This window comes from Benincasa hispida, chromosome 8 (assembly GCF_027475165.1).
Source record: "Benincasa hispida cultivar pf3 chromosome 8, pf3_genome.v1.1, whole genome shotgun sequence".
NCBI lineage: Eukaryota > Viridiplantae > Streptophyta > Magnoliopsida > Cucurbitales > Cucurbitaceae > Benincasa > Benincasa hispida.
In genome coordinates this window covers 4,242,387-4,314,475 of record NC_143485.1, presented here as the reverse complement: position 1 = coordinate 4,314,475, position 72,089 = coordinate 4,242,387, and the positions used below count along the sequence as shown (strand labels likewise).

The following is a 72,089-nucleotide window of genomic DNA, read 5'->3' as shown; positions in this document are numbered from 1 at the left end:
CATCTCTTTCTTCTCCATCTCTATCTCCATTGGTGTAGTTTCTCGTGGCACCATCATTGGTTATGGTCAGAGCCATTTGAGTGGTGGACAGTGAGCTCTGAACACTCAGAAAATGAAGATAAGGAGAGATACCTGCAGAGTTGCAACAATCTCAGTAGCTATTTGCGTGAGATGTGCACATTTTTCATTTTTCCGTCAAAATTCGTATCGTTGTAACATTACATTTCAGCGTTGCAACGCTGCCCTGTATATTCTAGTATTCTTGACGTTTTTAGAACCTCAAGTAACCATTAATTAAACTTGACATTTTTAAAACGTCAAGTATTATATTTGCCAGAAAAAATGCACAACCTCCGCTTTTTTAAAACAATTCTTGATGTTGTTTTCTTTAAAATCACTTATTTCTTGACATTTTTTCATAAAAACGTCAAGTATTTAAAATTGCAAACGTCAAGAAATGTGGTTTTTCTTGTAGTGCAACTCTTTGTTACGCCAGCTACTATGGTAGTAAAACGTTGACCATTGGGTGCGATGTCAACAAAAGTTATCATTGAGCACCACATTAGCATGGTATCACGTGTTAATGTCACGTTTGATTTTATTTTCAATCTTTCGTTATCCATATCTCTCTCATTTGAACTCCAATTGAAACGATTCAAGATGCATTAGAATCTTCATTCCGAGCTTTACAAGATAGACGCTTATTTAAAATGGTTATCTATAAATCAAACAATTGGACATAGAATATTGTCAATGAAAAAAGACATTACAAACTTTGGAGGCACGCATCACCTAATTTTAAAATTCTTCTCTTTTATTTTATGGATGAAGTTTTGAAAATTGAAACTACTACTAAATGAAGGGACTCAGATCCCTAACCTCATATTTCAATTACAATACTAAAAAAGGGAAAAAAGAAGTCACAAAAATTATTAAATGGAAAAATATTAAAAAAATGTTGAGAGTGGGATTTGAACCCACGCCCTTTCGGACCAGAACCTTAATCTGGCGCCTTAGACCAACTCGGCCATCTCAACTTTGTTGTCCCCAAAATAACAAAAACCTATACAACTTTACTGCATTATAGAAGTTAAAAAAAAAATTTTTTTTTTAATACAACAACTGGGGAGAAGGGGGATTGAACCTCCATCCTCTAGAAATGAAGCACATGTCAATATCACCGAGCCAAACTCACTTTGGTAGAAGTAAAAAGGTTATTAAGTTTGTTTCATGAACTTTCAAAGTTGTGTACTAATGAGTTCTTAAATTCTTATCTTGTTCTCCTAATAGATCTTCAAACTTTAAAAGCATTGAGTGGATCTTTGAACTTTTGAATTTTGTATAAGAGGTTTTGATTTATTTAATGGTTTTTTTTTTTAGAAAAATAAAAGTTTACAGATCTATTAGACACAAAATTAAAACTTAAGATCTTATTAATCAAAACATTCCATTAAACAATTTATGTGAATAGATTGTGATTGCTTTTTCTTCCGGTTATATTATAGGTTTGGTTTGCGAACTTTTAGATTTGTTTCTAATTTGTCTTTGAACTTTAAAAAAATTGTAATAGGTTATTTGAACTTTCAATTTTATATCAAATAAGTTATTAATGTCTAAAAGATCCTTAAAGTTTTACCTATTTGACACTTTTTAAATTTTTCAAATCTTTTATACAAAATTAAAAGTTCAAGGTCTTATTAGACACAAACTTAATTTTATGTCTAATAAATTCATTAGTTAGTAGATGTTTCAAATATGTCAGCGACCTATTAGGCACAAAATTAAATGTTCAAGAATCTTTTAGATACTAAGTTGAATGTTTATATACTTATAAGATACAAATCTAAAAGTTTGAAGGATTAAGATTATAAGCTTTATTGTTTATCTTTTAAATAATCAATATGTTTACTTAGTGAAACAATCTAAGTTTTAAATTTCATCGATGGAACTATACTTAAGTAGGCTTCATCAATTTAAATGGTAAACTTAATAAGTGTTACATTTTAAACCTTACACGCTAATAAGATGGTGCAATGAACAACGTAATTTAATGTATTTTTTCCTTTTTTTCTGCTAAGATATTGAAATATTGCAAGAAGAAGAAAGAAACTTCATAACCTGAGGTCAAGACACAAAAAAATATTAACCACAAAAGTACAAGAAAATGACAAAGGAAAACAACTGGAGTCACCTAAAGACCTCAAGACATACAACACAAGGAAAAATATTCCAAGGAGAAGAACTTACATATCAAGCTTAATTTTCAAAGGTGATTAGATAACATCACACTATGCCACTCTCCATACCCTGCACTATAAGTGAAAGGATCAAATTCTCACTGGAAGCGATTGAACACCTATTAATTTAATTTTGTCCATAACTCACAGCATAGAAAAGTATATAAAACATTCATAGTGTTGTAACTTCACATGTTAAGCGTGGAAATTCAAGGGATGAAGAAACATACCTTTGAAGAACACTTCATCAAATCTTCTCCAGGTCTTCACAATTTCACATTACAACAACTTCTTTGTAACTGATCTCCAACGTATAATATTGTGACGCTTCCATGGAGTGTTTCATGCTATTCTAAAAGGAACTGGTTTGTGAAACATCCTTTTGAAAGAGACAATGAATTGTTGTTATGGAGGAGAGTTTTTACAAAAAAACCAATTTCTTTGTAAAAAACTTGAGAGAGAGATAAAATCCAGGAAGAATGAGTTTTTCTCTGTAAAAACTGACTATACAAAGAAAACTTCCCATCTTCTTTCAACGTGAAGTGGGATTGACTTTTCAAAACAAAACCACCTAGTTCACCAATTTATTAAATTAAACTAATTTAATTTAATTGACTTAATTATTAATTACAATAATTAATAACTAACTTTAATTAATTTATTTATTTATAAAATTAAATATATAATATTTAATTAAATAGTTGAATAATCTTATTCAAATATATATCTCTCTCTAGTCAATAGTTTTAAATATGAATCTAATTCATATTAATTATTATTTGAATCTTATTCAAATACAACAAATCTCCTTTTATTATATAATTTAATTTGAATCGTATTAAAAAATAACTTTATATTATAATGTATCTATATACATTCTATTACTTGTATCGTATACAATTAATAACAGTCCCTTAATTAATTTGAACAATTCAAATTCTTTCAAAATTATCGATCCTTGTTCACCCCTTGTGAGATAAAGCTCAATGATCTGAGGTTAATTAATTAAACTCTTTGATTAAATTAACCAGCATTCATTAACTATGAGTCACTTTACTAAAGACTCATATCTGCACTTTAACACTGTAAAACATGTTCCACCATGGTTAACGATTACAAGTAAGTCGATCCTTTACGAGTTGTTCGTAATTATATCTGGGTCAAATTACTGTTTTACCCCTATAATTAAGTATCATTGATCATTCTAATGAATAATTTGTTTATGGTTCTACGATAACCAAATCCCTCTCGGGCCAATGAGAGGATGAGTATTCTTTGTTCAAGACCTAGAATTAGCACTTGAGGAAACTACTCATCTACTTACCCTAAAGGTGGGAATGAGTTAATTCCATCTTATATAGTTATGTTTCCAGCTTCTCACTCGGTCTCGTCCCCAAAATGGAAGACTTATTGAGTCAGCTACTCGAGCACTTGTACCCATACAAATCAAAGGACAAGCCCTCATAGGTAGGAGTTTATAATACACTTAGGATTAAGTCTATGCCTTAAAGAACAGTGTCCTAAGAAACCTCAAGAACTATGCCTCAGTTGTGGGTAGCTTAATATATGCTATGCTCTACACTAGGCCAGACGTTTGTTATGCAATGGGAATAGTCAGTAGATACCAGTCCAATCTAGGGTCAGATCACTGGACTGCAGTTAAGAACATCCTTAAGTATCTTAGGAGAATGAAGAACTACAAGTTGGTGTAGTGGAGCTAAGGATTTGGTCTTTATGGGATACACCGACTCTGATTTCCAAATTGATAAGGATTCTAGGAAATCCATGTCAGGATCAATGTTTACCCTGAATGGGGAAGTTGTAGTATGGAGGTGCATCAAGTAAGATGCATCGCAGATTCCACTATAGAGGCTGAATATGTAGTTTTTGTGAAGTAGCAAAGGTAGCAGTTTGGCTTAGGAAGTTCCTAAACGATTTGGAAGTGGTTCCAAATATGAACTTACCTATTACCTTATATTGTGACAACAGTAGGCAATGGCCAACTCTAAAGAACCTCGCAGTCACAAACGAGGAAAGCATATTGAGAGGAAGTATCACCTAATACGAGAGATTGTGCAACGAGGAGATGTGATCGTCACAAATATCGCCTCGGAGCACAACATTGTTGATCCATTTACGAAGGCTCTCTCAGCTAAAGTGTTTGTGGGTCATTTAGAGAGTCTAGGTCTACGAGACATATACATTGCATAATCTAGGGCAAGTGGGAGATGTGTAATGGATATATGGATGCCCTAGTTTATTGTATTTATTTTTACCATATTCTCACTGTTTTAGATTCTGATATTATGTACAACCCACTAACTAGAGTTTTAGTTCAAGTGTGATTTTGTTAGGTTTTGTGCCCTAAAACTCGTAGATAGTAAATGTAATCAATTGATCGTCATCAATAAAGAGTTATCGATGTAAATTCAATAAATGTTTTTTATTGTGTTGTATTCTATTTTGTCTTAATAACCCTAAATCCAATAAACTAACATCTAGGGCTGCCTTATGAGTCTTGAAATGTATGTGGAGACATATAGGGATCAATGTTGAAGAAACAGTCTAAAGGGTCTATAGTACAGGGATAAGGCTAGGTATCCTATCCTTGTGACACTATGGATATGACCCATTTTGTATTTGATACAAACGCAATGATCTAATATGTTCGTGTAGGTGACATGTGAGTGGGGGTATCCTATGCAATGAGTTTTCATAAGACTGGACCACGAAATAGTAACCACTAGATGTAACATTGTTGACTCGTTTGGTTCCTATATCAATTGGATGACCTAGGCAACATAGTCTTAATCCTAAGTGTACTATGAACTCCTATTCACGAGGGATTGCTCTTTGATTTGTATGGGTAAGAGTGGCCAGTTCGCCGACTCAATAAACCTACCATTTTGGGGACAACATCGAGTGAAGAGATAGGAATATAATAATACAAGACATAATTCACTCCTTCACGACTTTAAGGTAAGTAGATGAGTGTTCCCTTAAGTGGTGTATTTAATGTTGGGGATGATGCCCTAAACTCTCATTGGGTCCTATAGTTTGTAAATACTATATTGAACAAATGGTTGTGATGTAATATGATATTTTCTTCACTATTGTCCATGGAACATTAGATGTTTTAATTGCTTTACCATAAACCAATAAATTAAGATCCCTGGTTGTTGTTGTAACTTAAGCATGTATGTGGAGACATACAGGTGGATCATGTTTTAAGTGATAATCAAAATGGTCTGTAGTATATGGATATAGGGGAAAACCTTATCTTGGTAGCGCTACAGATGTGGTCTGCTTTGTAGAATAGTTACAAGTGTTGTGACTTGCTACAGATGGTCTGGTCCTGATCATTCATGTGGAGACATGCGAGCGGGGGCATTCTATACAAAGGAGTTTGTATAAGACCAGACCACGAAGTGTTATAGTCTCATTATATAATGTCATTCATGACAGAGACTTCATTTCACTAGGATGACCATAGATAATTGAAGGAAATCGAACTCGAGATTTCCATGAGCAGTGGAAATAAGAACATTCCAAATTATCATCATGAATGAACATCACATATTAGAGTCATCTAGAAACAAGTAGTTATACAATTAATATAGAAATTACAGCATGAAAATTCAAATGAACAAAGAGAAAACTCTACGAACATTTGAAGATGCGTCTCCATGCTCCGTTGTGCACGATCGCTTGAACAATAGCAACCTCAAACACTCGATCTACACGACCGCAACACAGCTCGAACACTTCACGCTCGGCCTCAACGATCACCTCGGCCACGAACTCCTCAGCAATAGCACGAACGGCCTCCACAGCACCTCGACGGTGTCGAGTTGAGTATGACACCACCAACAAAGCTACCTTTGTATTTTCGGTGTGAGAATCCAGAAGGTGGGCTCTGTTCGGACTTGGGTTGAGGCAGACGAAGGAGGAAACACCAATCGTGTACACAACTAAGCAAGGGAGATGACGGAGACCTATCGCATAGGTCGATGCCCAAAGTTTAGCTAAAGCTAAGCAATCGTCTAGCAAAAGCTATGCGATCGTTTAGCTCGGTCTGTCGGCTACAGACACTACACAATCGTTTACTTTGGGTAAGCGATCGTCTAGCAAAAGCTATGCGATCATTTGGTAAATGCTGTACGATCGTTTAGCTCACCATTGCACGATCGTTTATCAAGCCCAAGTTGTCGTTTAGTAAATCTGTATTTACTTGACAACTCCATGAGATCCTTTTTCGCGAGAGAGAAATCTCAAAAAAATAAAATATGAAAAACTTTTCAACAGTTACTAAAATTAAGAAAAACCATTTTCCTTTTATCTCACGGTTACCATGAAGATCCAATAACCACCCACTCAATTGGTTATTAAATAAAAATAAATAATTATCCAAAAATAATATTATTATAAATATAAATGATAACCAACTTATCATATTATATTTATAACTTATAGTTTTAATATATATTTCATCTCATGAAACATATAAACCATAGTTCTTTTTCTATTCCATGATACTTAGTAAATCTAATTTACATCAATCCTTCACTAGATGTATCTCAAACATCAAACCGATTATATCATATATAATCAAAATACCTCTTGTCAATTTGAACATTTCAAATCAACACCAAGAACTGATCCTCAATTGAATCCATTGAGCTACCAAAGGGACCTTATAGACCTATAGCTCGAAGCTCCAACGATACGTGAATAACTGACTAAACTCTTTAGTCATGGGATCCACCATCCGTTAACTGCCAGACACTTCATTAAAGACCGACAGTTGAACTCTTCTTACCACATATATATTATGTGTCCATTTTAACCAATCAGCAGTACGATAACCCTTCACAGATCGCTTGTAAGTACAGCTGGGCCAATAACCGTTATGCTCCTGAAGTTACATCTGTCTCCTTAAGTACCACTGATCCCTCTAATGAACATAAGTCATAGTCTTACTATGACCGAGTCTTCTCTTCCAAAGAGAAGTTGTGGCCACTATGTTCAAGCCCCAGAATCAGCCCTTAAGGGAGAAATCTCTCTACTTATCCCTACTTCGGGAAAGAAGTGAATTCCTTCTTGTGGATTGAGTTCCCAATTCCCAGATCAGACAAGTCCCCAAAAAGATAGGCATATTGAGTTAGCAATCTAGCCACTCTCACCCATACTAATCAAAGGACCGCCGTATGAGTTCCCAAAATACTCAGGATTGAGGTCATGTCACCTATAGTCGTTTAGGTGAGATGTAAGTCTCTAGTATCAACTGCATTATATACAGAGTCTAGTCATCTCGTGGTCCAGGTCTTCTACAAACTCTTTGTATAGGATACCTCTGCTCGCACGTCTCCATATGAATGGTCAGGATCTGCCATCTGTAGTAGTTTACAACACTTGCAAACCTCTACAAAGTGGGTCGTATCAGTAATGTCACCAGGATCAGGTATCCCACCTTAATCTTTATACTACAGATCTATTTAGGTTATCACTTATGTCATGATCCACTTGTATATCACATATACATGTTTAAGTTCATATAAGATAACCAAGAAGCTTTGTTTATTGGATATGAGTAAATGTCAGAATTAAATAATACTTATTTTATTCATTAAATAATGTGTATCTTTACAAAACAATGAGACTCCGGGAGAATTAGGACACCAATCCCAACAGTAACATGACCTCAATCCTAAGTGAGTTGGGAACTCCTGCTTTTGAGGGCGGTTCTTTGATTTGCATGGGTGTGAGTGGCCAGATTGCCGACTCAAACCTACTACTTTGGGGATTCATTTAATTTGGGAGCTAAAAACTCAGTTACACAAGATGGAATTTAGTTATTCCCCGAAGTAGGGGTAAGTAGATAGATTGCTCCCTTAAGAACTGATTCCGGAGCTTGAACGATGTGGCGCCACACACCTTCTCATGATCCAAGAGGTGTCCACACATAGTAAGACTATATTGTATTGTTCATTAGAGGGATCAGTGGTACTTAAGGAGTTAGATGTAACTAGGGGTAAAACAGTAAATTGGTCCAACTGTACTTACGAGGATCTGTGAAGGGTTATCGTACTGTTGATTGGTTATATCCGATGGACACAGAAATATATCTGTGGTGAGAATGGTGCAGCTGTCGATCTTTAGTGGAATGCCTGGCAGTTAACGAATGGTAGATCTCGTGGCTAAAGAGTTTAGTCAACTATTCACGTACCGTTGGAGCTTTGAGCCATAGGTCCATAAGGTCCCCTTGGTAGCTCAATGGATTCAAGTTGAGAATCAGTTTTTGGGTCAGTTTAAAGTGTTCAAATTGACAAGAGGAAGTTCGATTATATATGATATGATTGAAGTGGTCAATTATATATGATATGGTTGACATGATGTATGAGATAAATTAATTGGAGGAAAAGGATATAAATATGATTTATATCTAGTAGAGGAGAAAAGGACTATGGTTTATATGTTGCATATGATGTGATATTAAACTATAGGTTATAAATATAATATAACTATATTTATTTCTAATTAAACAATTATAAGATAATTGTTGGCGGTTTTTCTTCATAACCGAATGAGATAGTGGGAGGTTGCATTCAGTTTTCGTAACTGAAGCATAAAATGAAAATGGTTTTCATTTTGCAAAGAGATCGGTTAATCGCTACACGTATTAGTACACTGCCCATCGCCTAGCAAATAAGAGCATACACGATAGCTCAAAGTTTACTAAACGATCATGTACACGCGTGCATTACTAAACAATTGCAGCATTTGCTAAATGATCGCACATCCAAGCAATTTTACTAAACGATCGTCTAAAAGATCAGACCCTTTTTACTACATGATCGTGTACCTTTATCTAAACGATCAAGCATCTGCATATGCAATAGACTTCAGATATCTCCCACTTGCTTGGTCGTGGTAAACGATCGTGCCTTCCTCCTTCCCTCTACCAAATCCAACAGAGCCCAAACCTCCTGGATTCTCACTCTGAGAATATCGAGGTTTTTTAGTGGTTGTGTCCTCCTTTGCTACTTGGTCATGTGAAGTCCGTTTGGTGGTAAACAACTACATGATTTAGTGGATGATAGACTTGGCGAGCATAGCGACTGCGTGAGTTTCCGATTCCTGACGAGAGCAAGATTTGAAGAAGAGTTCTTCAACTAGTACGTCTCTCGTTCCTTTGTTGTTTAAGTTTAGAAAAGCATGCTGTAATTTGTTGTTAAATGCATAACTAGTTTGTTTGATTGTAAATGCGGTATTTTTGTCACAATGAATTTGGAACGATCTTGCTTCCACTCATAGGTACTCTTGATAAGAGTTCCTTCATCCAAGATACCCTCTCATTGGCCTGAGAGAAGTTTATGTTTATTGGTTGGACCATAAACATGTGTTCATTAGAGGAGCACTAGTACTTAAGGATACAGAGGTAACCCAAGGGTAAAACGGTAATTTGACTCAGTTGGTGTTATGGACACTCGTGAAGGACTAACTTTTTGTTATTGGTTTATATCCATAGACACAGAAATATATCTATAGTGAGAAGAGTGTAGCTGTGGGTCTTTAGTAGAGTATACTCATAGTTAATGAATATTGGTTAATTTGTTTAATGAGTTTAGTCAATTAATCTCATATCGTTGGAGCTTCTAACCTGCAGGTCACCAAGTCCCCTTGTTAGCTCACTAAAGGATATTAAAGAGGAAAATTTGAATTGTTCAAATTAATTTGAGAAAATTGTACATTAATATGATTAATATGGTAATTAAATAGATACGCTAAATTAGATTTAATGTATAAAGAGTTATCTAATTAATGTACTAATTTATTAAATAACTATTATTTAATTAATTGTGCACAAGGGTAAATTGGGAAATACTATAAAGTCTTCCTTATGGCCCTTTTAAGGTAAGATTTCATTTTGCCATTTTTACCCTAGCCACCAAAGAAATCCTCTCTACTATCTCCAAAGAATTCTCTCTTCTTCACCCTCTTCCGATAGTTGGATACCACCTATCCTTCTATTGGAATCTTAGAGAATAATAGGTTATTCTCGTAGTCATGTTCAATATTATTCGAAGAGATGTTCATGTCCGAGGCCGTGTTTGTCGGAAAAGCGAGAGAATCGTTCTAAGAGCTCGGAAATCTTCAAAGGTAAGAATGGTTCTTCCTTTTTATTTCCCTTCTTCTCAAGCATGCTTTTAACATGTTTATCTTTTTTATATTCTATTAAGAACACTATTTTTGTTTCTTTAAATATAGAATATTGAGATGCAAGACGTTCGCATGCTTCCGCTTGGGATTCGATCCCAACATTTTCTTTCCTCGCACGACAGGGCACTCTTGTATAATGTTCATGTCCTTATACCTCTCAACAAAATGGTTGAGCTAAGCGAAAAAATCGTCTTATCCTTGATTCTGTTCGAGCTCAGCTTCTCTCTATGTCTTGCCCTGAAAAGTTTTGGGGTGAAGTTGCCCTTACGTCTATTTATGTCATCAATCGTTTTCCTTCCGTTGTTGCCCACAACTTATCTTCTTTTGAAGAGTTGTCTGGTACTTCTCCTTCTTAATCTCATTTTAGAGTCTTTAGATGTGCATGTTTGATTATGGAACTGAACATAAAGGGTTCCAATATTAGGATCCTATTTTTAAATGGTCATCTTCGGTCATGTCATATTTTGGGAATAACATATGTTTTTTTAGTTTTTCTTCATTTCATGCTTCTCTAATTAGCCCCCAACATAATTTTTCTAAAATAATTTTCTTACTTATTCCAATAACATATTGAAACTTTCAATTGACCTCAAAGCTTTATGACAATGCTAATACAAAAAAGAGATTGGAACCTTTAGTTTATAGGTATTAATCACAATATATTAGAGAATCTATTATTTTGTTAACATATTTATTCTGCATTATTTTACTATTTTGTTAATTTGAGATAGAAAGTTCTCCAATTTAGAAAAAAAAAATTAATCTTTTAGTTACAAATATGATTTAACTCAATATACTGAAAGAAGTCATTATAAGTGATTTAATTTATTTAGTTCAAAATATTGTTAAATTTAATAAATAAATATGTATTGAATTATTTTATTATTTAATTTCTTTAACTCCAAATATTGTTTAATTTAATAAATAAATATACATTTAAATGATTTTAATATTTTTAATCACAATTTAGTATATAAAAATCTTAAATCTAAAACCTAATTAAAAATGTTATTCCCACACAAATTAAAATACTGTAAAAATCTTAAAGAAACTCATTTATTTTAATTTTAATAAAATAATTTTTTTTTTTTACAAAATTCACAAATTTATCTATTCAATTTAGAGGCTTATTCGCACCTCCAAACTATAACTCATTAAAAACTTTTTAATAATTTGTTTTAAACAATTATTTTATTAACCGCAATCTATGTCTATCTTGGAGATGACGTCGGAGTGATTTTGAAACCTAAAATATCAAATCTCACACAATTTTTAGAATTCCATAATTAAAACACACCCACCAAAGTAAGAAAAAAATCATAAAAGGAAGAAGAACAACAAAAAGAAAATTGGAAATAATGGTGAACCAAATTAAAAATATATATATATACAATGGTATAAAACAATCTAAAAGGATTAGGGAGAACAAGTTAACAAAACTAAAACCTAAACCAACACAACAACGCAAGGAAGAAGAAGAAAATAAAAAAAGATATCTGAGGCAAATTGGAGGTTTAATTTAGGTATTGTTAACATAATTTTAAAAAGTCATGACCTAAAAAGGTACATTATAAAAACATAGAGACCTGAACCTATTCTATAAAATTCGAGATTAAAAATATATTTTTTAAAAATTCATGGGCTAAACAAAGATTTCAAACTCAATGATTAAAAATGTAATTTTCCTAAAAACATATGGAAAAGTATCTTCAATGTTTTGTAAACCTAAAGTGAGAGAAAAAAAGGAATAAAATAATTTTACATATGATAAAATAGTATACAATTAAAAAAGAATTTTCACGTCACTTAAAATTGGACACCTCATGGACGCTACAATATTTTCAATTAATTGATTAGTGGGCAATTTTAACTCAAATACCTTTTAAACCACATTTGAACATTGAAAACTAAAGTGTCCATTTTGAAATTTCAAGAACCAAATAGACAGTATGTTCAAATTTGAAGGACCAAAAGTATGACTTACTCTATTTTTTATATTTGAGTACTTAATTAACATAAAATTCAAAGTTTAAGAGTTGATTATGTTCAAAAACTTATTAAATACAAAATTGATTGTCTAAGGATAGGTACTTTTGAAAGCTTAAATCAAATAGGCACAAACTTCAAAAATTTAAGAATTAAATAGATATAAAATCAAAGTTCAGGAACTAGATTTATAGTTTCACCTATTTTTTATATAAAAAAAATGTTTAATTTGAGTGTTTATGCACCCTAATTTTAGTGTATGTGATCATGGAATAAATTGGAAATATCTTATCCATAACACGTGCTAATGATTAGTATGCACATAAATTTGATAAATTATATAATGAGCTAAAGACTCATCATATTAAAAATTAAAAGTTCAAAAGACATATTAAGTGGGAATGTTAGTAGTTTAAATTAATACCTTTTACTAATTAGAAGTTAAGAAAATGATTAGCATTTGTTAATATAACAAAGTTGAGATGGCCGAGTTGGTCTAAGGCGCCAGATTAAGGTTCTTGTCCGAAAGGGCGTGGGTTCAAATCCCACTCTCAACATTTTTTTTAATTCATTTCTTTTTTACTTGCTGAATCAGTTTCGAGCCTTTCATAAACTTCATGGGCTTTGAACGGCCCACTTTCTTTCATAAACTTCATGGGCTTCGAGCCTTTGTTTTATTTTAGTTCAGGATTTCTCATATATTTAATTTTAGGGCAAAAAATATATTTTTTGTTTGTTGGGTTTGTGGTCTAGTTTTCATTTGGTCTTTCAAAATTTTACTTATATAGTCTTCAAATTTTGAGTTTGATTTCTATTTATTACCTAAGTTTATAATGTTACAATTTTAGTCTTGAAAATTGAGTTTTGTTTCAATTTGGTCTCTTGATTTTTCAAGATCATATGTGCTTGTATTAAGCATGCCAACAAAATTTGACATCAATTCAAGTTCAACCTTTAAAGCCCTCAACTCTTTCTTCAGTTCAGAAATGATGCTTAACAGACGATGATTATCTTCAATTAATTTTTCTATATGTTCCGTCTACAACTCCAAGAGTTGTGAGTCTTCCTTCCACTTTTAATAGACTTCTAGTGATAAATTATCAATCTGAATTGAATCATGATCAAATACCTTTGAGTCTTTATTCAAAATTTTATTAGATATCTCAGACTCTTTAGTATTATTAAATGCAACACAAACAGTCAAGACACAAATTTACTCATCAGATTCATAACTTGAATTAAACTCATCATCTGACAAAGCCACTGGATATCTTTCATTTTATCTTCTCAGATAATTTGGGCATTCAACTTGGAAGTGACCAACCCTTCGCATTCTCTATACTTGAAGTTTCAATCTTTACTGCCCTGAGAATTACTTAAATCACATTCACTTTCTTTCTTTCTTTTTTTTTCTATATGGTTTAAATTTTTTGTGCATAATAGAGTTCTTGTTACTAATGTTGTCTTTGACATGTGAATTATGAAAGTTACCTGATCCCCTATCCAAGCATTTTATAACTTTGTTGAAATATTTAGTTAACAGGGATATAGTATTGGCAAGATTTTCTTCCGTATCCTTACCTTTATTTCGAGTTCGATCTTTATTAGAAATAGACTGTAAAGCTATATATTTACCTTTCTTATCACTTTTTTCTTTAATTAAAGGTCAACTCAAAGGTTCGCAAAGATCCAAACAACTCATCCACCTTCATGGTAGTAATATCATGGGCATCTTCGATAGTTGTAATTTCTTATATAAAATCTTTTTGGTAGTGAACGTAGAATCTTTCAAACAAGTTTTTCTTCAGACATTTTTTCATCAAGACCAAAAGATTCATTTGCAATATCCAAGATGCGAGCATTGGAATCGACAATACTTTCATCTTCCAACATCTTAAGAGATTCAAATTTTGAAGTTAAAATCGTAGACGAGACAACTTCACTTTAGAGGTGCTTTCATGCACCACGGTAAGGATCTTCCATGCCTCCTTAGCAGAAACACAAGTATTGATAAGTCGAAAAATCTTCTTGTCAATTCCGTTGAAAATAGCATTTAGAGCACGAGAATTTCCAAAGGAAACCTCATTCTCAACTTCAGTCTAGTCCTTCTCGGGCTTGAGAGAGACCTTGCCATCTTTGTCAATAACTTGGGGATTTGTCCATCCAGAGACAACTTCCTTATAAGTTTTACTATTAATGGGCTTGAGGAAAGCCGCCATTTTGACTTTCCAATAGGAGTAGTTAGTTCCATCAAGCATAGGGGGGCAAGAAGTTGATCAACCTTCCTAGATCAACTCCATTGAATACACAATGAACAACAATCAACCTACTCTGATATCAATTGAAAAAATAGGGTGGATCTAACACAGGATACAATGTCAAGCACGATATCACAGATAATATGTATGAAAAGTGGGCAACACAAAAGTAAACAAAAATATAAAGAAACGGAGATTGATAACCAAGTTCGGTGTAAACTCACCTATATCTAGTGGGTTGTGTGTCCAATTGGACGAAACTTCACTATATAAAGAGTTTAGTAATTACAACGAAAGTACTTATTAAAGAAACTCGTTTTTAAAGAGATCCATGAGCAGAAGCAGATCGTCCAAATTCCAATTTGATTGAAAAACACAAATTTACAGTAAACATACAGTTTATGCATTCTAATTAAAATTATAACATGCTTTTTAAACAAGAAATAGAATTCAAAAGATTATACCCTTAAAGAACGTTTCTTCGCATAAACCCCTCTCAAACTATCACAAACTCGAAATTAGCAGCAAACTTGAAGACTTTCTTCAAGAACTTCATGAACCAAAATGAGACACAACCACCAGGAACCTTCGGTATGCTCGAGGTGAGAACCCAATAGTTGTGGGCTCTAACTATTTTGGTAAGGAGGGAGTTTGAGTTTTTAAGGAGGAAGAAGAATGAAGAAGAACACTATTATATAGCAAAAAAACTTCGATCGTGTAGTGTATAAGCCTATCGTATAAAATCTCTCTTTTTTCGTGTAGACTTGTTATGGAAAAAATAAAATCTTATTTTATTTATCCCATTTTCCATAAAAACTACTCAACCACTTTAGAAAAAATGGATTATTATTCAAAATAATAAATAATATAAATAAATATGATAACCAACTTATCATATTATATTTATAATCTATAATTTTAATATTGCATGATATATAATATAAACTATAGTTCTTTTTCTCTATTTTATGGCATTTAATACAAATCATATTTATATTAAATTTAATAACTATGAATGTCATTCATAGAAAATATATTTGAATCACGTTCAAATATTTATTCTTCCAATTAAACTATAATGTATCAAATACATTATGTCAATTATATCATATATAATTAAATTGATATAATTAAATTCTCTCATATTAATTTCAACAATTCAAATTAACCCAAAACTAATTCTCAACTAAATCCTTTTGAGTTGGACTTGTAGTTTGAAGCTCCAACGGTACATGAATAATTAATTAAACTCTTTAATTACATTATCCACCATCTGTTAACTGTCTGGCACTCCACTAAAGACCGACAACTGCAGTCTTTGCATTATAGATATATTTCTGTGTCCATTGGATATAACCAATCAACAGTACGATGACTCTTCATAAATTGCTCGTAAGTGCAACTAGGTCAAATTACCGTTTTGCCCCTATAGTTATATATGACTCCTTAAGTACTACTGATTCCTCTAATGAACAATAAATCATAGTCCTACTATGAAAACCCCTCTCGAGCCAAGAGAGGGTGTGGCGCCACATTGTTCAAGACTCAGAATCAGTTCTTAAGGGAGCAATTTATCTACTTACCTCTGCTTCGGGGAATGAGTGAATTCTATCTTGTGTAGCTGAGTTTTCAGCTCCCCAATCAGATGAATCTCCAAAATGGTAGGCTTGTTGAGTCGGCGATCTGGCCACTCTCACCCATACAAATCAAAGGAGTTCACAACTCACTCAAGATTAAGGTCATGTTACCTATGGTCTGTTGGGATTGGTGTACTAATTCTTCCGAAGTGTCGTAGTTTGTAAACTGTACACACTGTTATGAATAAAATAAGGGTTATTTCATTTGGCATTTACTCCTATCCAATAAATTGAAGGAAATCAGACATGAGGATTTCCAAGAACAACAAAAGGATCATTCCAAATTTCAATCGTATACGAACATACACAATTACATTCATAAACGAAAATAATAGGCTATGTGCAAAATAGAAATTACAACATGCTTTACTACATGATCAAGAAAAGAATTCTCATACCTTTGAAGACACATTTTCAAGATCCCTCAATTACGAATGCTTGTTCACAATAAGACGACAACCATGAATGCTCGAACACTACGAACTCTACACTGCACGATCACAGCGAACTTGCACCACGAACGACCTCCACATAACCTCGACTGTGTCAAGTTGAGTATGACACCACCGAAAAGGTTACCTTGGTATTCTCGGTGTGAGAATCCAGAGTGTGGGCTCTGTGTGGACTTGGTTAGAGGTAGAGACCGGAGGAGAAAAATCGTGTAAACGATTAAGCAAGTGGGAGATGTCAAAGCCTATCATATAGGACGATGCCCAATCGTTTAACAAAAGCTATGTGATTGTCTAGCTAAAGCTATGCGATCGTTTAGCTCATTGACCAACTGAGTGTCTATCGAGTAGAAACACTCCACGAGCGTCTAGTCTTTCCAAGTTGTCGTTTAGTAAATCTTATTTACTTGACAACCTTTTTCGTGAGTAATTTCCAAGAATGGAAATCTCAAAATCAACATTACTAAAATTAGGAAAACATTTTTTCTTTTATCTCACGATTACCATGAAACTACCAATAACCTCCCACTCAAATGGTTATTAGAGAAAAAGAGATAATTATTCAATAATTAATATTATTATAAATATAAATGATAACCAACTTATCATACTATATTTATAACCTATAGTTTTAATATTTCATCTCATGAAACATATAAACCATAGCTCTTTTTCTATTTCATGGTCCTTAATGTAAATCTCATTTACATTAATCCTCCACTAGATGTATCTCATACATCATACCGATCATATCATATATAATCAAAATACCTCTTGTTAATTTGAATATTTCAAATCAACACCAAGAACTTATTCTCAACTTGAATCCATTGAGCTACCAAGGGGACCTTATGAACCAGAAGCTTGAAGCTCCAATGGTACGTGAATAACTGACTAAACTCTTTAGTCATGGGATTCTGATAGGCCTCCAATTATGTGGCAATATCAAGAAAGAAAGAATAGAGGGGAGGCAGTTGAATCAGTTAAGGACGACTTCCAATTCTGTTGAGAGAAGTGGAGGTTTAAAAAAAGAAAGAAACGGAAAAAAAGGGGAGTGAAGATTGAATATCAGAAGTGAGAAAAGAGAGCTCTCGAGAGTGGGAGTTCGAAAATCTCTGTCGTGGAGAAGTCATCATAGTGTGCTGCTCATCGTCTACTTCTACTAAGCGATCATGTAGCAGAGTTAAGCGATCGTGTAGCAAAGATCAGCAATCGTGTAGCACTTGATAGGCGATCGTATAGAATTTGGTAAGTGATCGTGTAGTAGTTGGTAAGAGATCGTGTAGTACTTTGTAAGCGATCGCGGGTGTTTGTGGGCGATCGTCTAGTGTTACTCAGCGATCGTGTAGAGACTGTAAGTGATCGTATAGAGTTTTGTAAACGATCGTTGTGATTTTGATAAGCAATCGTCTAGTTTCTATTTGACTCATATCGTTTAATAAAGAATTCATTCAACGTTTAGTTACTATTTCGAAAGATTGTACCAACACGTTACAATAATAAAATCCTACAAGAATCAGTTTCCTAACAGATTCACCATCCGTTAATTGTCAGACACTCCACTAAAGACCGATAGCTGAACTCTTCTTACTACAAATATATTATGTGTCCATCTTAACCAATCAACAGTGCAACAACCCTTCACAGATCGCTCGTAAGTACAGCTCAGCCAATAATAGTTATGCCCCTGTAGTTACATCTAACTTCTTAAGGAACATTTAATCCCTCTAATGAACATAAGTCATAGTTCTACTATGACTAAGTCCTCTCTTCCAAAGAGAAGCTGTGGCCACTATGTTCAAGCCCCAGAATCAGCCCTTAAAAGAGCAATCTATCTACTTACAAGACAAACAAGGGAAGGAGTGAATTCCATCTTGTGTAACTGAGTTCCAAGCTCCCAAATCAGACAAGTCTCCAAAAGGGTAGGCATGTTGAGTTGGCAATCAGGCCACTCTCACCCATACTAATTAAAGGACCGCCCTCAAAGGCATGAGTTCATAAAACACTCAGGATTGAAGTCATGTCACCTATGGTCGTTTAGGTGAGATATAAGTCTCCAGTATTAATGATGTTATATACAGAGATGAATCATCTCGTGGTCCGGTCTTATACAAACTCTTTGTATAGGACATCCTCGCTTGTATGTTTCCAAATGAATGGTCAAGATCTACCATCTGTAGTGGTTTACAACACTTGCAAACCTTTACAAAGCAGGCTGTATCCGTAGTGTCACCAGGATTAGGTATCCCACCTTAATCCTTATACTACAGACTGTAACGCAAATTTTAGTTATATAACAATGCACTGATACAAATATGGAGATGAATGAATGAACAAGTCCATGTCCCCGTTACCAGTTCCCCGACAACGACGCCATAAACTTCTAACGCAAATTTTATATATAAAGTACAAGCAAGGTTCAAGTCCATGCGATACTACTTCTAGATATGCGTTAATAATGAATGTTCTTGTAGTATGTTATGCATTGTCACAAGTTTCCTTGCATTAGAACCAAGTATAATTCCATCGCAAGTTTCTCGGTGTGATTCGAGGTCGAACACAGGGACTGTTTGAGGTTATTGCATTATGTTTGTGATACATACGACCAAGGGTTTTTCAATTTATAAAAGAGTTGTGTACAAGTATTTAAACATGCGATAAAATAAGTAAAGCGGTAAAAATGCGATAATAAAATAAATTACGATAAAGTAAACCTAAGCTAAGATGATACAAGATACCGAGGTTGAGGCTGACTGTGAAGAATCTACAAAGATCGTATTATGCAGTGGCAAGTCTTATGTGCGAGCAGAAACAGAAAGATAATTAATACAAACAGTGCAAGTTCCTTAATTGCGTTAAAGATACAAGTACAGTTCCACTTTTTCCTTGGCGTACACCTCTCAGTGATCGGTCGCGCTCCCACATCTCTGTGGTGAAACATGGACGAATGTAATGAACACAAGGTTGCTTCCATCTCTGGAAGTACTACTCGCTTTAGTTAACGCATTCTTCTAACCTTCTCTCGATAGATCAGAATGACATTTTCACTTTTGCTCTCACAGGTGAAGATGCCGTCTAGCATGCCTTAGCTAAACGCATTTATCTCTTTATCACAGATTAAGTTACTCGTTTAATTCATATTAATTACCAAGGGATTAAGAAAACTTCATGGAGAAAACGATTAATGGAGGAACGAAAATAGACAGAGAAGTGGAAATGAAAACGATCGAGACATTCAATAAAACTATTTAGCGTCTGATACATGATTTGTGAATGAAGAGATTAAGAGAATGAAATACAATTGATGAAATAGAGTTAGAAACAAATACAGATAAGTGCCAACGTCTTGGCGCCGATCTAGATGGAGATTTACTTGCCGGCGTGGATGGATCGTGCGGAAGGATGAGCTTCCCTCTCAAGCTTGCTCAACCGGTAACATGGATCTAAGCACAGAGCTTCACGGTGGGGATTTGGCAGAATTGCACTAAGACTCACCTCTCGGCTTTGTCTCTTCTCTTACCGAATTTTTTTTCGATCAGTACTCAGCTCAACCTCTCTCTCAATAATCTAGTATCAATTAGCCCTCGTATCAAGTATATATCCTCTGAATTCTATGGGGGTATTTATAGGTGAAAAGCTTTTGACTCTTGGCTTGTGGACCCCACTTATTGTTATAAAAATTCCAAAGATGGAGGAATAAATATTCCTTCTGTTATGCAATCAGATCGTCAAATCTGTACAACGGTTAGTTGTATACGTGTCACAATCCTCCGCGTTTGTGTTGCTCAGCTACATCTTTCGATCGTGTGCTCGCATGTGGTGTTGTTTTTATTACCGCATGCGATTGAAATTCAGCTTGGGATCGACTATCGCATTGCGCCGTCATTGCGTTAATCGTCTCTTCATTGTTGATTGACGGACGCAATGTGACAGAGATGCGTTGTTCCATTTCTCGTTGAGCCTTGATCGCAAGCGGTGACTTGGTTTCCTGCAAAACAGAGTAGAAATATCCTCTTCTACCATCTTAATGATGTTAGTGGGTGTATTTGCGATAATTCAGAATTATTATATTTCTGAGCTAATTTTCATACAATTAACATATATTTACTCTCTTTTGGCCGCAATATCTAGATAAGGCAGCATAAATAACTTGTATTTCTACAAGTTATCACAGACCTCTTAAGGTTATCACTTAAGGCATGATCCACTTGTATATCTCATATACATGCTTAAGTTTACTTACAATAACCATGTAGCTTTATTTATTGAATATGATAAATGTCAGAATGAAATAACACTTATTTTATTCATAAACAATGTGTATATATTACAAACAATGAGACTCCGGGAGAATTAGGACACCCATCCCAACAATCTCCCAATTGTCCTAATGCCTCGGGAGACTAATGTACAATACAATAAAAAACATGTACAATATATAATAAGCTAGGGCATACCCCAGTATCATCTCCAACTTGCCCTAGACAAGATGCCACATGTTTCGTAGACCCAGACTCTCCAGGTGACCATCAAACACTTTAGCCGTGAGAGCCTTTGTAAAGGGATCAGCAACGTTGTGCTCTGACGCGATCTTCGTGACTATCACATCACTGCAATGCACAATCTCCCTGATCAAGTGGTATTTTCGTTTGATATGTTTGCCCCGACGATGACTCCAAGGCTCCTTCAAATTTGCCATAGCCCCACTATTATCACAATAAAGAGTGATAAGCACATCCATATTTGGAACGACTTCCAAATCTGAAAGGAACTTCCTCAGCCAAACAGCTTCCTTAGTTGCTTCACAAACGACTACGTATTCGGCTTTCATAGTGGAGTCTACGATTCATCCTTGCTTGATGCTTCACCACACTACAACCCTTCCATTCAGAGTGAACACTGACCCCGATATCGATTTACGAGAATCACTATCGGTCTAAAAATCAGAGTTTGTGTATCTTGTAAGGATCAGATCTTATCTCCATACACGAGCATGTAGTCTCTCGTTCTTCGAAGATAATTGAGGATTGTCTTGACCGTGGTCAAGTGATCAAATCTTAGATTAGACTGATATCAACTGATAATCCCTACTGCATAGCAAATGTTGGGTCTGGTACACAACATTGCATACATTAAGCTTCCTACAGCTGAAGCATAGGGAATCTGTTTCATCTTAACTTCTTGAGGTGTCTTAGGACATTGATCCTTAGACAAAACGATTCCATGCCTGAAGGGTAACAAACCTCTCTTGGAATCCTGCATCCTGTATCAGATCAACATTTGATCGATGTACGATGCCTGAGACAAGGCTAACCTTTTGATCTTACGATCCCAAATAATCTGGATCCCTAGAACATACTATGTCTCACCCAAATCTTTAATTTGGAACTGGGCAGCTTGTAACATCCTGAGTTTTTCATTATTCAAAATCTGTATTTTCGTAAAATTCAAGAACAATTTTGTTAATTTCAAGGTTCGGTTTTGTTTAAAGGGGAGATTTGGATTATGTCACATTAATTTAATTTTAAGTTAATGTCAAGAATTTCAATTTATATTGGGAAAATTAATTTGATTTTGATTTTGGAATTTGAAGAGAAAAGGGGAAGAGTTTTAAGTATATATATATATAGAGATATATTTGTGTAACGAGGGAAAGGTAAAAATAAAAGTAAAATAGAATATAATGGAATAAAATAAAATAAAATATTATTATATTTTATTTCTTTTATTAAAATAACTTTTTTTTTTCTTTTTCTTTTTTTTTTTAAAAAAAGGAAACAAAATGTTCTCTCCTTTCCTCTTCTTCTTCCTCCCTCCCAACTTGAAGACCCCCTCTGTGTGCCTAGCAGCCGTCGACCATCTCCTCTCCAGCTGTCACTGTGCGTCCGACCGAGCCGCCACCAGTTCGTCGGTCGTTCGTGGGCCGTCGTTCGCGCAGTCGAACCCTCACCAGCAAGCTGCGTTCGCTCGTGACCCAGGTCTCCGTCCCTCCTTGCGTCTCAGCCGCGCCACCCAGCGTTCTACTCGCCGAACAGCCCAGCTGCACGACCGTTGTTCCGCCCCATTCGCTGACACCGGAAGTCGCCGCCCCAGCCCAGCCAGCCGTTCGCTCGCCCAGCCAATCTCCCAGATGCAAAGCTGCGCCATGCTGCCGCTTGTCCAGATCCTCCGTCTCAGATCTCCTCTGCCACACGCCCTTCTGCACACCGACCTCACCAAAACTGTCGCCGTCATCCACGTTCGTCCGGCATAGCCCCGCCCCTGTCGTCAGATCTGTTTGGGTAAGTTTGGGCTATTTTTTTTAATTGGATTTCTTGGCCGATGGTGTTTTGCTTCAATCTATTTATATGCATTTATTTGGGCTTTAAAATCGACTTTTGGAGAAGCGTTGGAGTTAAATTATGCTGTTAAGAGGATTTGGAAGTGGTTTCAACAAGCTTTTGTGTAAGTTTTGGAGTATTCGTTGATCATTTTTGGATACCCACTAAGTAATGACTTATTTATTGTTTCAGTTGTGATATAAAAGGTTGGAATTGAAGGTTCAAAGCAGCTGGAATCGCCTTTGTTCTAGGAGGAAGATTATTTTGCTTGTCGCTTAGACATAATTTTGAGTAAGTAATCTTACTACTGGAATCGCCTTTGTGCCGGGTGATAAATTTATGATTTATTTTGAAGATTTTAAGACTAGTTACAAGGATAATTTTGACTGTTCTAAGATTAATGGACTATTTAGAAAAGATATATGAGCATGTGAGAATATGTCTGAAACATTTTAATGTATGAGCATAGTTTAGAATATGTCTGAAGCATTTTAATGTATGAACATGGTTTAGAATTTTATGAGTTATATTAAAAGGATGATTAAGCATGACCCTTCAATATAAATTAAGTGGCACTCCTACTGGAATGTCTTAAAGTTAGATGAGGATTCGACATTTGCTGATTCATACAGTTATGTGATTTATTATGAGAATGTGTAGACCGTACTATATATTATGAAATCTCGAATACTTGATTGTTTACATAGTTTATTGCATAAAAGTGATGTACTAGAGTAGATCCATTAACACTAGATTAATTACGTATGTTGAGGTTAATTAACATGGCCTTGATGAGAAGATTTTAGAGGACTCATGATTATGTGAATGTTATATGTAATATGAAGTTAGGTGCAATCTCTTTTCCTTTCCAGACTATGTGACTACATGAAAGTGATACACGTCCAAGGGCGCTAGTACATGAAAGAGATGTACTAGAGCTGGTGTGTATGAAAGTGATACATACCTAGAGGATACTGGGGTGTACGTAAGAGGTGCACGCTCAGTGGGTTATGTGTATACGAAAGAGGTGTATACATAACCATGTGTACGGAAGAAGTATGCATCCTTACATTTATAGAGAGGATCTGGGGTGTACGAAAGAGGTACACACTCAGTGGGTTATGTGTATACGAAAGAGGTATATACATAACCAGGTGTACGAATGAGGTACATACTCAGTGGGTTAGGTGTATACGAAAGAGGTGTATACTTAACCAGGTGTACGAAAGAGGTACACATTCAATGGGTTATGTGTATACGAAAGAGGTGTATACATAACTAGGTGTACGAAAGACGTACATACTCAGTGGATTAGGTGTATACGAAAGAGGTGTATACTTAACTGGTGTACGAAAGAGGTACACATTTAGTGGTTTATGTGTATATGAAAGAGGTGTATACGTAACCATGTGTACGAAAGAGGTACACATTAAGTGGGTTATGTGTATACGAAAGAGGTGTATGCATAACCATGCGTACGTAAGAGATTGTGTTTCCTTTGGGATTCACCAGAGATTGTGTTTTCTTTGGGATCCACCAGAGATTGTGTTTCCTTCGGGATTCACCAGAGGTTGTGGGTCCTACGGGATTTACTAGAGATAGTGGGCATACTTAACTACAGTAGGATAGAAATCAGCTTTTTATGTATGTATCTGTCCCATGAAGACTAGAGTAGTTTATATGTTTTACCAGAGGTAGGCATCTAGAGGACATAGATGCCTAGCCTGACCCCGGTAGTGGGGTTACTTACTGAGTATTTTATACTCACACTTTCTCATGTTTATGTTTCAGGTATGGGCAAGGACGCACTGGCGAATGACAAGAGGAATCCTTGAACGAGCCACTGGGGAGAGTAACATACTTCTGCTCATGAGATTTAGATTTCTTTTCATGTTTTTCTTAACTTCCAGTTTTGATATTTAAAACTTACTATTAAGAATTGTTTTCAGACTTATTCATTATCATTTATGATTTATGGGTACCCCATTATTTGTTTTTAATTTTTGAATTTAATGAAGAACTTTTGAACTTATCTTATTTATTTAGCATTTATTTCACTATAAAATGGTGTCGTTTTAAGTTCCATGCATGCATGTATTTAGTAAAGGCCTAACTTAAGTCCTAGGAGGTCGGGTCGTTACATAGCTAGCTATTTCTTAATGTCAGTCAGATACCCTACATCATTCCCAATGAATAGGATATCATCCACATATATTACCAGGAAAGCTATTGAATGCTTGATGATCTTCGTGTAAACACAAGGCTCATCAACATTCTGGTCAAAGCCAAACGACTTGACCGCAGTATCAAATCTAATGTTTCATAATCTAGATGCTTGTTTCAGCCCATAAATGGACCTATTAAGCTTGCAAACTCTTTGCTCTTGATCTGGAACTATTCTGGTTGAGTCAATAGATGGTCTCCTCAAGATTATCATTAAGAAAGGTAATCTTGATGTCTATTTGCCATATCTCATAATCATAAAACGTGGCTATGGACATTGAGCATGACAACAGGTGAGAAAGTTTTCTCAAAGTCAACTTCCTCAACCTGGGTATAACCCATTGCCACGAGTCTAGCCTTAAAGGTTTGCATCTTTCCATCTACACCTCTCTTTCGCTTATAGATCCACTTACACCCAATAGGTCTTACCCCATCAGGCAGATCAATAAGCTTCTAGATGCTATTAAAGTACATAGACTCCATTTTCTGGTTCATGGCTTTAATCCATTCATCCTTGTCAACATCCTCCATTGCTTTCTTAAAAGACAACGGATCTTCGACTCCATCATTAAAAATGATGTTCCGGGCTTCAGTCAAACCCACGTAGCGATCCGGTAGGTTCATAACCCTCCCACTACATCGAGGCAGTCTCAACTCTTGAGCTGGTTAACTAGATGTACCGACCTCAACAACTCTTGTTGATCATTGGTCTGTTCATGAACTCTTGTTGAACTCTCAGTACTCTCAGTCTCACTAGAAATCTCACGCAAAATGAGCTTACTTCGTGGCTTATGATCTCTCATGTGGTCTTCTTCTAAGAAAATAGCATTTGTAGAAACAAACACTTTGTACTCACTCGGATCATAGAAGCATCCACCCCTCGTTTCCTTGGGGTAGCCTACAAAAAGACAAACCTTTGAACGTGGTTCCAACTTTTTCGGGTTAGTCACTAGCACATGCGTCGGACATCCCCAAATCCTGAAGTGGCGTAAACTACCTTTACGGCCTCTCCACAACTCAAAAGGTGTTTCAGAAACACTTTTCGAGGGAACGTTGTTCAAAATGTAGCATGTAGTCTCCACTGCAAAACCCTAAAACGAGTCTGGAAGATGAGCATAACTCATCATAGACCGAACCATGTCCAACAAGGTTCTGTTTCTTCTTTTTGATACACCATTCTGCTAAGGTGTACCTGAGGTCGAGAGTTGGGACGCAATCCCATGTTCTATCATATAGTTCTGGAATTGGAGGTCCATATACTCTCCACCATGATTAGATCGTAGTATTTTTATCTTCTTACCTAACAAGTTTTCAACTTCAGCTTTATACTCCCTGAACTTGTCAATGGCTTCAGACTTACGTTGCATTAGCTAGAGATACTCGTACCTTGAATAATCATCTATGAAAGAGATGAAATATTCATACCCGCCTCGAGCTCTAACACTCATCGGACCATAGAGGTCTGAATGTACAAGCTCCAAGGCTTTCTTGGCTTTGTAACCTTTTCCAGTAAAAGGTCGTTTGGTCATCTTGCCTTCGAGGCATGATTCACACACCGACAATGAGTTTTCTTCTAAACTCTTTAGAAGTCTACTTTTCACCAACTGCTCAATCCTATTGAGGTTAATGTGACCTAACCTTAGATGCCAAAGATAGACATTTTCTTTAGGAGAAACCTTTGGTCTTTTAACTGTTGTTGCTGTACTGAAAATTTCAGTGTTAAACAAGACTTTTATGACTAACGACCTTAGTACATACAAGTTACTTTCCATTGAACCAAAATCAATCTCCATTTTATTCTTGACAATAAACACTTTATTCTTAGAAAAGAAGATGGTATACCCTTGTTTAATGAGATAAGAAACCGAGATTAAGTTCCTCTTAATATGAGAAACTACGAAAATATTATCCAATAACAGATAACGTTTCTTATCCAAAAATAATTTCAGTCTGCCTACAGCAACAACTAAAACAACCTCACTAGTACCGACTCGAAGAGTTATCTCTTCCTGTAGCAACGTTTGCCTGGAACTGAATCCTTGGTAAGAGGAACTGACATGGTTGGTAGCACCTGAATCTAGGATCCAGGCAGAATCATCATTCTCTACCAAACACGTCTTCAAGACCAATAAATCAGATTTACTATCTTTTTTCTTCTTTTGGAGAGTAGTGGGATCTGTATCAGAACCTAAATAAGCTCCAAGTTGCATATCAGACAACGTTTCTCTTCTATGAACCTCAATAGAGTCAACAACAATTGCTTCCTCTTCCTTGAGTTTAACTTGGGAACTAACACTACTGGTTTTGTCATCTAGCCCTTTGTGCTCAGAAAGTAAGAGCTGACATTCAAACAAATCTTGCAACGAGTCCATGATCTCACATGCAATGACCATGTTCTCAACCCTTTTGGCCAAAACATCAGGTATGCTAGTCAAAAGGTGAAGTCTGGCCAATGAATTAGCCTTCATCCACACCTCATATGCATTGTGAACGCTTCGCAGTGCATCAAGGGTCGAGACTTGAGGACACTCCTCAACCACGACAAATTTGAGGTCGTTTACCACAAAATACGTTTTACAAGACTCTTTCCACTATATGTAATCGGTCAAATTAAAGGGACTAAACTGAAATACTAACAAGATGCTGACAATAAAAACACATTGACCTACGTTAGATTTTAAGGAAAATATCCGTTGAAAAAACATACAACATCCAATAAGGTTTAACAAAACTAACATGAACCCCCTGTGACATCTAGTTTCGCAATGACGCTTCAAAGGTTTAGGACAAAAGCCACCGAAGTGAGGTTAATTATCCCTCCTCTGAATTGAGAAATTCTCATTAACTAACTTAATAATCTTCCGTAAGTGTGACTCACCATTTTAGGCCCAAGAGATTCGTCCCAAGCAGCCAATTCGAAGGGAAAAAATCCAATTAGGAAAAAACCTAAAGTGACCCTATCCATTTTTAGAGTTCACTTTGATCTTGACCAACTACACAAAACCCATCCGAAGGGGGACGCACCTAAGGCGCCACGAGGGAGTACAGAATGATCTCACGGTGTTAACCAATGACAGAGACCGTAGGACGAGTTGACACACGCCCTTCACCCATTTACTATAAACACTCTCTTCTCCACCTTGATATTGACTCATGCAAACACCATCCGAAGGGGATGCTCCCAGGGCACTACTAGGCTAAGCATGAATCTCACGATGTGAACATTCAGGGAGAAACGTGAGTGGAATCATTGACATATCAGATACATTTCTTCCACCCACTGAGTATTCTATAACCTAGGGTTTAGTTTACTTAGAAAAAACACGGCCAAAAATTTTAACTAAGTGACTTTTTAGGTTTTTCCAAGAATAATATTTACCTTGGATAGTTAAACAACTTTTAATCATCATCTATTAAACTCTTTAACGAAGTCTTTGACCAATTGTCGCATGCTTGTAGAAAATCTATCTAATTCACTTTTCCAGGTAGGGGTGTTTTGTTTTCGTCAGCTTAAGAACCGCAGCCTAAACAGAACCCGCCTTAGACAAAAGGTCCCTTATAGATAGATTTAATATAATTTTAATCTTTTATGCCAATCAATTTAATCCTATTAAACCGATTTTAAAAGATTAATCTAGGTTGCTAATCTCATTAGAACCTTTGAACTTAGGTCTATCTGAATCCAATTTTAAAACCCTTTTAAAACATAAGTTCACCCTAAGTCCACTTGCAACTCTTTCTTATCGATTTTAGTTCTAATTTCCTTTATAACGCTTATAAACGGATTCAACCAAAATCAACCCAATGCAAAGTAGACACGTACGAGGCATTCATAACGCTTATAAATAGCCTAAGTGTCATACTCAATGCATTGTTCAATCATTGCTACTTTTTATATAACTCTTATATAAGCAAGCAACGAATCAAGCACAACATGCTTTCATTCACCCTTATACTATAATGCTTATAATATAAAGATGATGCATGGGAATGCTTACTGCATGCATTAAATATAACTCTTATATTTTATTATGCATGTGCATGCTTTCATATAATTTCTTCATGCAATATTATAATATTTATAATACATGATGCATGAATGATTGCACAACCTAAGGTGAGTTTTAAAACTATATGTCAAACACTTTGCCATATGAACACCATACATTACAAGTATAATAAAAAAAATGTTGATGAACCGGGTAAAATTGCCTCAAATCCTCAAAAACTAAAGCTAACTATTACAAAACCAAGGAGTCTCCAGTTCAAATAGGCAAACAGGTTCTTGAACCGTCCGGGCGAAGCAACACATCTCCACTCATCATGCACCAAACACCCCGCCATCGTTTACACGAAAGAACAAACACTTTGTTCTATCGTTTACCAACGCTCCTAGAGCTAAACAATCGTTTAGCAACGATCGTGTACCTTTTACTATGCGATGAAGCACGAGGTATGTGATCGTGCAATGTGCTCCGCATAATGCAAACTTTATACAATCATATAAACGACCGCTAAGCGAGCGCCTTTATATCGTATACCACGTGATTGTGTAGGTAGTAACTATGCGATGAGGCATGCTAACTACACGATCATTTAGCATGCGCCTTCTTCTAAACGATGAGCATTATATGCTGTCACTACGATCGTCTACCTCCAGCGTCTATGCGATCGGGCAACCAACGCTACGCGATAGAGTAAACGATTTACCCTATCGTTTAATAAATACTACACGATCACATAGAAAAATCTACACGATCGTTTAGATAAATCTCAACGATCGTTTACCTCAGGCTACACGACAACGACCAACTCTTGGTCTTCTTCTTGGCTAAGAACCGCATCTCCATGCTTCGAAACTTCATCACGAACGACTCGACTAACTCAAATCCTTTGAATTATAGACTCGATAGCATGTTAATTACGCCCAAAAACACAAGAGCCCATACAAATTAACACTTTGTAATTGAAAGAAAGCTTTAAGCAGAGGCAATTCAACTGTAAACATCCATTAACTTCATCCACAAACGCATTTAACAATTAAACACAAATGCAGAAAACCCACCACGACTGTAAAAAGAAGTTAAAAAAAGAATTGAAATTTGGAATATCAGAACAACCTGTCTCTGATACCAATTGAAGGAAATCGGACATGAAGATTTCCATGAGTAGTAGAAGGATCGTTCCAAATTTCATTCATATATAAACATACACAATTACAGTCACAAATGGAAACAATAGGCTATGCACAAAACAACATGTTTTAATACACAATCAAGGGAAGAATTCACATACCTTTGAAGACTCATATTCAAGATCCCTCAATCATGAACACTTGTTCATAGTAAGACGGCAACCACGAACGCTCGAACACTATGAACTCTACACTGCACGATCACAGCAAACTCAAACATCGCGAACGACCTCCATAGAACCTCGACTGTGTCGAGTTGAGTATGAAACCACCAAAAAGGTTACCTTGGTATTCTCGGTGTGAGAATCCAGAGTGTGGGCTCTGTGTGGACTTGGTTAGAGGTAGAGACCAGAGGAGAATAATCGTGTAAACGATTGAGCAAGTGGGAGATGTTAAAGCCTATCGTATAGAACGATGCCCAATCATTTAACAAAAGTTATGTGATCGTCTAATTAAAACTATGCGATCGTTTAGCTTATCAACCAGCTGAGTGTTTATCAAGTAGAAACAATCCATGATCGTCTAGTCTCTCGAAGTTGTCATTTAGTAAATCTTATTTACTTGACAACCTTTTCCGTGAGTAATTTTCGAGAATGGAAATATCAAAACCAACATTACTAAAATTAAGAAAACATTTTTCCTTTTATCTCACGGTTACCATGAAACTATCAATAACCTCCCACTCAATTGGTTATTAGAGAAAAAAAGATAATTATCCAATAATTAATATTATTATAAATATAAATGATAACAAACTTATCATACTATATTTATAACCTATAGTTTTAATATTTCATCTCATGAAACATATAAGCCATAGCTCTTTTTCTATTTCATGGTCTTTAATGTAAATCTCATTTACATTAATCCTCCACTAGATGTATCTCATACACCATACCAATCATATCATATATAATCGAAATACCTCTTGTTAATTTGAACATTTCAAATCAACACCAAGAACTGATTCTCAACTTGAATCCATTGAGCTACCAAGGGGACCTTATGGACCTGTAGCTCGAAGCTCCAACAGTACGTGAATAACTGACTAAACTTTTTAGTCATGGGATTCACCATCCGTTAATTGTCAGACACTCCACTAAAGACCGACAACTGAACTCTTCTTACTACAAATATATTATGTGTTCATCTTAACCAATCAATAGTGCACAACCTTTCACAGATCGCTCGTAAGTACAACTCGGCCAATAATCATTATGTCCCTGTAGTTACATCTAACTCCTTAAGTACCACTAATCCCTCTATTGAACATAATTCATAGTCCTACTATGACCGAGTCCTCTCTTCCAAAAAGAAGTTGTGGCCACTATGTTTAAGCCCCATAATTAGCCCTTAAGAGAGCAATCTATCTACTTACCTCTCATTCGGGGAAGGAGTGAATTCCATCTTGTGTAATTGAGTTCCTAGCCCCCAAATCAGACAAGTCCCCAAAAAGGTAGGCATGTTGCGTTGGCAATCTGGCCACTCTCACCCATACTAATCAAAGAATCGCCCTCAAAGGCAGGAGTTCCCAAAACACTCAAGATTGAGGTCATCTCACCTATGGTCCTTTAGGTGAGATGTAAGCCTCCAGTATCAACGACATTATATACAGAGACGAATCATCTTGTGGTCCGGTCTTATACAAACTCTTTGTATAGGACATCCTCGCTCGCATGTCTTCACATGAATGGTCAGGATCTACCATTTGTAGTGGTTTATAACACTTGCAAACCTCTACAAAGCGGGCCGTATCCGTAGTGTCACAAGGATCAGGTATCCCACCTTAATCCTTATACTACATACCTATTTAGATTATCACTTAAGGCATGATCCACTTGTATATCTCATATATATGCATAAGTTTACATACAATAACCATGGACACATAATATATCTGTAGTAAGGAGAGTTCAGCTGTTGGTCTTTATTGGAGTGCCTGGAAATTAACGAATGGTGGATCCCATGACTAAAGAGTTTAGTCAGTTATTCACGTACCGTTGGAGCTTCAAGCTACATGTCCATAAGGTCCCCTTGGTAGCTCAATGGATTCAAGCTGATGATCAGTTCTTGGTGTTGATTTGAAATATTCAAATTAACAAAAGATAATTCGATCATATATGATATGATCAGTATGGTGTATGAGATACATCAAATGGAGGATTAATGTAAATAAGATAAAAGGAAAAATGTTGTCCTAAATTTAGTAGGATTGAGAAAGAGTTTATATTCTCGAAAACACACTCACAGAAAGACTATCAAGTGAATTAGATTCACTAAACGATCATGGAGTGACACTACACGATAGTTCACTCAACTACTCGTAGCTAATTGACCGTGAAGCATTTGCTATACGACTGCAGTGCTTTTTCTAAACGATTGGGCATTCGTCTATGCGATAGACTTTTGTCATCTCCCACTTGCTCAATCGTTTACACGATTGTTATTCCTCCGATCCCTTCTTCTAACCAAGTCCACACAGAGCCTACACTTCTAGATTCTCACACTGAGAATACCAAGATAGCCATTATGGTGGTGTCTTACTTAACTCGACTGAGGTCGAGGTTTTTTAGGCCGTTCGTTGAGTTCGCGGTGTTCGTGTGGCTGTCACTGTGATCGTGCTGTGTTGTGGTCGCTGTGTTCGAGCGTTCATGTGTTGCAGTCTTGGAGATTGAACGAGCGTTCGTGATTGAGGGATCTTGAAGATGAGTCTTCAAAGGTATGTATAATCTTTCCCTTGATCATATTGTAAAGAATGCTGCAATTTCGTATTGTGCATGACCTGTTAGTTTCCGTTTCTTGTACTGTAATTGTGTACAATTTGGAACGATCATTCCGCTGCTCATGGAAATCCTCATGTCTGATTTTCTTCACATACATGTGAAATGAAAGTCTCTATTATGAACAATGTTATATAATGAGACTACACATTTCGTGGTCCGGTCTTATACAAACTTCTTTGTGTAGAATATCCCACTCGCATGTCTAATATATGAATGATCAGGATCAGATCATTTGTAGCAATTTACAACATTTGTAACATCTACAAAGCGTGTCATACTCGTAGTGTCACTAGGATCAGGTAGCCAACCTTATCCATATACTACAGACTATTTAGGTTATCACTTAAACATGATCCGCTTGTATGTCTCCACATACATGTTTAAGTTACAACGATAACCTTGGATGTTAGTTTATTGATTTGTGATTAATGCAACTAAAACATCACATATTTCATAGACAAGGTGAATAAAATATCAATTATTATTAATCACATACAAGTTTGTTCATACAAAGTTTACAAACTATAGTACTCTACGAGATTTAGAAAATCAACTCCAATACTTATCTGATAGACTCCCTCTTCAGTAACTCACGTACAACTATCCCTTCAATTTCAACTTAGACTCCCCTTAAATTTAAGCTCCCCTTACTTTCACAAGGAAGCTTCTCTAAGATTTATATGAGATTCCCTTTATACAACAGACTTAGGCTCCCTCTAAGAGTGAGATCTCCTTATATTAATCAAATTTAGGCTTCCCCTAAATATGAGTTTTCATTATCTTCAACGTACTTAGGCTCCCCCTAAATACAATATCAAATCAAACTCCTCCCGAGTTCTACAATGGCCATCGAACCAAAAATTCAACGATAAATACAAGGATTTTCAATAACAATTAATACATGAAGGTTAAGGTTTAGACAAACTCTAAGCTCAAAACCCTCAATACACACTTTTCTAATACAAAGACTAATTCTAGAAATGAATAAGAGTACAATATAAATAAGGCTAGATTTGAGAATATCTTTTAGGAGTGAATAAATATTATGTGTTGGAGAATAAGGAAAGCAACCACGAAAATCTGCAAACCAACACAAACAAATAAGGAAAAGATATTATGTCGAATCTACTACCAGGCATGTAACAATATTAATAACAATGTTTTTGACATGCTGCACAACATGTTGCTCTAGTTTTGCCTGTAATAAATAAAATCAGCCAACCACACTGCAGTCTTATGATAATACCAGCCAATCACACTACAGTAACACTTATCAATGTATTTTCGCACTTGCTTAGTTTATGGAAGATAGGATTTGAAATGTGCATATTAGTATATCAACATGAATACTTATTGAAGTCAATAAACTATACTTTTAAGAAGTGAAGCATATAAGAAAAACAGAACATAACTCAATTGGCCTTTGAGTGTGCAAGAAACTGCGAGGTTTATAGTTTGAATTTTCCTATCATCAATTGTACTATATATATATATATTAAAAAGGAAGCACATAAAATAAAATAAGCCTTAAACTTCAAGGCTAAAATCATATTCCTTCTATTTTCATAATTGGGAGTAGGGGAATTCGAACCACAAACCTCGTAGTTACTACACTTATCTTTCTTGTAATTACATCCTTATCTTGAGAAATTTCTTACACTACGTTTTCATACTCTCTCCATTTATTGTATAGCACGTCAACATATTTTAAAAAATAAGGTAGTGTCTACTAATATTAATGTGAGATTCACTTCATAATCGTTGGGCTGAATAAACTTTTTTATATAATTTGGTATTGACATTTGGGTCATTGTTCAATTGAGCCCAACAATAAGCTTAATTCGATCAAATACCAACCAAACCCAAAATTCAATTAATTGGGTCCAAGCTCCAAGTCCATGGACAAATCAAGCTCGAGCTCTCACATGGGAACTCTATAAAAAGAGAAGATCTTCTTCATTTGAGGGATTTAGAAATTTAAAACTCCTGGGAGCCTAGAATTCTTCAACAATTAGAAAACTCCGTAAGCTCCTCAGGACTGAAAGACTAAGGCACCGTTTGGTTTCTTATCCATTTTTGTTTTTATGTTTTAAAAAACAAAGGATACAATAAAAATATTGAATATTTGTTTGGTATTTGAAAAAGAAAATAGATTTCTAAAATAAAACTTAAATTTGATGTAAAATTAAAAATATTAGAGATCAAATATACCTATTTTTAAAAATTTGAAGATAAAAAATGTATATTTTGAAACCTGAAATTCGAGCACAATTCTTCAAAATTCAAGACTAAAAAAAGGTCTTTTCCCGAAATTTTAATATATTATTCCATTAATGGGAGAACTTGATTCTTTCATAATCGTGCATGTTTATTTTTTTATTTTTTAACTTTCGCACCTTTTATTTTAATTTTGTTTCGTTTTTAAAGTCAATAAATATTATAATATTGCATCTAAAAAATTTAATAAATAAAATATTTATTTGAGGGCCATTTAGATTGATTTGAAAAAAAATGTCTTTTAAAAATTTCATTTTTATTTAAACATTTCTGATAGAAACTGATTAAAATACATTTGAAAATTTATTTTGAGTGGTGGTTAAATACTTCAAATTTTTCCAAAATGACTTATTTTCTCTGAATTTTCTTCAATTAAATTTAAATAAATATTGATTATTTAAACACTTTCTGTTGTCTCTCTTTTTCTTAAATAAATAAAGTAATTATTTTTTTTTAAAAAAAAAACTATTAATAATATAATTAGACATTTTATGATTTTTATTCGATATTATATTAGTCTATTTACAATTAATTATAGTTATATAAAATAAAAATAAAATTAATTAAGTTAAATATTATATTTTTAATAAATAAGAAAAATTGCAGACTAATGTTCCATGAATAGAATTTGGACCATGCAATGTTGGATTCTAACTTACCTCAAGAGTGTTGTAACGCTGTGCTTCTATCTTGCAATATTGAACATGACTTTGTGATGACTAAATAGAGACATTTTGAATTTTTTACATCTCTTCAAACAAGTTGTTCAAATAAACCCCAAAATGTTCCATTTTAACTCCAAATCGCTTTGGAACTAGATAGGATAGAAGGAGAAATATTCAATATAAGTGAGGTCAACCCTTTCAACATTGCCTCTACAAAATGACTTGTTAACATGTTATAACCATTATAATACTTCAAAAGGATCCTTCCAACGACCCTCATCATTAGGGGTATTCAAAAAATTCGATGATCCGAAAAAACCGATCAACTCAACCCAACCTGTGCGACTTGGGTTGGGTTGGGTTCAAATAAATGAAAATTTTATGGATTGGGTTGGTTCATGGGTTCATCTAATATAACCCGAACCAACCTGAACCAACTCGAATTTATTATTAACTTTAAAAGATATATTTTTTTCTTACTAATAACACAATTATTTATACATATATTGATTTTAATTTTATTTAATTCCAATATTTTTTTTAATAATTTATTCTTCAACAACTCTTAAGAGTAGTTTCTTTGTACTATAAAAAGAAAATTTTCACTATATAAATTGAAATTGAGCTATTAATCTTAATCAATATATGAAAATAATTAAATTAGATTCTTACATATTAACATTTTGCTTCTTTTTAGAATAAAATTTTAAATAAAAATGACCCGATTAACTTGAACCAACCTAACTCAAATATTTCTAGGTTGAGTTGGGTTGGGTTCATTTTTTAATAAGAGTTATTTGGGTTGAAAAAATTTACAACCCGAACAATTGGGTCAGGTCTAAAAAGTCTTTCAACCCAACTCAACTCATGACACCCCTACTCATCGTTGTAGTGTGGTTTAAGTAGTTGTCAAGGTTCCCTATACCGTGTGTGTAGCCTTCAATTGTATGAGTTCTTTTTACTTTTACCATTCATGCTACTTTTTATATATAATAACAATCAGTAATAAAAAGAAAATTATATATTTGTCCTCCGAACTTTCAAATGACTAGAAGGTAATTCTCCCCCATCCCTCCCAAAAAAAGGATTTTGTTCCTCCATCACATTTTTCAAAGCAAAGTATGTACTATTAAGGAGTGTTTGGGATGTCGAGTTGAGTTATGAAGTCTTGAATAAATATATTGGAGTTAGTAAGTTTGTGTTTGAGGTGCACACTCATAAGATGAAGTTCATCGTTAAATGTGCAAAATAAAGGAAAAGACAGAGTTCATTGGTAAATGTGTAAACTTTAATGGTAAATATTAGTAAACTTGAGTTAATTAACAACTTATGAAATTGGTGAACCAAAAAACCTCTAAGATGTGAGGGAATGTTTTGTATGCGAGCTCAAATTGTTTATAAGTAGGCAAAGTTCGAAAATGTAATGGAGTAATCGAGGAGTTTGACAAAGAAAATAATGTGAATAGAATTTTGTTCAAATGAAGAAAAATTCTTAGGCCATAGTCAGGTAAAAGTTTTATTTTCTTTTTTTTACAAAAGAATACTACTTGATGCAGTTCATATGTACTCTATCTCCATGCATCTCTTTCCATAGTAAATAAAAAGGAATTATTCTTTGAAAAAAAAAAAATTGTCAAGTGCCAACTTGTAATTAGACACTAAATGAGTTGTAGAAAGATAAGTGCAACCTAAACTGCACCAAAGCATTTTTCCATACAGCTTGTGAGGTTGAGTAAGATAAATGATTCAACTTCATACATGTTTAGTGGCAATCGATGCCAATCTATTAAATCAAGTTTTAAAAGTTTCTAATAAATTCCTAAACTTTAATTCTGGATCTACACGTCTTAAAAAAATTGAATGATATACAAAAAATGCAATTTTCCATAAACTAAATTTGTATTGCAAAAGCAGGAGAGCCAAATAAATACAAACTTTAAAGTCAAATTCAATTGTAATTATATGGTTTACAAACTATTTTGATTCCTGTAATTTCAATATGTTCATTATGATTATTATGCTTGTAATTTTGGTTCATTTGGATCTTTGTATATTTAAATAGTTACATTTTTAAAGCATAATAAGAGAAAAAATAAATGTGATGTCACGTATTGTTAATTTTCTTTTTATTAAAAAAGAAAATAAAATTAAAGAAAAAAAAGAGATGGTTTAAATATATGAAAGTTTAATTGAGATGCTTACTTCTAGAATAGTAAAAAAATTTAATGAAAAATATATAAAATAAAAATCTTAATGAAGATAGAAATTTTTTTTAAAAAAAATGCATTCCTTAAATTGAAAAATTGTAGATAATGTCTACAAACAAGAAAAAAACATTAAAAAAATGTAGAAATAATGGTGAACCAAATTAAAAATATATATATACAATGCCAACACAAGGAAGAAAAATAAATAAAGAAAAGATACCTAATGCAAATTGAAGGTTTAATTTAGCTGGAATAAATTTATATTTCAAATCTTAATTTGATTTGATTTTTTTTTTTATTTTTAATTTTTAGGTAACATGATTTTTTTTTCTTTTAAATTTAGAAAACCGTGAAATTAAACGTGAAAAATGTATAAATTTTGAGATTTTTTTTTTTAAAACTTTTAATGTTTAGATAACATGTTTTTTTTTTCTTTTAGATTTAGAAAAACCAATATATCTGTGGAAACCAAATTTGATATATTTTTTTTAATAACCAAATGTATCTCTTGAAACAAAATTTGAAAATTTTCGTGAAAATTGATGTTTAACCAAATTTGATAGATTTTTTATAAAAGAAAATCAAATAAAACCCAAATTTGAAACCAAATCCACATGAATGATAAGTAAAGTATTTAAAGTACATTTTTTAAATTGGTTTAATTGTCAAATTACCCAAGATAACCTTATAACTATAATCTAAAAGAGACAAAAGGGAAAATAAATGTTTCTCTTCATAGCTCGTTTTAGATAGAATATGGATATAATAGATAGAGTAGATATTACAGATAAAATGAGTTTTTTTTTAATGATTTAAATGTGAAATTACGTAAGATATCTCAACAATCTAAAAGGGACAAAAAAGGAAATCTAATGTTTCTCCCCCATAGCCCCTTTTAGATAGTATAGACTATTTTATATAATTTTATGAAAATTTGAATTACAAATATATGCTTAAAAAACAATTTTAGAGAGAAGGGGTAGTTTAGAAAAAAAACTAATTTTCTAGTTTAAAATAATAAAAAAATATTACAATGATCATTTAAACCTATTTTTAAAAAGTCATGAACCTAAAAAGATAGGTCTTAAAAACTTAGAGACCAAATAAACTTATTCTATAAAACTCGAGATTAAAAAGATATTTTTTAAAAAATCATGAACCAAACGAAGATATTCTTCAAAACTCAAACACTAAAAAAGTAATTTTCCTAAAAACATATGGAAAAGCTTCTTCAATGTTTTGTAAATCTAAAGTGAGGAAAAAAAGGATTAAAATAATTTTACATATGATAAAATAATATACAATTAAAAAGAATTTGCCATGTCACTTAAAATTGAACCCCTCATGGACACCACAATATTTTCAATTAATTGACTAGTGAGCAATTTAAGTCAAGGGCTTTTTAGAACTATTTTTTAACGTTAGGGACTAAAGTGTCTAATTTGAAACTTCAAGAATCAAATAGACAATATGTGAATTTGAAGAGCCAAAAGTATGTTTTGTTCTATTTATTTAATATTTGAGAACTCAATGAACCTAAAATTCAAAGTTTAAGAGTTTATTATATATATATATATATATATTCAAGAACTTATTAAATATAAAACAGATTGTCCAAGGATAGATACTTTCGAAAGCTTAAAGACTAAATAGGCACAAACTTCAAAAGTTTAGGAATTAAATAGGCATAAACGGGAATTAAATTTGCTATTTAACACACACATATATATATATATATATATATATATATATATATATATATATATAATTTTTTGTTAAGTTAAAGTGTTTATACACCCTAATTTTAGTGTATGTGATAATGGAATAAATTGGAAATATGTTATCCATAACACGTGCTAATAATGAGTGTGCACATAAATTTGATAAATTATAGAATGGGCTAAAGACTTATCATATTAAAAATTAAAAGTTCAAAAGACATATTAAGTGGGAATGTTAGTAGTTTAAATTAATACCTTTTACTAATTAGAAGTTAAGAAAATGATTAGCATTTGTTAACATGACAAAGTTGAGATGGCCGAGTTGGTCTAAGGCGCCAGATTAAGGTTCTGGTCCGAAAGGGCGTGGGTTCAAATCCCACTCTCAACATTTTTTTTAATTCATTTCTTTTTTACTTGCTGAATCAGCTTCGAACCTTTCATAAACTTCATGGGCTTTGAACGGCCCACTTTATTTCATTTTAGGCCCGTGGCTTTTGCACGGCCCCCTTTGTTTTATTTTAGTTCAGGATTTCTCATATATATAATTTTAGGGTAAAAAATATTTTTTTTGGTTGTTGGGTTTGTGACTTTGTGCTCCAGTTTCCTTTCGTCTCTAAGTTTCAAAATTTTACTTTTATAATTTCTAAATTTTGAGTTTGGTTTTTATTATTTTCTAAGTTGATAATGTTACAACTTTAGTCTTAAAAATTGAGTTTTGTTTCAATTTAGTATTAAATACTCACTTTTCGTCTTTCATATTAATGTCTATTAATTGATTTTAAAAAAAAATTAAAAGAACTATAATTAATTAAGTTTTATTATTTTCTTCATTATTAAAATTAAAAAAATATTTTTTTTCAAGTTATCTTGCTACGTCATCATCTAGTCAATTAAATTTAATGGTTTTATTAGTAAAGGAATATTTTAAACATACTTTTGAATATTCATGGGACTGAAATGGCCAATTTGAAATAATAGAGACTAAATGCATATATTTTTAAAAGTTTAGGGACCAAAAAGATATTCATGCCAAGAATTAAAACTTAGAGTTAGAAATAGGAAGTCTAAAATGCGTATTTTATTTTCTACTATATATATTTAGATATATATATAAGTATGGTTTGATCTTGATTTTTCAAAATCTATTGTTGTCACTAGGGCCCGTTTGTTAATTACCATTTAGTTTTTTATTTTTGAAAATTTTAACTACAATGAGTGTTTTTTAAAATCAAAAGTCAAATTTTAAAACTAAAAAAAATATAATAATAATAATTTTTAAAAATTGACTTTTTTAAAAAAAAACTTGCCTAAGAATTTAAATATTTATGTAAAACAATGAATTCATGAATAAGAAAAGATGAGAAAACAAATTAACAATCAAATAGTCCAAACGATGTCTAAAGTTGTAAAAAAATAACCATGTTTGTCATTATTTTTCCTATCAATGTAATTTTCGTTTTCTATTACCACTTGCTTAATTTATGGAAGATAGGATTTGAAATGTGTTTATTAGCATGAAGGTAATAAACTATACTTTTAAGAAGCGAATCACATAAGCCAAACAAAGCACGACTCCATTGATATTTGAGTGTGCAAGAAACTACAAGATCTGTAGTTCAAATTTTCCTACCCTCAATTATAATTAAAAAAAAAAAGTGAAGCACATAAAATAAAATAAGCCTAAAACTTCGAAACTAAAATCAAATTAAATAGTCAAATTTAACATAGTTTAAGTTAGAGATGTCCATGGGTGAGCTAGAGTTGGAAATGTACCACAAAAATTACATAACAATAGTTATTATAATAAATATTTTTTTTTAAAAAAAAGTTAAACAGAATGAGGATAGGAATGAGACATGGACGGGGCGGTGAATGTCTCCGTTCAACTTTCGAGGAATTTCTCCACTCTCTCATTCATTCTCCGTCTAAACATCAAATTCTTACTCCGATAGATTTCGAAGAAAAAATAATCATATTTAAGTCTAACTTCATCGTCTCCACTCATTTATTCAATTAAGAGAGGGAGATTCATGATGGTCTTTCTAAATTTCTAATTGAATATTCATCTCTACCATTTCCTCAGAAATTCTAAGGAAACTGAAGTCCAACAAAAAGGAAAAAAAGAACAAAAAGTTTGGATGTGGTTGACTTGATACCCAAAGGAAGTTAAAATTTCAAGGAAACTCAACTGTATTTAAGCTTCTAAGAATATTCTTCCAAATCTCATATAACAAAGACTTAAACTATTATGTACTTAAAAAAAAAAAACACACAAAAAGCCTAAATTATTATACTAACTATTTTTTCAATTAATAAAAACTGGTTGACTAAAAAGCTCTTGAAAATTTCAAATACATCAACTTGGACCAAGACTCAAACTTTTTCCACGTTAATTCACATATTAATTTATTTCGGCTTTGTTTGGTAATCATTTTATCTTTTGTTTTTGTTTTTGAAAATTAAGTCCATGGACACTATCTTCATCACCAAATTTCTTCCTGATTTAAAAAACCAAGCCAAATTTTGAGAACTAAAAAAAAGTTTCTTTTAAAAAAAATTTGTTTTTATAATTTGGCTAAGAATTCAACTATCGTAGTTAAGAAAGATACAAATCATGATAAGAAATATGAACGAAATAATTTTAATTTTTAAAAATAAAAACAAAAAAAATCAAATGATTACCAAACAAGACTTCATTTTTGTAACTCCACATTCTATTCTCACGATCGATTAGTTTTTTTTTTTTTTTTTTTTTTTTATAACATAAATATGAATTTCCTCACGTTATTTCAATGTCAGTGTAGATCAAAGCCAATGGCATTTTCAAATTTTTATTTATTTATTTGTTTATTCATTAATATTATAATTATTAAACATTTTATTAAAGTATATATATTTTTTTAATTTGTTGCATTAACAATCAACTTACACTATTATGCTTTAACGATAAAACTTTGTCAATTAGAAAGAAATGAACATGCAATAAGCAATTACATCCTTATCTTTGGAGAAATTTTCTACACCACATTTTTCTACTTCGTCTATCTATTATGTACCACATCAACATGTTTTTAAAAATAAGTTAAGGTCCACTAATATTAATGTGAGATTCACGGATATTTATAAAAATAAATTATTTAGATGAACAGAAAAAAAGGTATGAGAGTCAAATAAATACCAACTTTAAAGTTAAGAAATTAATCATATGGTTTAAATAATATTTTGGTCTCTATAATTTCAATGTGCATTTTGACCTTATTGATCCATATCCTTTTAAAAATGACCATTTTGGTGATGGAACACGAGACATACGCAGCGGAATAAGGATCTAATTACACTCTAATTGTTTTTAATTTAAAGTGAAAAAACATGCAATTGAAGGAAAAAACAGTAAATTAGAAAATTACCTTTGAAGCTCCCGAAAACCACTTTTCCTCCCTGAATCTCTACTCGAATTCTTCTGGATTACCACTAGAGTTGACCTACTATCCTCTGGACTTAGAATCGGATTGTGGGACCCGGTGGATGAAGAAACCGAGAGAGAGAAAGAGATGGAAAAAGAAAATGGAATTTGGGTAGGGTTTGAGCTTTCTTTTCAGCCCAATTTTGAAAACAAAATTGGCAAAATGTCAAAATCTTTCATCCAAATTGAAAGCCCAATTATAGAAAAAACCATGCAACAATTGCATGAAATAAATTCATAAAAACCTAATACCTAGAATCTACTATCTAAGTGGGCTTAATGTCTCCACTATAAGCCAACGCCTAGCCCACTATTTTGTTAGTGTAATTATCCAACAAAAGTTTGGATTTTCCCACTAACTTTAGTCAAAGGGCAAAATAGTCATTTTGTCAAAGTCAAACTTTGACCAAAAAGTCAACATTTTGACTTTTAATGATTTTTTTCGTGTTGACTAATTTTGACCTCCCGAGCATGAATCCACATTCATTTTCTCGAAATTCAAATCACATTTGAATATAAGGTTGGTCAAAGTTTGACTTTTCAAAGTCAACATCTTTGACTATTTCCATTATTTCCAAGCTACCGAATATGAACATATTCATAGTCTTGATATTCAAATCACATTTAAATATTAAAGCTATATTTCTAAATTGAAAAAATCGACCACTATATCACATATACCTGTCGATTTCTCTCTCTTTACCAAATTCGAACAATTCGAATTATTCTATCATATTGTTCTAAGTTTATTCCATATGAGCTAGTAGGGGAACCTAATGGACCTATAGATCATGGGCTCCAACGATTCGAGATTAGCTGGCTAAACTCTTTAGACGGAGCTAATCAACATTCGTTAACTAATGGGTCATTCCACTATAGTCCCGTAGTTGCACTCCCCTTACTATAGATATATTTCTGTCCATCTGATATAACCATGATTAGTAAGTTAATCCTTCACGGGTTGTTCGGAATCTCGGCTGGGTCATAAAAATCGTTTTACCCCCAAGATTACATCTTGTTCCTTAAGTTCCACTAATCCTCTAATGAACAATTGGTTTAAGGTTCAACCTATAAACCGAATCCCTCTCGGGCCAAGGAGAGGGTGTGGCCCCTTGTTCAAGACTTGGATTCAGTACTAAAGGGAACAACCTATCTACTATCCCTATAACGGGTAGGAGTGAATTCTATCTTGCACCCTATGTTCCCAGCTATCCACCTGACCTTACCCCTAAAATGGGAGGCTTATTGGGCCAGCGATATTGAGCTACCCTTACCTATGCAAATCTAAGGATAATTCCAAGTGAACAGGAGTTCATAATTAGCTTTGGATTAAGATTAAGTTACCTAGGTCATCAATTAACGAAATAGTCAGTTTTATACATTAAACGACATTTAGAACGTAAAAGTGACTATTTTATGGTTCAGTCTTATGTAAACTCTTTACATATGATGCCCCCACTCACATATCTCTATATGAATGATTCAGGATCACATCGTTTGTACTAACTACAAAGTGGGTCGCATCCATAGTGTCCCCAGAACAAGGCGTCCAAACTTATTTATATACTATAGACCATTTTGGCTATACATTTGAACTTGATCTACATTTATGTCACTACATAAAGTTCAAACTACATTAAATAGTCTTAGGATCTTAGTTTATTGGATTCAAGATTACAATTTCAATAACAACTTTATTGAAAAACAAAACAGAATATGTTTATTAATTTACAAACTACGAGTTTTAGGACATAAAATTCAACAGACTCCCATTTGGACTAAAACTCCTAGTGGAGTATCACAATGTTGAATTTGAGTGAGAAACATATGAGTACAATAAACATATGAATACAATAAACTAGGGCATATACCAAAAGTTCTCCAACTTGTCCTAGTTTACAAACTTCGTAGACCTAAACTCTGTAGGTAACCTTCAAACACTTTAGCCGTGAGGGCCTTTGTAAAAGGATCGCAATGTTTTGCTCAGAAGATATCTGGGTCACTACAATGTCTCCACGATGTACAATGTCTCGGATCAGATGGTATTTGTACTCAATATACTTGCCGCGCTTGTGGCTTCTTGGTTCTCTTGAATTTGCAACTGCACCACTATTATCACAATATAGGGTGATAGGCAGACGCATATTTGGAACGACTTCCTAATCTGTCAAGAATTTCCTCAACTATATTGCTTCCTTTGCTGCTTCGCAAGCAGCTACGTATTCAACTTCCATTGTGGAGTCATCTATAAAGGTTTGTTTTACGCTTCTCCATACTACTGCTCCTCCGTTAAGAGTGAACATTGATCCAGATGTAGACTTTCTAGCATCTTTATCAGTTTGAAAATCAGAGTCAGTGTATCCAGTAAGGATCAAATCCTTAGTACCATAAACGAGTATGTAGTTCCTCGTTCTCCTAAGATACTTGAGGATATTTTTAACGGCAGTCCAATGATCATATCTAGGATTGGACTGATACCTACTGACTATCCCTACTGCGTAGCATATGTCAGGCTAGTACATAACATTGCATACATCAGGTTCCCTACTGCGGAAACATAGGGAATGCATCTCATATCCTCAACCTCTTGAGGTATCTTAGGTCATTGATCCTTTGACAAATGAATTCCATATCTGTAAGGTAACATATCTCTTTTGGAATTTTGAATCTTATACCTAGACAACATTTTGTCTATATAAGTTACTTAAGACATGGCTAGTGTTTTGTTCTTGTAGTTCCGAATAATCTAAATCCCGAGAACATACTGCGCATTTCCTAAATCTTTCATTTGGAACTGCATTGCTAGCCATTTCTTGATGTCAGTTAGGTAACCTACTTCATTCCTAATGAGTAGAATACCGTCAACATATAAAACTAGAACGCTATAGTAGAATTGACGATCTTTTTATAAACACAAAGCTCGTCAACATTCTGTTCAAAGCCATAAGATTTGATCGCAGTATCAAATCTTTATTCCAAGATCTAGAAGCTTGTTTCAACCCATAAATGGATTTTTGAAGCTTACAAACCTTTTGTTCTTGACCCTGTGCAATAAACCCCTCTGGTTAGGCATATAGATACTCTCCTCAAGATTGCCGTTTAAAAAGACTATCTTGACATCCATCTGTCAAATTTCATAGTCATAAAAGGTGGCAATGGATAAGAGTATTCTAATCGACTTAAGCATGGCAATGGGAGAGAAAGTTTTTTCATAGTCCACTCCCTCTCTCTAGGTATAACCCTTTGCCACAAGTCGAGCCTTAAAAGTCTGTACTTTACGAGCTTGGTCTCGTTTTCTCTTGTAGATCCACTCACAACCAATTGGTTTTACATCATTTGGTTGATCTACAAGTTTTTAGACAGAATTGAAGTACATAGACTCTATTTCAAGGTCCATGGCTTTGACTCACCTATCACGGTCTACATCTTTTATCGCCTGTTTATAGGTCGATGGATCCTCTATGCCGTCATCAGGTATGACGACTTGTGTTTCTGTTAAACCCAAGTAACGATCAGGCTGATGAACAACCCTCCCACTATTTCGAGACATTCTTAACTCTTGAGAAGGATGTGACTGATCAGATATACTAGTTTTATCTACTACTTTAGTAGATGAACTAGTTCTATCTGTAGCGTCTTTGAAAATTTCATTCAATACTAGTCTATTGCGAGGTTGATGACTTCTTATGTGGTCTTCCTCTAAGAATGTGGCATTTGTCAATACAAATACCTTATTCTCTTGAGGATCGTAAAATAGACCACCTTTTGTTTCTTTTGGATAACCTACAAATAGACATAGTTTTGAACGACGTTCCAATTTTTTTAGGATTTTGCACCAACACGTGTGTCGGGCATCCCCAAATTCTAAAGTAACGTAAACTGCCTTTACGCCCTTTCTATAGCTCATAAGGTATTTTTGAAACACTTTTAGAAGGAACGTTATTCAAAATATAGACAGCAGTCTCTAATGCATGTCCCCAAAAGGAATTAGGTAACTTAGAAAAGTTCATCATTGAGCGAACCATGTCCAACAAGGTTTTGTTTCTTCTGTCAGATACACTATTCTGCTGAGGCATATTAGGTGCAGAGAGTTGTGACTTGATTCCATGTTTTATCATATAGTCCTGGAATCTTAAGTCCATGTACTCCCCACCTCGATCTGATCATAGTATCTTAATTGTTTTACCTAACTTATTCTCAACCTCAGCTTTATATTCTTTGAACTTTACAAAAGAATCAGACTTGTGATGCATTAGGTAAATATGACCATACTTTGAATAATTATCAATAAAACTGATGAAATATTCATACCCACCTCTAGCTTTGACATTCATCGGTTTACAGAGATCCGAATGTACAAACTCTAAGGGTATTGTGGCTCTGAGACCTTTTCCAATAAAAGATTTCTTAGTCATTTTTTCCTCAAGACAAGACTTAACCAGGTCAAACAGACCGATCCATAACGTCTGGTCAACGTGCGCTAACGTAGTCAATGGAGATGCAGGTTGTGTCGGGTCGACGGAACACGTGGGTCGCGAGCAGGCGAGCGCGTGAGGCGGCGAATTGGGTCGGATCGCGGAATGGGTCGAAGCACGAAACGGGTCGAAAAATTTTATCGACTACTGACGTGTGCGAGGCTTCTCCGAACCAGGTCAGAGCGCTGCTCGGGTCGAGTCTAGGAGCTTTCTTTTCGGGTTTGGTGGCTATTTCGGGTCTGTGAGCAATTTTTCTCAAATTTTGCTGTTGTCCTCTTTCCCGGAATCAAGAAATTACAACCTAATTTCAACTCTAATGACTCCAACAAATTTACAGACCATTTTTCACACATTAATGCTTATAAACATCTAAGCAATTACAAATTTCCACAAGAAATTTAGAGAAATACAATGCCAAAATAATAATAAGTCCACTTTAGTCCATATTTCACTCAACACTTGAATAGAAAAGAAAAAACACTCACCAAAAGCAATTGAGCGTAATTAAAGCATGCTCTGATACCACATGATGGAACACGAGACATATGCAGTGGAATAAGGATCTAATCACACTCTAATTGTTTTTAATTTAAAGGAAAAATACATGCAATTGAAGAAAAAAATAGTAAATTAGAAAATTACCTTTGAAGCTCCCGAAAACCGCTTTTCCTTGCTGAATCTTGACCCAAATTCTTCCGGACTACCACTAGAGTTGACCTACTATCCTCTGGATTCAGAACCAGATTGTGAGACCCAGTGGATGAAGAAACCGAGAGAGAGAAAGAGATGGAAAAAGAAAATGGAATTTGGGTAGGGTTTGAGTTTTTTTTCCAGCCCAATTTTGAAAAAAAAAAAATGGCAAAATGTCAATACCTTTTTCATCCAAATTGAAAGCCCAATTTATAGAAAAAAACCATGCAACAATTGCATGATATAAATTCATAAAAACCCAATACCTAGAATCCACTATCTAAGTGGGCTTAATGTCTCTACTATAAGCCAACATCTAGCCCACTATTTTATTAGTGAAATTATCCAACAAAAGTTTGGATTTTCCCACTAACTTTAGTCAAATGACAGTCATTTTGTCAAAGTCAAACTTTGACCAAAAAGTCAACATTTTGACTTTTTATGATTTTTTCCGTGTTGTCTAATTTTAACCTCCCGAGCATGAATCCGCATTCATTTTCTCGAAATTCAAATCACATTTGAATATAAGGCCGGTCAAAGTTTGACTTTTCAAAGTCAAAAGTAAACTCTTTGACTTTTTACATCTTTTACTATTTTCATTATTTCCGAGCTTCCGAATATATTCATATTCTTGATATTTAAATCACATTTAAATATATCTCTAAACTGAAAAACTGACCACTATATCACATATACTTGTCGGTTTCTCTCTCTTTTCCTAATTCGAACAATTCGAATTATTCTATCATACTGTTCTAAGTTTATTCCACATGAGCTAGTAGAGGAACCTAATGAACCTATAGATCATGGGCTCCAATGATCCGAGATTAGCTGGCTAAACTCTTTAGACGAAGCTAATCAACATTCGTTAACTAATGGGTCATTCTACTATAGTCCCGTAGTTGTACTCCCCTCACTATAGATATATTTCTGTCTATCTGATATAACCATGATTAGTAAGCTAATCCTTCATAGGTTGTTTGTAATCTTGGTTGGGTCATAAAACCGTTTTACCCCCAAGACTACATCTTGTTCCTTAAGTTCCCCTGATCCTCTAATGAACAATTGGTTTAAGGTCCAACCTATAAACTGAATCCCTTTCGAGCCAAGGAGAGAGTGGGGCCCATTGTTCAAGATTTTATTGACGGTATTCTACATAATAGTCTATAAGGATCTTATCACACTAAAGGGAACTACCTATCTACTATCCCTATAACGGGTAGGAGTGAATTCTGTCTTGCACCCTATGTTCCCAGCTATCCACCTGATTTTACCCCTGAAATGAGAGGCTTATTGGATCAGCGATATTGAGCTGCCCTCACCTATACAGATCTAAGGATAATTCCAAGCGAACAGGAGTTCATAGTTAGCTCAGGATTAAGATTAAGTTACTTAGGTCATCAATTAACGAAATAGTCAGTTTTATACATTAAAAGACATTTAGAATGTAAAAGTGACTATTTCATGGTTCAGTCTTATGTAAACTCTTTACATATGATGCCCCCACTCACATATCTCTATATAAATGATTCAGGATCACATCGTTTGTACTAACTACAAAGTGGGTCGCATCCATAGTGTCCCCAGAACAAGGCGTCCAATCTTATTTATATACTATAGACCATTTTGGCTATACATTTGAACTTGATCTACATTTATGTCACTATATAAAGTTCAAACTACATTAAATAGTCTCAGGATCTTAGTTTATTGGATTCAAGATTACAATTTCAATAACAACTTTATTGAAAAACAAAACAGAATATGTTTATTAATTTACAAACTACGAGTTTTAAGACATAAAATCCAACATTTGGTCAATTTATTTTTATGTTAATTTATTTTTTAAGAGACCAAAATAGTTACGCTTTTAAAGTTCAAGAACTAAAATGAACCCAAAACTAACATTTTGAAAAATAAAATTGAACCAAAATTGAAAGTATATTGAATCTTTCATAGGTGTAAGAACTAAGAGTGTTAAAAAAAAATCCGATGATCTGAAAAAACCGATCAACCAACCTAACCCGTGTGGTTTGGGTTAGGTTATCAAGTCATTTGGATTGGGTTGGGTTCAAATAAATGAAAATTTTCTGAGTTGGGTTAGTTCATGGATTCATCTAATATATCTCAAACCAACCCGAATACATTATTAACTTTAAAACATTTTTTATTATTATTTATAACATAATTATTTATACATATATTGATTTTAATTTTATTTAATTTTAATATTTTTTAAATAATTTATTCTTCAACAACTCTTAAAAGTAGTTTCTTTGCACTTTAGAAAGCAAATTTTCATTAGAAATTTCTTTTTAAATAAATGATCCGATTAACTCCAATCCAATCCAAACATTTCATGGTTGGGTTGGGTTGAGTTGGTTGAGTTGGGTTAAGTTCATTTTTTAATAAGTGTTATTTGGGTTGAAAAAATTTATAACCCGAACAATTGGGTTGAGTCTAAAAAATCTTTCAACACAACCCATGAACACCCATAACAAGAACCAAAATAAATTAAATAAAAAAAATTTAGGACCCAAAATAGTATTTAAACCTAATTATATTATACACATTTAAACTCTGTTCTATTTTATTTTGGTAGTACAATGGAAAATAGGAAATTCAAGCTACCAACATAGTCATACATGTGGATTATGTGGGAAGAACAAATTTGTCCACCAATCAAAATGGAGAAAAACAAACTTGAAGAAACAGACAAATCAATTAGATAAACAAATCACAAACTTGAATTAAACACCAATAATCTTATACTACGTGTAATCCATAGCTAAATTAAATTACCCATTTGATTTCAAGAACTTTTGGTGACAATGTCCATTGGATAGCAACCCAACACCCTGAAGAACGAAATGTATTCCTTCAACTCCGCCATGGCTTCTTCACCTCTCTCTTCCGCCATTGATGCCTCAAAGTCCACGTAGAACACGTACTCAAACCTCTTCACCGTCTCCGCCACCCTGATCGGACAGCTCCGGTACGGCCTCGACTCGATCTTCGTCAAGTTAATGTTCCTCACCGCAAACGCCGCCAGCACCTTGAACAGAGCCGGCGTTCCTTTCTCCAACGCGAACACTATGCTCGTCTTCAACGCCCGATCCGCTTCCGGATTTACCGGATCTCGCGCCAGAACCACGAATCGCGTCACGTTTCTCGAATCGTCTTGGATTCCGTTCGCGAGGATTTCGAGTCCATAGAGCTCGGCGGCGCGTGTGCTTGCGATTGCAGCCGTATCGCGGAGGTTGTTGAGGGCTATGTGTTCGGCGGCGCCGGCGGTGTCGTCGAAGGCCTCACGCGCGGCGTTGAGGCCGAGTTTGGTGAGAGTTTGTTCGCATTGAGCAAGGGCTTGAGGATGAGAAATGACTCGCCTGATGGATTCTGGTCGGACTCCTGGTAAAGCCAAGAGGCAATGGTGAACCGGCAACTGAACCTCGCCGATTATGTGGAGGCTATGGCGGAGGAGAAGATCGTAGTTACGATGAATTGAACCGCCGAGGGAGTTTTCGATTGGAAGAACTGCTAGATCGGCAATGCGATTCTCCACAGATTGAAACGCCGTCTCGAATTGATCGCAGGGGATGGTTTCGCAGTTAGGGCAGGCTTTGGCGACGGCGGCTTCAGAGTAGGCACCAGGAACGCCTTGGTATGCGACGTGAAGCTTCTGAGCGTCCATTGGAACCGGAGACTAGTTTCCGGTCACGGTGACGGAGGCGACGGTGGAGCGCTCGATTTGTTGCTCTGGGTTATTACAATTTACAACCTGGATGGACGGAAATAATGGTAGAGCTATAGCTCTTTTTATGCTAGAAAAATATGAAAAAAAAAAAACTTGTGTTCCCTTGGTGGCACCCAATAAAATTCTAACATCTGGTAAATAATTTTTTAAAAAAATATTATTTAATATTTTTATTTGTATATGAGAAAGGGGAATGCACGTCCTCAAATATAGCGCACTTAAAAAAAATATTATCCAACCTTTTAATTTAAGGTCAAATTCTTTGACCTTATATGGACATTATTTATAATTAATATTGAGAACAAAAAAATATTAATACACTTTAAATTTTAAAACGTAAAATTATTTATGAATCAACTAATGAAATGATCAAAATCAGGTGTGCTCACATGAAGTTTTTGGAAAAACATATTTCGTAGAGTTGAACTTGAGTTAGTGTTGATTTGATGTAATGTGATTCGATTTCTATTACTTGATCTTCTAATTCTCTCGATTGAATGAATGTGTTTGACTTGAACAAGAAAAACACTTGTTAGTGAATTCTCTCTGGGTTAATACAGAATTGCTAATCCTTTGGGATGAGAGGTGCTCTTCTATTTATAGGGTTGGGCTTTATGGACTTGGACCTAGTTGGCCCATGGGTCTAGACTTGATTGGGCCATAGGTCTGGCTTTTGGCCTAATTAATTGGATTTGAATTATTTTGTCATTTTAGAACCAAATTAAGCCCATATTTGGGCAGACCAACGTCCAAATTATAATGCCAAATTGAACGAAATTATTTTACTCTGAAAACACGTGACATCATCGGAATTTGTCTTCAATTTCAATTTGGGACACGTGTCAACTCTTAACTAGTCACAAATTTGATGATTTTGACACTTTGTGACGTGGTGACCCATGATTGGTTCGAAATTTCTCCTGGTGAAAACAAAAAACAAGCAACCTAAATTCATTTACTAAAAGATGTTAACCTATCTCTTAGAAAACAAAAAAGGATGATGTTAATCTAGTTGCAAAATAACATCGGCAAAAATGATGATGTTGAGGATTATGCTACCAAAATGAATATAATGCAACTAACATGATCAATATACTTTCATGAAATCAAAGGTTGGATCTCCATCTATTGTTTATATCTCTCTAGTCGTTGAATTTAAATCTATAAAAATTGCGCTAAGCATATAATTAAAAAAAGATTTCTAACTTTTAAACATTAAAATGTTGTCATTTTATATTTGGAAGAGCATCCCATGGGAGTAAGAGCTGTTTGACAAGAGTTAGAGGTAGAGAATGGAAGATGAGAGATGTATTTCCATTTCTGATAGATTATTGAATTTAGAATGACAAAAGCTTTAAGTCCAATAAAAAAAGAAATTGATTTTGAGATATACTTCGTACTATCAACTATGATATCAAAGTTCATAAAGGCCAAATAGGTATTCAGTCCAATAAAAAGAAATTGTGATTCAATGAAGAATGGTGAATTCAAAAGAGGTATTATCTTAAGGTGACATGTTGAGAACCCTACGATGGAAAAATCAAGGGATCTTACACTCCTTATGAGATAAATGAACTTCTCCTCATATTGTCAATTGGTTTGTATATCAATCTCTTAAATATTGCATGTAGAGAGGATTTAGAAAAGGAAATATTTTCCAACTAAGATAGAAATAAAGGCTTGAAATATGAACATGAATTTCTCTTAATTTTTAAGGAGATTGTGACAGTAACAGAGTGATTCAAAGCTGGAGTAATCCATAACAACGTAGAGATTTTGCTAAATAAGGAAGGAGTTTAGTAATTTCGAATATCAACTTTGACTATTTTTTTCTTTTTCAAAACATTGTAGGCTGTCAAAGCCTTGTGTGCTTGATTTTCTGTCTAATTTTAAGGGTTAACTGGTAGTTGTTAATGATCAATGTAAACAACTCATGTGCTAGTTGTCTGAACATTTTAAGTAATTTACACGTAAAAGAGATCTATTACAGCTTCTTGTCTTTTTTCTACAAATCGCACAAGGAGTCAAGAATTTATATCATATTGGCGTGCAAGTTTTCAAAGAAAAGTTGGGATGTTTTTTCTTTCGATCAATGTTAATATGTTTGGTGTTGGCAGGGACAACTTGTCTGTGACATCCCACAAAATTTTGTTCGTAATGTAATTTCAGCATTTTCTAATATTTGAGATCATTTTTTAATTTTGAAAATTTAATTGGATTACTAAGATTATTGAGAAAGGAATATTTCAATTTAATTGTTTAATCAAAGGAAATTTGTGGGAATTGGACTTTATGTCACACAAATTTAATTTGAAATTAATGTCAATAATTAATTTCATTTTGTAAGGGGTTATGTGTAATGACCCGATCCCCTAGGACTTAAGTTAGGTCGTTACTAAATACATGCATGCATGAAACTCAAAATGACACTCGGTTATGGCGAAATAAATGGTAATTAAATAAGGCAAGTTCAAAATTCTTTCATTAAATTCAAATATTAAAACAATAGTAGGGTACTCATAAATCATAAAGGACAATAAATAAGTCTGAAAAACAATTCTTAAAAGTAAGTTTTAAACATCAAAACTAAAAGTTAAGAGGAACATGAAAAAAACTTTAAATCTACATGAGCGGAAGCGTAAAAACTAGCCCCAGTGGGGCTCGATCACGAATTCCGCTTGTTCATCGCCAATGCATCTCTATCCTTACCTGAAACAATAACATGAGAAAGAATGAGTGAAACAACAACATGAGAAAGAATGAGTATAAAATACTCAGTAAGTAAACCCACTATTGGGGTCAGGCTGGGCATCTATGTCCTCTAGATACCCACCTCTGGTGAAACATATAAACTGCTCTAGTCCTCATGGGACACATATGCACATGAAACAAGAAGGAGACTGAGTCCTGTTTTACTGTAGTTAAGTATGCCCACTACCTCTGGTGAATCCCAAAGGAGACACTGGTGAATCCCGAAGGAGACACAAACTGGTGAATCCCGAAGGAGACACAAACTGGTGAATCCCAAAGGAGACACAAACGGGTGAATCCCGAAGGAGACACAAACTGGTGAGTCCCAAAAGAAACACAAACTGGTGAATCCCGAAGGAAACACAAATTGGTGAATCCCAAAGGAAACACAAAATCTAATGGTATCTAACTAATCAGACATTTGCACAGTCTTAACATCATAATCATCACTGTACGAATTTATGACATACATATAAACCTCAACATCATGGCTCTACAACATACACATATACCTCAACATCATGGTTCTACAATATACATGTATACCTCAACATCATCAGATCAAATACAACCATGGAAGCACATACCATCTCATACTAGCATTCAAGTGTCTATGTGCATAAATAAATAATTCAGATATCATATATCAGAACATACTTTAATCATGTTAGTCATTCTGCCATAACCTTCCTTTAACATGCTAGCATACATCTAATGTCTGGCCCATGGGCAGTTCCAGTAGTAAGATTACTTACCTCAACTTGGTAAAAAACGCAAAACAAAATCTCCTTAGAACTTATTTAGCACACTTGAATCAACCTAAAGTTACGACTTGGTCCAAGACAAATTCCGATACTCGATTTAATTAGCCAATCTGATCATGAATTAAATCCAAAATCAATAACTTAATTTTCCCACTATTACTCTCAATCCAAAAGAATAACCATCCAACAACTTACAAAACTTAACGATCTTTATCAATTTTTTGCAAAACAAAATGGTATCTAGGTGGATGGTCAATGCCTCAAAACTTCCAAACCTTGAATCTAAGTTTCAAACCAAAGAGAGATTATTAATTTAACCCAAAATCAAAGGGGTGAACTTCACCTCCCAAATTATAAGAAAAAATAAGTCTTACCCAAGGTTTTCCTCAAAATTTCGGCAAAGATCGGGGCAATGGCGGCCGACGGCGTGTCGACTTGTGGCTACCATAAATAGGCAGCGTGTGTTGCTGTCGGACGACATAAATTGTTTAGGCTAGCGGCTGGTAGTGAGGGTCTTGCATGAGGAGGGTTTGCGAGAGTGAGAGAGAAAGGGAATTTCTAGTTTACAGATTTTATTCAGTAGTGATTACGAACAAACTAGGGCTTCAAACAACGATCCAACCGTTCAAAATGAAACTATATATGTCTCAAACAAAATTTGAGCACGATCCAACGGTTCAAACTTTGAAAATAGATAATTTTGTGGAAGCTGTCGCTGAACAACCGAATTGTTTCCCAATTTTTGACCTCTTTTCACTCTCATTTAATTACAAAAATATCTCAATTCTTTTATTTTTTCCAAAATTTGAAAAGATAAATAAAATATTTTATCATAATATCTCCAAAATCTCCAAAGATTCTATTAAATTTAGAAATCAATTAACTTTTCAAATTATCTTAATTTAGGCTTTAAAAACCAAAATTAAAGAGCATAACATCCATCAATTTGATACAAATTAAATTCTTCCAAATATTTAAATCAATTCAAAACCACATGAAATTAATTATCTCTTTTAATTTTTTAATTTTTTTTAAGTTGGCCTTAAAATCCAAAATCAAAGGGAAGCAAAATTCAATATTTTCAAGATAATCAGTTTGAATTTCTAATCAATTAAATTCAATTTAACCAATAAAAGTTTTTCAATTATTTCATTTTAACCCCAATTTTCCAAATAAAAGGGAAATTTAAACTTAATAATTTTAGATAATTAACTTAAATTTTCCTGAAATTCAGAATGTTACATTATGTCTCCCAAATTTAATTTGAAATTAATGTCTAAGAATTAATTTCATTTTGGAAGGGGTTATGTCACACAAATTTAATTTGAAATTAATGTCAAGAATTAGTTTCATTGTGGAGGGAGTTAGTTAAATTCTTTGTGAATTGAAAATTTTAAGGGAGAAAGGGAATAAAAGATGGAAGCAGGCTCTGATTGAAAGAAGATTTTGGAGATTGGAATCTTGAGAGTGGTTGTTGCTCAGGCTTCGTTGGGGAATTGAATTCAAATATTGATTATTAAAGACTACCGCTTGGATTGGTATCTGATTCTAGTATCGAGGTAAGTAATCTTATTACTGGAAACTGCCCACGTGCCAAGCAATATAGTTATGATTTACTGAGGATTGTTGATGGTTTGATGTTTATGTATGTGTTTGTTGATATGAGGATTTAAAAGATTAGATGCGCCTAGAGATATTTGAATGCTAGCATGATTTGAGTATATTATTATTCTATGAGATTCTATTTGATCTGAGGATGATGAGATGTATATTCATGTTATGACGCCTATGATGTTGCAGTAGTAATAGCTTCCTCACTATTAGTTAGATACCCACTAGAGATTGTGTTTCCTTCGGGATTCACTAGAGGTGGTGGTTTTCTCTGGGGTCCACTAGAGATTGTATTTCCTTTGAGATTCACTAGAGGTAGTGCTTTCCTTCGGGATTTACCAGAGGTTGTGTTTCCTTCGGGATTCACCAGAGGTGGTGTTTTCCTTCGGAATTCACTAGATGTTGTGTTTCCTTCGGGATTCACTAGAGCTGGTGTCTCCTTCGGGGTTCACCAGAGGTTGTGGGTCCTACATGACTTACTAAAGGTAGTGGGTATACAGTAGGATGAAATTCAGATATTCATGTGTATATGTGTCCCATGGGGACTAGGGGCGTGGTTATGTTCCATAGAGATAGGCATTTAGAGGACATACTTACTGAGTATTTTATACTCACCCTTTCTTATGTTTATGTTTCAGGTAATGGTAGGAACACGTCGGCGAATGACAAGAGGAATCCATGAACGAGCCACTGGGGACCAGTTTTAATGCTTCCGCTCATGTTTTAAGAGTTCTTTTATGTTTTTAACTTTCGGTCTTGACATTTGAAACTTATCGTTTGAGATTTGTTTTCAGACTTATTTATTTCCATTTATGACTTATGGGTATCCTATCATTTGATTTTAATATTTGAATTTAATGAAAATCTTTTAAGTTACTTTATTTATTTAGCATTTATTTCACTATAAAAAGGATGTCGTTTTAACTTCCATGCATGCATGCGTTTAGTAATGGCCTAGCTTGAGTCCTAGGAAGTCGGATCGTTACTTTGTCCCCCTTGGATCAAGCTAGGCCGTTACTAATACTACCTGTTTGGAGAAAGAAGTTTTCACTTGTGAAGATTGGAATCCTTATCGAAGATATTCTTTTTATCGGGAACTCTCTGTTAATAATACTACCTATTTTTTTTTTCGTGCCTTAGCTCCTTTGACTTTCTGAAATTATGTAGTTTTAGATTGTATTCTCTCTCTCATTTGTGAGGATAAGGTTAGGGAGTAGTTGGTCGTAGTGTTTACCATTGGTTTTAGGTCTTTTTTTTCCCTTCCCCAGCCTAGGTTTGTTTAGCACTTCACAGACTCACGTGGCTGACAATCATCCCTACTATCATTTTTTTTTAAAAAAAGATAATCCCTAATATCAATTGGTGAAGGATATTTCAATCCACGAATAATTTAGTACATAAGGTGCTTATGACTTCTAAGGATCTATGTTTTATCCTCTATCTGAATTTTTTTTTTTTTTTTTTTTTTTAAAAAACTCAACCTGAAAATTTTAAAATTAAAAACAAAAATCAAAGCAAAATTGAAGATACTATTTTGTCACTCTTTTTTTTTCCCTCTTAAATCAGGCTAATTTAGAAAACTACTAAAAAAAATTGCATGTTATTGTAATAAATGTTTGTAAGATAAACTTAATAATAACAATTATTATTAATGAAAACTTGCAAAATAAAAAATTCGAATCTCTAATTTTTTATATTATGCATAGTCTAAATAATTAAAATATCAAAGTCAATTTTAATTTTACACATATGATTGATACCTCGATAAAATATGGATATCAACCGATAGTTTTATAAATATAAAATTTGTTATATTATGCATAGTTTAGTAAACGATCTCGTGCATAGGCTATCGTTTAGCTACCGTGCCTATCGCTTACCTCCATCGTTTAGCGTTGACGCCTTATCGTCTAACGTATTCACTTATCGCTTAATGTTATTGCCTATCGCTTAGCATTCTGCTAGTGTGTCTGCTCATTGTCTAGCACAGCACGACTATCGTCTAACGCTCATGCCCATCGCGTAGCGCTATCGTGTAGTCTATCGCTTAGCGTCCGCGCATCTGCTATACGATCGTCCAGCACCTGCCTACACAATTAATGATCGTCCAGCGCCCACCTACACGATTGGGTGTGGCCGACGACGGATGAATGAGAGGATCAACACCACGGACGACTGGGTGCGAATTCAGATCCGAGCCAGATCTACACCACGACAGACTCTTCACCCACGATCAACGAACAAATGACAGACTTTCACCCAGATCTATACCACGATGGATGATCAACGGACGAGGATCTACACCACGGACGACTGGATTTGGAAGAGAGAAGTGAGAAAGAAGAGCGTCTGAAGAGGGAAGTGTGAGAATGAGAGGAAAAAGAAAATAAGGGGAGAGTGAAAAGGGAAAAATAAAGCGAGTCTTTAATGTCTACCCCTACAATGTCGGTTTAAAACCGACATTAAAGATCCGTTTTTTTATAAAAAACAAAACCGACATTATATATCTGATTTCACTTTTTTCAACCGACATTAAAGTCTAAAATTCTTGTAGTGAAACTAAAAGCAATCTTTATCTTTAAAAAGAGTAATCAAATCAGCATTGAGAAACTATGTTTTGGAAACTCAATTATAAATTATTGTGGTTAGGCAACTTCTTGTTTTTTCGTTTTGGTTTTCTATAAGATATACTTATTTTGTGCCATCCATCCAATCATCTAATAAAAAATTGCCATGTGATTACTTTTTTTTTTTAAAAAAATATTTTTATATATTCTTTTCATCTATGTGATTGAAGGAGATACATGAGACTGCATCAAGTATTATTCTTAAAAGTTTGGCTTGTAAATAACTTTTTCTTTTTTAATTAGTCTTCAACTTTCTAAAGATGTCTTCAAATCTATACCATTTATTTTATTAGAGAAGTCTTTGAACCTGATTTTTGTTTTTAATTTTTTTTAAACACTTCATATACATGTGATCGAAAGATAACATACTATAAAAACGGAAGGAAAATACGCATAACTTTGTTTTTTTTAAAAAAAAAATGAAAAAAGGAAAAGGAGAATTTTCAAAAATAGAATAATAAGGAAAACTATTTACACATTATAATCTTCTTTTGATAGAGGTTGATAAAGGCGTATAGAATTCTATTTATGTCCATCTGTGTTTTTTTTACTATTTCTATAAATAGTTTGACATTTTTTCTATTCATAAAAATTTTGTAAAAAAAAAAAAAAATTTCAAAATGTAAATTAAAAAATTAAAATTTCATTTTCACAATTCTCTTTATATGACAACATAAATATAATTCAAGAGATGAAGACATTAATTACCTAAAATGTGACAGGTTTGTATACCAAACTAAAAATACTTCTCTACATGGAAGTGGACCTTCATCCAAATCAAGGGGCATGGAGTAAAAAAAACAAAAGAAAGAAAATAAACATGATTTCTATTTTCTTTTAATAAAGTTCAGAAATTTTTTAGCATACTAAAAAATAAAATTATGATTTTGATAAAAGAATATAAATATAAAAAAATATACCTTTTTTCAATAAACAAACGTGGAATTGGGTTATTGAAACTTCAATCTTTAGAGAACTTCATTATTCAATTATGTTGAACTATCTTACTTTGGTTATAAAAAATATACAAATGTCCTATTTATTTTTTCTAATTTTTACAATTCAAGTATATTATCTTATAGAGGAGGTTAGGGATAACTTCATAAATCAAATTGGGTTGTCAATTGTTGATTTGTTTTCAAATTAAAGTAAACAGATTTTGTCTTTGTTTGATTGTATCAACTTGGATCTTAAATTTTCAATTTCATCCAATTGAATTTCAAACATAAATTACTGTTGTAAGTTTTATCCTCAGTTGAATTTTCACTAATCCATACACTAATTTTAATATATGGATTAGTGAAAATCTTCCTAAACTTCATAATTTCAATAAACTAAAGTTTTCTACCATAATAAGTTTGACCAATACATTAATTAACTATAAAATAATTTTGTCAAAATTTATGAATTAAAAAAGGAAAAACTCTAGTGTCGTCTTTCTAAAATTTTTTCAATTTCATATCGTGCACATATTTTATATTTCCTAAAATAATATTTGATGCGAGAACTTATTAGAAGTTTAAGGTAAAAAGTGGGTTGTTACCCAATTTTTTGATGAAAATTTCTAGTGAATTGTAGTGGATGAGATTGAATGAATCCCAAAAACAAAGGAAAATTCTTGGAATATTGAAGGCCATATTTATTTGAATGGAAAATGAAGTAGGTAGGAAAATCTCTATCTTGTTTGATGTGTTTTTAAAAAACAAAGGTTAGTTGAGAAAATTCTTCACAATCAAGTGGGAAAAGAATCCAATGGGAAAACACATGAGGGAATTTCAAATTATCCTCTTTGGGATGCAAAAGTTTTCAAAGTTTAAACAAAGAAAATGATGTTTTCCAAGAAAGAAAGTGGAAAGATCTAAGCAAAACATTACAAAATACAAAATAATAAACAAAGAGAGAGAAAGGACAATATTGTCATGTTTGAAACATTATATGTGTGGAGTAAGAACTCAAATCTTTCCCTCTTGGTTGATGATATTTAATTTATACACCTAACTTTTGAGAGTTTTTTCAATTAAAATTTTATATTAAGAATTGTATTTATTTAAATTTTGATCTTTCATAAGTATATCAGTTTATTAGATGTTGATTGAAAAATATATATCGTGTGAGACTTATAATTATTGTTTCAATCAAACTCCTAAATTTTTATAAGTGAATCAATTTATACTTTTTAGTAAGCATTCCTTTGAAAATTGTCAATATATCAATTCTTACACGTGTAAACTTATTCAAATATTTGATCAACAAAATGGACAATTAAAATTGATACATGGAGGTTTTTCAAATGAAATCCTAATTGAGAGTCCAAATTGATCTGCTCATGAGAGTTTATGAGTTTAATTGATAAATCACTTTTGGTCACTCAACTTTCATTAAAGTAACAAATTAATCTTTGAACTTTTGTTGGTAACGATTTAGTCTATGTACTTTCAAATTTCTAACGATTTAGTTTTTGAACTTTAATAAGTAATAATTTGATGCTTATACTTTACCATTTATAACGAATTAGTCCTTATTATGAAAAATATTCTTAAGATTTAATAAAAAAATTTTCACATGTAGAATGTTAAATTGATCGAAAATATTTTCTTAATAAACTATAAAGATTTGGTTGTTACATAACAAATTTCAACACTTAATTTTAAAGTGGTTTTTCATAATAAGAACTAAATTGTTACAATTTTCAAAATATAGGTACTAAATTGTTACTTATTAAAGTTTGGGGACTATATTGTTACAATTTGAAAGTACAGAGGCTAAATCATTATCAACTAAAGCTTAGGAACTAAATTGATACTTAAGGACCAAAAGTGATTTTTAACTTTGATAAAACTATAAGTCTCACACGATGTTCCAAATGAAATGTAATGAAGAGTATAAATTGATATAATTACAAAAGTTTGAGGTTTAAATTGATATAATTAATAGTTCATAATGTTAATTAATACAACTTTAAAGTTTAGAAATATAAATTTAATTTTTAAAATTTTTTATTATAACAAATATAGGGATATGAGAATTTGAACCTCCCAATATTAAAGAGAATGAGAATGAATATATACCTAATTACAGATGAACTATGTTCGTGTTGACTTTTGATTGAAAATATATATCTCAACCAATTAAATTGTATTCAAGTTAGTTAGGGCTTTTACTCTTATAATTAGTTAAATTTGATCAACAAAATTTATGAATAAAGATTTTTGTTTTGTAGTATTAATTTCTCCACCCATGTAAATACAAACACTTAATAGGTTAATATACTTTTTTTTTTCTCTAAACCTCTAATTGATTTATGTCAATCTGAGCATGACATATTTCTTTCCTTAAAGGGTTATTTGATGCATGATAAAAATAGAGAGTTGAGACAGTAATTATTATCTAGAGAGTTATATTGTCTGTGTTAGGTGTGCAGAGTTGAGTTGAGTTGGTAATTGGATGCAAAGTTGAGTTGAGTTGAGTTGGGGTATCCAATGATGTTTTTGTAAATGAAACTGATTTTGTCTTTTTTTTTTTTTTTTTTTTTTTTTTTTTCGTTATTGTTGATTTTAATTTTCAACTATACACATATTTTTCTAACTTTTCTAAGATAAAAACAAAAAAACTTCCAATTCTTTTCCATCTCAAAACATAACAAATTATCTACAAAGTATTCATATAAAGAACACAAAACTTTGAACTCGATTTTTTAAACACTCAAATAGAAGTGATTATTCTATTAAAAAGCCCAACTTAATCATTAATTACCGTAAAAATTAAAAAAGACTGAAAGGATTAGTGTCATCAAACATTGCTTTAGATAGAAGAGATGACACTTAAATGTTAATCTTAAAAAAAAAAAAAAAACCAAAAGTTTACAATTTAAATCATAAAACCAACTATTAGATAGTCTTTTTTGACCAATTTATGGAATGTGGATTTACCTTTTTCTAAAACCGGTGAAATGATTTTAGAAATATTGATGTCTATTTTTCTACTATTATGTTGCATTAGTGTACAAACTTGAGCCATAATTTTAAATTCTACTATTTCAATTGAAAACATCAAGGGATAGGTTGTTTAAAACATATCGTTGAACTTTTGTTTAGTGAAACAATAATAGGATGTCGTATGTAATTTTTTTAGATCTAAGAAAAAAATAAAATAGAAGAAGAATAATTAGATCTAAAAGAACAACCATAGAAAGAAAATCAAAAAAGAGAAATGAGTGAGGAGTGAGAAAGAAAAGGGAAAATAAAATCCATACGAGCCAGACAGAGAAAGAAGAGGGAAAATGAGAAAGACGAACCATGCGATGAAAGAAGAGAGAAGATGATAGAAGGAGAATAAATGTGAAGATAACATGAGAGAGAGAGAAACGACAAAGTAATTGAGGGAGTTAGGAGAGTAATGAAAACACGTAGAAAACGGGTGAGAGTGAGAGTGATAAAATGGTGGGCAATTAAATCCACAATTTTATTTTTATCATTGGTCATCGAAGTTGGGGACATGAAGGTGGTAGGCAGAGTATGTCACCAAAGTTTCTTGTGCGAAGGTAGTCGCTAGAGTTGTTGTCGGAGGTGGTTGGGTGGAGTCCGAAGTTCTTCGTCGAAGTTGGTTTGGCGAATGTGGAAGTCAGAGTTTTTTTTTTTACCAATGTGGTTGTCGGAATTGGTTGCTAGAGTGTTGTCGGAGGTAGTTCCCGGAGCTCGAAGTTGGTTGTCGGAATTAGCCACCTGTAGGCCCAATCCCACGAACTCCAGAAGATATCCCACGAAATAATTACTGAAGGTATGCCTCTACACGAACAATTCCAAGTTGCTGTCATTATTGATAAACTGTCCTCTTTGTGGAAGGAATTTAAGAACACTTTGAGGCATAAGACCAAGGAGTTCATCTTGGAGAGTCTTATAACCCGGCTAAAGATCAAGGAGGAAGCCCGAAAGCAGGATCAGAGGGAGGAAGTAAACGCAGTACTTAGGAAACCCGCCTTTGTCGTGGTAAAACCTGACAAAAAATCTAAGGGGACAAAGAGGAAAGGTCAGAACTGTGGCTCCAGCAACCAGAACCAACAAAAAAATAGAAGCCCCCTTCAGGAGAAACGGTACAATTTCTTTGCTTTAATTGTAATAAACCTGGACACATAGCTAGGAACTATAGGAACATGCGTTGTCCTGCTGGTCAGGCGAACCTGACAAAAGAACCGTTAATCGCCATGATCACAGAAGTAAATGTGATTGGTGGTTGTGAAGGGTGGTGGATAGACACTGGCGGACGCGCCATGTCTGTCATGACCTTAATCTATTTAAAACTTATACTGAAACTAAGGATAAGAATATTCTATTGGGAGATCACCACTCCACGAAAGTTGCTGGAATTGGCGAGGTGGAACTGAAGTTTATCTCTGGGAAAACCCTCACGTTGAAGGACGTTCTGCACACTTCAGAGATACGAAAGAATTTGGTTCCGGGCTATCTCCTCAACACAGCCGAGTTTACTCAAACTATAGGGGCAGGCCTATATATCCTTACCAAACATAATGTATTTGTAGGGAAAGGGTATGCAACTGAGGGAATGTTCAAATTAAATTTAGACTTTAATAAAATGAAATCTTCTGTGTATATGCTGTGTTCTATGAATATTTGGCATGCTAGACTCTGGCATGTGAATAAGAATTTAATTAGTACATGATTAGGCTGGAAATGATACCTAAGTTATCCACGAATGATTTTGATAAATGCGAGTATTGTAGTCAGGCTAAAATTACTAAAACTTTGCATAAATCTGTACTTAGGAATTCTGAGCCTCTAGATTTGATTCATTTTGATGTGTAAATTTGATGGCATATTGACTAGGAACAGTAAAAGATATTTCATTACTTTTATTGACGATTGCTCTATTTTACTTTTGTATACTTGCTGAAAAAAAAAGTGATGCTTTTGATGCCTTAAAACTTTTTGTTTCTGAAATAGAGAATCAGTTTAATAGAAAGGTTAAAAGACTTCGTAGTGATAGGGGAACCGAGTACGACTTCGAAAATTTTAATGAATTCTTTAACTCACATGGAATAATACACAAAAATACCGCACCTTATTCTCCTAAAATGAACGGAAAAGCCGAAAGAAAAAATAGAACTTTAGCTGAGCTAATAGTTGCTATTTTACTTAGCTTAGGAGCCGCGTCTTATTGGTAAGGTGAAATCATTCTTACCGTATGTTATGTTCTAAATAGAATCCCAAAATCTAAAAATAAAACTTCACCTTACGAAATTCTCGAGAATAAGAAACCAAACTTGTCCTACTTTAGAACATAGGGTTGTCTAGCCTTTATAAGGATTCCTGACCCAAAAAGAAGAAAGTTGGCTAGTAGAGCTTACGAGTGTGTCTTTATAGGTTATACCTTAAATAGTAAAGCCTATAGGTCCTATGATCTAGTGAATCAAGTGATCATTGAATCAATCGATGCTAACTTCTTTGAAAATAGGTTTCCTTTTAAATCAAGGAATAGTGGGGCTTTGGATCAAGTGGTGTAACCCTAGTTAGAAATCCTAACCCTAGAGAGGAAACTGACCCAGAACCTAGAAGAAGCAAAAGAGCTAGAACTGCCAAAGATTTCGAAAATGACTTCATGACCTACAATGTAAAAGAAGACCCTAAAGATCTAAGAGCTGCCCTGTCCTCAGTAGATGCCAACCTATGGCAAGAAGCCAAAAATGATGAGATGGACTCACTTGAGTCAAATAGGACTTGACACTTAGTAGATCTACCCCTAGGATGTAAGGCAATAGGGTGCAAATGGATCTTAAGGAGGAAACTTAGACCTGATGGGACTGTCGATAAATTTAAAGCCAGGTTAGTAGCGAAGGGCTTTAGACAGAGAGAAAACATAGTTTTCTTTGACATATTCTCCCCTGTCACTAGAATTACCTCTATCTGTGTCCTATTCTCTCTCTCTTCCCTTTATAACCTCGTAGTACATTAGATGGATGTAAAAACCGCTTTCCTAAACGGTGAACTTGAAGAAGAAATTTACATGGAACAACCTGAGGGTTTTGTTGTCCATGGTCAAGAAAATAAGGTGTGTAAATTAGACAAATCTCTCTATGGACTAAAACAAACTCCTAAGCAATTGCATGAAAAATTTGACAACCTTATCCTATCTAAAGGTTTCAAGGTCAATGCAAGTGACAAATGCATCTACTATAAGTTTGATAATAACCTCTGCACTATCTTGTATCTATGGACTAAAACAAACTCCTAAGCAATTGCATGGGTAGAACTTGCACGTCATAAATGATGTAAAATCAATATTGAGTGTGAACTTCAACATGAAAGACTTAGGAGAAGCTAGTGTAATCTTAGGCATAAAAGTAAATAGGTCTAAAAAGGGATTTTCTTTGGATCAATCTCATTATATAGAAAAGATTCTAAAGAAATATAATTACTTTGAGTGTAAACCAGTCTGTAATCCTTATGACCCTAGTGTCAAGTTGTTCAAGAACACTGGTGATAGTGTTAATCAATCTGAGTATGTGAGCATCATAGGCAGTCTTAGATACGTTGCCGATTGCACTAGGTCTGACATAGCTTATACTGTAGGATTACTTTGCAGGTTTACAAGCAGACATCGTAAAGTGAAGGAAATCAGAAGCGAGATTTCCATGAGCAGCGGAACAAGACTATTCTAAATTACAATCATGAATTAACATATATTTACTGTCGACTTCAAAACAAGCGGTTATACAATTACAATGCAGAAATTACAGCATGAATAAATACCAAATGTACAGAGGGAAACACTACACACATTTGCAGAAGTGTCTCCACGATCCAATGAGCACTCTGATCGAACAACTGCAACCACGAGCACCCGATCTACACGACCGCAACACTGCAATGGCACAGCACGAACACTTCGCGCTCGTCCTCAATGATCTCCTCGATCACGAACTCCTCCACAATAGCACTAACACCGCGCTCGTCCTCAGCGACACGAATGACCTCCACGGCATTACGAACGGCCTCCAAAAAACCTTGACGGTGTCGAGTTGAGTCTGACACCATCAACAAGGCGACCTTGGTATTCTCGATGTGAGAATCCAGAGGGTGGGCTCTGTTCGGACATGGTATGAGACAGACGAACAGAAGAAACAACGATCACGTACACGACTGGGCAAGTGGGAGATGGCTGAGACCTATCATATAGGTCGATGCCCAATCGTTTAGATAAAGTTATGCGACCGTCTAGTAAAAGCTACATGATCGTTTATATCAGTCTGTCGCATACAGACTTTACACGATCTTGTACCTTGGGCACAAGATTGTCTAGCAAAGCTATGCGATCATTTAGTAAACACTGCACGATCGTTTAGCTCGCACCTGCACGATCGTTTAGCTCGCCCAATCGTTGTTTAGTAAATCTGTATTTACTTGACGACTTCGTGACTTTCTTTTCGCGGAGAGACAAACTTTTGTGAAAAACTATTTTCAAAATAGGAAACCACTTTCCTTTTAAACTCATGGTTACTATGATCCAATAACCACCTACTACTTTGGTTATTTAAAAGAAAAATAATTAAATATCAAATAATTAATATTATTATAAACATAAATGATAACCAACTTAACATACTATATTTATAACCTATACTTTTAATATTTCATCTCATGAAACATATAAACCATAGTTCTTTTTCAATTCCATGGTACTTAATGTAAATCTCATTTACATCAATCCTCCACTAGATGTATCTTATACATCATACCGATTATATCATATATAATAAAAATACCTATTGTCAATTTGAACATTTCAAATCAACACCAAAAACTGATTCTCAATAGAATCCAAGCTACCAAGGGGACCTCATGGACCTGTAGATCCGAAGCTCCAACGATACATGAATAACTGACTAAACTCTTTAGTCATGGGATCCACCATCCATTAACTGCCAGACACTCTACTAAAGACCGACAGCTGAAGTCTCCTCATTACAGATATATTATGTGTCCATCTTAACCAATCGACAATACGACAACTCTTCACAGATTGCTCGTAAGTACAGCTGGGCCAATAACTGTTATGCCCCTATAGTTACATCTGTCTCCTTAAGTACCACTGATCCCTCTAATGAACATAAGTCATAGTCCTACTATGACCAAGTCTTCTCTTCCAAAGAGAAGCTTTAGCCACTATGTTTAAGCCCCGGAATCAGCCCTTAAGGGAGTAATTTCTCTACTTATCCCTGCTTCGGGAAAGAAGTGAATTCCATCTTGTAGATCGAGTTCCCAGCTCCCAGATCAGACAAGTCCCAAAAAGGTAGGCATGTTGAGTTGGCAATCTGGCCACTCTCACCCATACTAATCAAAGGACTACCTTCAAAGGCAGGAGTTCACAAAACACTCAGGATTGAGGTCGTGTCACCTATGGTCGTTTAGGTGAGATGCAAGTTTCGAGTATCAATGGTGTTATATACAGAGTCTAGTTATCTCGTGGTTCAGGTCTTATACAAACTTTTTGTATAGGACACTCCCGCTCCACGTCTCCACACGAATGGTCAGGATTTACCATCTGTAGTAGTTTACAACACTTGCAATCCTCTACAAAGCAGGCCGTATCCGTAGTGTCACCAGGATCAGGTATCCCACCTTAATCTTTATACTACAGACCGATTTAGGTTATCACATAAGGCATGATCCACTTGTATATCACATATACATGCTTAAGTTCACATAAGATAACCAAGGAGCTTTGTTTATTAGATATGAATAAATGCCAGAATTAAATAACACTTATTTTATTCATTGAACAATGTGTATCTTTACAAAACAACGAGACTCTGGAGAATTAGGACACCAATCCCAACAATCTCCCACTTGTCCTAATGACTTGGGAGACTAATGTACAATACAATATAAAAATTTACAATATATAATAAACTAGGGCATATCTCAGTATCATCTCCCACTTGCCCTAGACAAGATGCTGCATGTCCCCAGACCCAGGCTCTCCAGGTGACCCTCAAACACTTTAGCCGTGAGGAACTTTGTAAAGGGATTATCAACGTTGTGCTCCGATGCGATCTGCTCGACTATCACATCACCATGATGCACAATCTCCCTGATCAGGTGATATTTTCGTTCTATGTGCTTACCTCGACGATGACTCTGAGGCTCCTCAAATTTGCCACAGCCCCGCTGTTATCATAATAAAGAGTGAAAAGCAAATTTTTATTTGGAACAACTTCCAAATTTATAAGAAACTTCCTCAGCCAAACAACATCTTTAGCTTCTTCACAAGCCATACGTATTCGGCTTCCATAATGGAGTCCGCGATGCATCCTTGCTTGATGCTTCGCCAAACTATAGCCCCTCCATGCAGAGTAAACACTGACCCCAATGTCGATTTTCGAGAATCTCGATCGGTTTGAAAGTCAGAGTTCGTGTATCCTGTAAGGATCAGATCCTTATCTTCATACACAAGCATGTTGATAACTGGCAGAAATGCCAGTTATTATAAGCCTTTTATTTAGAATTATGAGGGCTAACAGGTAGAAAACACAGTGATAATACTTAGAATTTGTGAAAAATTGAGTTTTCCGTCGATTAGCACCTAAATCCTCATTGACCCAATATTATGCGTTATTCCATACCAAAGTGTCTATATTTGTAGCTATCGTAAGAATCAAACACATGCATTTGAAGCTAACAATCACAGACAAATGTATGCGCTGAAGCCAGTCTACTGCAAAGACGATGCAGACGATAATCACATGCGTCTAACGCATGGAAGTTGCAGTAAACACATGCGTCTAACGCATGGAGAAAACGGTGAACAAATAGAGAATGTAGCCACAGATTGACAACCATAATAGAAGATTGCAAGATGGGTAGAACGCGTTGATAACTTCAGCTGAATTTAGCTCGAACACATACCTTGGGAGTATCAATAAGATAAGGCGATGTGACAATGCCCATACCGCAAAAGCAGCAGTGAGCCATACCTTCATCATTACAGTTGTCGACGTCCAATCTCTATAAATAGCCCTTGAGACCTTCATTTTAAGACATCCAAGCTTCTGTCTCAAGGCAGAAGTTTGTGATCACAAATGAGAGCCTGAAAGAGATTTCCAGTGAGAATTCTTCATCTCTACAACCAAGACTGAGTGACGATCGGAGCATTCGCCAGAGATAGAGCTCGAGAGAGACATCTCCACCATTTAATCATGGCACTACCGATAGCCTTGACGCAGAGTCCTTCATCTCCCTTCCAATCTTTGTATTTTACATTTTAGCTTGAGATATTAAGATATTTTGTGATCAATGCAAATCTTCATTCCTTCATATACGTCTTCTTCATCATCTCTATCTTTATCATAGTTTATCTTCAGCGTTTATTTATCGAAGTCAATCACATGCTTAATCGTGTAGCCTAGAGATAGGACGCATGTAGCAACCCACCGAGAGGTGAGCGTTGTGCGAGTATAGTGAGTTAATCCTCTTTGGTTTGTGAAAGGCTACGGCCACGCCTGTCTATGGGATGCTGCATTGCTTGTCTATAAGTTAAGTAGCCGCGTCCAACTGCCTGAGAAGGTAAGGGATGGAACACACTAAGAAAGGTTCGTATTGTTCTTAGAGATAGGTACAATCTTATGCTTGACGCAACCATGCACTATAGAGATATAATCATGCGGCTGACCACCGAGAGGTGTGATGCGTTAGTGTAACGAGATGGGATTACTCGGGCGATTTAAGATAGTAAACATTACTATGCATTATTGGTTATTGTGTTTC

General features: G+C 34.1%; 2 long non-coding RNA genes, 3 other non-coding genes and 1 pseudogene across 6 annotated transcripts in view; 3 read left to right on the top strand and 3 right to left on the bottom strand.

The window, feature by feature from the left end:
• LOC120083257 (uncharacterized) overlaps positions 1 to 197 on the bottom strand; it is a 987-nt gene extending 790 nt beyond the window's left edge. The window contains exon 1 of the long non-coding RNA XR_005483391.2: positions 1 to 197. This exon is cut by the window's left edge and continues 152 nt beyond it. This is a non-coding gene — a long non-coding RNA (uncharacterized LOC120083257).
• A 759-nt stretch (positions 198 to 956) lies between these two features.
• TRNAL-AAG (transfer RNA leucine (anticodon AAG)) lies at positions 957 to 1,037 on the bottom strand. Its single transcript has one exon. It is a non-coding gene; the product is annotated as a tRNA-Leu (tRNA).
• An 11,882-nt stretch (positions 1,038 to 12,919) lies between these two features.
• Positions 12,920 to 13,000, top strand: TRNAL-AAG (transfer RNA leucine (anticodon AAG)). The gene has a single exon. It is a non-coding gene; the product is annotated as a tRNA-Leu (tRNA).
• A 9,561-nt stretch (positions 13,001 to 22,561) lies between these two features.
• Positions 22,562 to 25,144, top strand: LOC120083434 (uncharacterized). Its single transcript, XR_005483420.2, has 3 exons — positions 22,562 to 23,068; positions 23,300 to 23,398; positions 24,899 to 25,144. It is a non-coding gene; the product is annotated as an uncharacterized LOC120083434 (long non-coding RNA).
• Positions 25,145 to 40,484: 15,340 nt separating this feature from the next.
• On the top strand, positions 40,485 to 40,565 carry TRNAL-AAG (transfer RNA leucine (anticodon AAG)). The gene has a single exon. It is a non-coding gene; the product is annotated as a tRNA-Leu (tRNA).
• Positions 40,566 to 51,347: 10,782 nt separating this feature from the next.
• LOC120082669 (arogenate dehydratase 3 pseudogene) lies at positions 51,348 to 52,734 on the bottom strand (annotated as a pseudogene). The gene has a single exon (XR_016531101.1). The product of XR_016531101.1 is annotated as an arogenate dehydratase 3 pseudogene (transcript).
• Positions 52,735 to 72,089: the final 19,355 nt, after the last annotated feature.